Source organism: Trichomycterus rosablanca, chromosome 1 (assembly GCF_030014385.1).
Source record: "Trichomycterus rosablanca isolate fTriRos1 chromosome 1, fTriRos1.hap1, whole genome shotgun sequence".
Taxonomy (NCBI): Eukaryota; Metazoa; Chordata; class Actinopteri; order Siluriformes; family Trichomycteridae; genus Trichomycterus; species Trichomycterus rosablanca.
The window spans coordinates 49242162-49314250 of record NC_085988.1 but is presented as its reverse complement, the minus strand read 5'-3'; the positions used below and the strand labels follow the sequence as shown (position 1 = coordinate 49314250).

Sequence of the window (72089 nt, the reverse complement as noted above, 5' to 3'; positions counted from 1 at the left end):
GCTGCTGGCAGTGACTCAAATGATGTTCCAGCTTCCACAAGCAAGCAGAGATTGACTGGCAAAAGAAAACCTACCGCCAAGAGGAAAGGAAGAACAAAAAAGACAGCTGCCCAACAGTCAGTAGTTGAAAGTCAGGAGGAAGACGATAAGGAAGAGCAAGAAAATGGGCAGAATAGTCCGGAGGAACCTGACGCTGATGGGAAAAAGCAGGAAGATGAGCAGATATGTCAGGAGGAATCAGATGCCAGTGATAATGAACAAGATGGGCCAAAGAGTCAGGAGGAGTCAGATGCTGATGGTAATGAGCAAGATGGGCCAAAGAGTCAGGAGGAATCAGATGCTGAGTTTGAGCTGCAGGAGGACTGTGAGAAGAGTCCGTTGGAATTGGATGCTGATGTAAATGAAGATCAGAAAAAGAGTCAGGAGGAATCAGATGTTGATGTAAATGAACAAGATGATCAGAAAAGTCAGGAGGAATCAGATGTTGATGACAATGAACAAGATGATCTAAAGATTCAAGAGGAATCAGATATTGATGTAAAAGACGGAGATTCACAGGAGAGTGATGAGCCATCAGATGCTGATTTAAATGAACAAAGCAGGCAGAGTTGTGCAGACGAATCAGATGATAATGAAAACGAACTAGATAGACAGAAGAGCCAAAGGGAAGCAGATGCAGATATGGAAGATGTGCAGAAGCAACAAGAGCGACCAAATTCAGATGTGGAAGAGGAGAGTGAGTCGAGTCAGGAGGAAGCAGGTGATAAGAACCAGGAAGATAGTCTAGAGGAGTCCGATACAAATATGGAGGAATTGGGAACGGACGAGGAGCAACAAGCAAACCAGTCACCATATCAGAGGGATGCAGGTGTAAATGATTCTGTTGATCATGATATAGAGGATGAGAAAATGCATGATGAAGATCTTCAAGTTGAAGATACAGAGAATGCAGACAAGCAAAAAGACAATCAGATGTTACCAGTAGATGATTCTAATGAGGAGAAAGAACCATTAGTTGCTCTTGACAAGAAAAGTCAGCTTTCTAGTCCCTCTGCTGTGATGTCAATGGCAGAGGAATCTAGCAATTCCTCTAGCAGCGTGACTGGCAAACCTCAGGATAGTTTACTTACCGCAATGGAGGGCTCTTCACAGGATGCTACAGATCCTAAACCAGAGGTTGAGACTGTATGTAAAAATGAAACAGATGGGGTTCATACACATACTGTTTTTGGTAGCCCCTCAGCCAAGTGTACTGCTGAGGACCGTTCACAAATAGAACAAGACCCCTTAGCAACTTCAGAGGCAAAGCAAGAGGAATCTCAGGATAACACTGAATCAATACCTATGGATTGCGACTCCCCTGAACCAGAAAACACATCACCTGCAGGAGACATTGCCATTCCTGCACCCCAGACGCTTCCTGTTGACCAAACACCTAGCAAGGGTGAAGAGGAAAAGAACGAGGTGCAGGAGCACAAATCTGAGACCAAGTCTGAGGACCAAAAGGGTTCAGAAAAGACCGATAAGCGCCCACGCAAGTCTCGTTTCCACTCGCCCACAACCACTTGGTCCCCTAAGAGTGAGTCCAGACGAGAAGGATCAAGAAGGTCCCGGTCCAGGGATCGAAGTCGCAACACCAGTTCACCACACAGAAGTCGAGGCCGCGAACACGAAGACGACAGAGGCAGTTCCAGACGCAATCGCAGTAGAGAGAGGTATAGCAGGAGGCGCTCTCGGAGTCGGTCTAGGAATCGCTCCAGATCGCGATCGAGATCCAGAAACAGAACGAATCATAGAGGCTCATCTTCGGAACGCAGCGATTCAAGGGCCCACTCACCAAGAAAAAGAGACTCTTGGGGAGGTGATAATTGGAGAGGCAGCTCCCGCAACTCCAACTGGAGGAGCAATTCGGATCGACCAAGTCAGTTTTCAGGTAGAGAGTCTAATTCTTCCAGTAATGGCAGCCACCAGCCTTCTGAGAAATCGCCAGATAGAAGCCAGTCAGAAAATGCACACTATGGGAAGGACAGGTCATGGCTGAACAATGATAGTAGAGACCGAGAAAAGCACCAGGAAACATTTGATTCTCCTTCAGACTCCTGGCATCGAGGAGGCAGGGGCAGGGGGTTTGACCAAGGACATGCCTCTGGGCATGGTCGGGGTGGTCAGAGATTCTCTGGCCAGTATGGAGAGTCGGCCGACAACTGGCGGCAGCAGCGTAATTCTTTCTCAGGGATGGCAAATAACACTGGGGGTGACTCGTACAGTAATTTTAATGAAAACAGGCCTGGAGGAAAGAGAAAAGAGCTCGAGAGCTCTGAGCCACCACTGGACCGGTCAGGATGGTCTGCTGCTTCTAGCTGGGCAGTGCGCCGAACCCTTCCTGCTGATGTACAAAACTACTACTCGAGAAGAGGTAGAGGACCTGGGCCAGGTGGCAGCATCTGGAACAAACAAGATGAGGAACAACCTGCAGCTGGGGTCTCCAAACAAGCAGGTATGTTCTGAACATAAAATTCTGATTCACTATCATAAGTTTACCTGCTAATGCTTTAACAAGTTTGTGTGTGTGTGTGTGTGTGTGTGTGTGTGTGTGTGTGTGTGTGTGTGTGTGTGTGTGTGTGTTTGGGCACTGGAATTTGTTGGTGGGCATCCAAAGCACTAGAATTTTGGAAGTTCAAGTGCACTTAAGCTGAACCTGCCATGGTTCTTAATTCTGAAATAAATTGAACAAGTTGCATGGAATGGTCATAGATAACACCGATTATGCATAACATTATGACCACTTTTCTAATATTGTGTTGGTCCCCCTTTTGCTGCCAAAACAGCTTTGCAACTGTGATGCACTGTGTATTCTGACACCTTTCTATCAGAACCAGCATCAACTTCTTCAGCAATTTGAGCTACAGTAGCTCGTCTGTTGGATTGTCATGGTTAAGTCAGTCAGTCAGTCAACTTTGAGGATAAAATGTTCACTTGCTGCCTAATATATTCCACCCACTAACAGGTGCCATGATGACTAGATAATCAGTGTTATTCACTTTACCTGTCAGTGGTCATAATGTTATGCCTGGTCGGTGTATGTTTGTCATTTGTGGGGTTTAAATAATACAAATCCATAATTTTTTCTGGGTTAGAAGTGCAGAACTCTCTCTACAGCTGTAAGCAGAACTGGAACATGCTTAATGTAGGTGGATAAATTAAAAATCAGCACAATCTATCTGTAACTCCATCCTCAATTCAAATCAAGAGGCAGCTGTTGAAAATGAATTTAAATAACCCTTGTAACCAACCGTACTAAGCAAGCAATGGTTATTCTGTCTAATTATGCTTTGTCGATGAACTTTGTGATCTGTTTAAATTATTGATGGGACGCAGTTAACTGCCAGCTAAAGATGATGCATTATGTCTGAAATTGGTGAAATTAGCATTCCTAATCATTACTCATTCTTTGTAAATGTACTTATCTTGATTTTCTGCAGTAGTACTGTTTTATGTTGATGTTTATATGTGTATATTAATTACCCACATCTGTCCCACCCAGCTGTACTTATGAAATTCAATTGTACTAAGTCATGTCGTTTATTTCGATTTCAGATCCTCCACAAAGCGAGCCAAACACTCATATACCTAATGAAGCAGTGCCAGCCCCTCCCACTGTACTGCCCCACCAGCTCAACATGATCGGAGTCCTACGCTATCCACTGGGACCTGTTGGACCTCAAGGCCCTCCTCTGGCTATCCACCCCCCACCATTTACTATGTCCACACAGATACCTATCCACTTGCCTCATGCTGGTCCTCCTCCGATGCCCCCCATGACCATGCAGGGGCTGCCCCCACCCCCTCCACCCCCTCCTCCTATACAACAGGGCAGCTTCACTCTACTGCCCCCTGAAACAGTTCCTCAGGTAAGACACCAAAGCCAGTTTTCTGTATTCAGATGTTAATTTAAAGGCATCATATAATATTGTTAACCACACCATATTTCTTTAATCAGGTGGTTACAAGCGTCTCTGTGCCGGGAAAAGGTCTGGTGAAAGCATCACCAAACAAGACTGCACCACTACAGGCTCCTTCTTCTTTCAACACAGCCAGCATAGCTCAGCCGTCTTCTACCACGCAGCCCAACTCTCACAGCAAAGCCCATGCAGACAGCTCCAAGAAGGAAAAGGTAAGTTCAGCTCCTTAATCTGTGCTGTTCAGTGCTGCTTTATGAATTGACTTGGTTTTTCATTACAGAAGCTACAGATTCAGGAAAAAGCCGTTGCTGAAGTGAAAGCAGCCATCAAGCCATATTACCAAAATAAAGACATCACCAAGGATGAGTACAAGGAGATTGTACGCAAAGCTGTAGAAAAAGTAAGATGTTCTTCTCTCTGTATTAAATTTAAATCAGTGGTTTCTGATATGAGTGCATTACGAAAGTATCATATTTCTAAGTTATTTTTATTATTATCTTTACTATAGGCATGTAGGTATCACAGCAGGCTATTATGCTAGCTCGCTGCTGAGATACAGGTTTGAATATCAGAGGTGCCTTCAGCCAACTTGGCAGCTACACAAACATGTAAAGTTATCTGTACAGGTAAAAGTGTGGTCAAAGCCCCGCAGTGGATTGGTGCTTTGTCCATGTCCAGGGTATTTCTAATTTGTGGTTGGATGTCGTTTTTATTTCAGCGATTCTGCTTATCGATTCCTGTTCTTATTGATTACCTGGATTAAATTCAATAATGTTTGCATTAGGTCAAAAAACTATAATACATATCAAACTGTGACATATATCATTCAAGTAATCTCTAAGAAAACTAAGTCAGTCCAAGCAGCAACAGGCAAAAATGCTAGAACTGAAGTATATTCAGTGCACAAAACATTGCTGCCTGCAACCAAATAGACCAAATAAAAAAAGTCAATACATAAAACAGAGTGTGTTAAAGATGTTTGCAACTCAAGAGTTTTTTTTTTACCTTGCCTACCTAAATGACAGAGATTTGACAACTGAGAAGGGTTGTAGCTCATTCACAGCAAATGCTCTTACCGCTCTGTCACACTCACACAGCTAGTTGTCCCTGGCTTTACTAGAGATGCAATTTTTCAACTGGTGTCCCACAAGGCTCTGTACTTGGTCCTCTCTTGTTTACACCCACTCTTGGTAAGATCACATCCTCTCATGACTTTCTTACCACTCCTATGCAAATGATAATCAGCTCATTCTTTCATTCAGACCCACGTCTGGCAAATATCTCATCACGGATGTCAACTTGCTTAAAAATGTAATGGGTTGCCGCTCAGGTGGCGCAGCGGTAAAAACACACGCTGAACCTTAAACCTTTCACCCACAATTAAGTAAACTAAACATGCAGTTTCTTGCTTTTCCCAAACACTGGTTGTTCTAAGATGTGATTTTCACACTTTGCTTTTTCAGGTCTGCCACAGCAAGAGCGGAGAGGTTAATGCCAGTAAAGTGGCCAACCTTGTCAAAGCATACGTTGACAAATACAAGCACGCTCGCAAGAACAAAACGGACAAGAAATAAGGGCGACCGCTGCGGCGTCCGCACAAGTGCAATTTCTCCAAAAGGGCCTGCGTTATACAGGCTGGAATGACTGGAGCTTCTTTTCCTATTTGCAGACAGTACTGAAGATTTTTCTATAGATGGCATATTTTGTTGAATTTGAATTTCATAGAGTGCAAATGCCCTTTAATTGCTTTATCTGTTGATTTTTGGGGGGAGGGGAGGGAACGGGGCCGTTGTAAACATAAGCAGCTGTTTGTAGTCGACGGGTAGGGGTCAATTGTAAGAAGTGTTTGATCTGGTTGCTGACTTTTATTTTCAACCTGTGAGGTAAATGTAATTGATGAATGGAATGGACAGAGCGGTACTTCTGGATTTTAATCTTGCTGCCACATGGACCTTAATGAAGAAACCACGTTCTAGATCGTCTGTTTTTGTTTTGTTTTTAATTTACACATTGTAATAATCTTACCAGACGTGCACTGACTGTTATTGGCGTCAGTGTGGCTGGATGGACGTGTGTGTGGATCATGAACATTAAGGCCAGAGGCTGTACACGGCTTTTCAATGAAAAATATGACTGGAGCTGTTGTGGATGCAAGGTTTTTTTTCCTCCATACTGCTGTCTGTGCTGCACATCAAATGTATTTATTTCCCTTCCAGAACAATGAAATAAACTCTGTTCTCCTTTGTACTTTTACCAGATTTACCGGCTGGTTTGAAATTTTAAACCATTATTATCATGTTAAATCTAAATTCTGTGCAGGTTAGCAAATGTTAGCACTCAATAAAGAATACATTGAATTAACTCGAGATCATTTTCTCATAGTGCATGCTCTTACAGCTATCTGTTTTAGAAGCATATTCCATTGGATTGTAGAACAGACTTTCATTCATTCAGCAGAGATTAAGTGAAGTGCTATGCTGGTGGAGCTAAGTTGCCAAAATATACACTGATCAGCCATAACATTAAAACCACCTTCTTGTTTCTACACTCACTGTTAGCCACCTTTCATGCTGTTCTTCAATGGTCAGGACTCTCCCAGGACCACTACAGCAGAGGTATTATTTAGGTGGTGGATCATTCTTAGCACTGCAGTGACACTGACATGGTGGTGGTGTGTTAGTGTGTGTTGTGCTGGTATAAGTGGATCAGACACAGCAATGCTGCTGCTGTTTTTAAACACCTCACTGTCACTGCTAGACTGAGAATAGTCCACCAACCAAAAATATCCAGCCAACAGCACCCCGTGGGCAGCGTCCTGTGACCATTGAAGGTCTAGAAGATGACCAACTCAAACAGCAGCAGTAGATGAGCGATCGTCTCTGACTTTACATCTACAAGGTGGAACAACTAGGTAGGAGTGTCTAACAGAGTGGACAGTGAGTGGACATGGTATTTAAAAACCCAAACAGCACTGCTGTGTCTGATCCACTTATACCAGCACAACACACACTAACACACCACCACCATGTCATTGTCACTGCAGTGCTGATCCACCACCTAAATAATACCTACTCTGTGGTGGTCCTGACCATTGAAGAACAGCATGAAAAGGTGCTAACAAAGCAGGCAGAGAAACAGATGGACTACAGTCAGTAATTGTAGAACTACAAAGTGCTTCTATATGGTAAGTGGAGCTTATTTTTACAAAGTATGTGGACGTCCCTTCTAATTATTGAGATCAGGTGTTTGTCACATCCACTGCTAATAGGTATATACAGTAAATTATATGATTAAAACTTTGTGTCAATAGTTTATGATCAGGGCTTAGAACACATCACTGGAGCTGCTCCACACAAAAGACGTCAGATCATGTCGTTATGGACCTTGCTTTGTGCCCAGGGGTGCATGCTGGACCAGTACCTTTCTCAATCATGTTGAAAATCTTTTAGGATGAAGTGAAACTCTTATTGTCTTACATCTCTACCTGTCTTTACAAATGCTCGTTTGACTGTATGTGCACAAATCCCCACAGTCTACAAAATCTTGAGGTTAAAGTCGAAGTTAAAGGTGCACCCCTATTGATGCCGATGCCAATGCCAATTAACAAATGGAGGGGCCATCAGATGCTGCCATGGTTTAAATTAAAATTAGCCAAAGCTTAAAGTGTAATGGTGCTACATTCAAACCAATAATAAGCAATGTGCAACTGTTTACATTTTTAGGTGTGGTGGGTGGTGCTGGAATTGGTTGTTTGTTTTAGTATGGTGGCATGGCTCTGTAATGTGTACCACACACGGAACTGTCTTATGGTTAAACATTAAATACTGTCCTTCACTATACCTGAGGTTATTTATTTAACAAGAAATACACTGTATTTGCCAAAAGTCTGCCCTCACACGCATATGAACTTGAGTGATGTCCCATTCTTAATCCATAGGGTTTAATATGATGTTGGCCCACCCTCTGCAGCTATAACAGCTTCAACTCTTTTGGGAAGGCTTTTCACAAGGTTTAGGAGTGTGTTTATGGGAATTTTTGACCATTCTTCCAGAAGCGCATTTGTGAGGTCAGACCGCAGTCTCCGCTCTAATTCATCCCAAAGGTGTTCTATCGGGTTGAGGTCAGGATTCTGTGCAGGCCAGTCAAGTTCTTCCACACCAAACTCGCTCATCCATGTCTTTATGGACCTTGCTTTGTGCACTGGTGCGCAGTCATGTTAGAACAGGAAGGGGCCATCCCCAAACTGTTCCCACAAAGTTGGAAGCATAAAATTGTCCAAAATCTCTTGGTATGCGGAAGCATTAAGAGTTCCTTTCACTGGAACTAAGGGGCCGAGCCCAACTCCTGAAAAACTACCCCACACCATAATCCCCCCTCCACCAAACTTTACACTTGGTACAATGCAGTCAGACAAGTACCGTTCTCCTGGCGACCGCCAAACCCAGACTCCATCAGATTGCCAAATGGAGAAGCGTGATTCATCACTCCAGAGAACACGTCTCCACTGCTCTAGAGTCCAGTGGCGGCGTGCTTTACACCACTGCATCTGACGCTTTGCATTGCGCTTGGTGATGTAAGGCTTGGATATAGCTGCTTGGCCATGGAAACCCATTCCATGAAGCTCATTGCACACTGTTATTGAGCTAATCTGAAGGACACATGAAGTTTGGAGGTCTGTAGCGATTGACACTGCAGAAAGTTGGCGACCTCTGCGCACTATGACCCCGCTCTGTCATTTTACGTGGCTAACACTTCGTGGCTGAGTTGCTGTCATTCCCAATCACTTCCACTTTGTTATAATACCACTGACAGTAAACTGTGGAATATTTAGTAGTGAGGACATTTCACGACTGGACTTGTTGCACAGGTGGCATCCTATCACAATACCACACTGGAATTCACTGAGCTCCTGAGAGCGACCCATTCTTTCACTAATGTTTGTAGAAGCAGTCTGCATGCCTAGGTGCTTGGTTTTATTCACCTGAACACCTGAATTCAATGATTTGGATGGGTGAGTGAATACTTTTGGCAATATAGTGTATGTCCAACAATCCTAATTCAAATTCTGCACCTAATCTACTTCACTAGTTTACCTTTTGTGCCTCAACTGTATACAAAAGAATCTGTTATTATTACTAATCATTTCTGTATGTTACTGGAATAGGTAAAGGAGCTGCTGATTGACTAGATTAACAATTGTTGGCGCTTGGAGTACCACTTCTGAACTCACCCAGCTGCCCTCTCTGCAAACACACTTTCACAATGTTGTTCCAGCACTACATTTGTCATTTTAAGTGTTGTAGATATAAAAGTGTGCCTTATATGGTACCTTCAGACAACTGTTGTGCAACTGTTCTACGGTCAAGCAAGGTTAAAGTACTGTACATTACAAAATTACTTGAGTAAAAATGTACATAATACTTAAAACTTTCTTCACAAGTAAAATGAATGCAATGAATGCAGATATACAGACACAATATTTTCAATAAGTACCCACTCAATAAATAAACAGTCTGTGGTACAAATACTGCACTGTATTATACCAGGTGTTACTATTTTTTACTGACTACATTTCCTAAACTCACTTGTGCTGCTTTGCTCATTCTCATAAATGCTACAGTAGAATTTGCAGTATACTTTTAGTCACACAGTGACATCTGCTGCACAATTCTTCTACATGCAAGCCTTGTTCTGACACAGTCAAGAAATATGCCACATATGCCACTCTCTTCACCCATCTTCACCAAATACATCAAGAACTGTGACTACATACTACCCTCATGTAAAACGTGTTAGAAAGCTAACCTGCCTGCACTACACAGTGCAGTCACACGACACTGTTACCATAACCAAGCTGAATACAGAAGCACACGTGAATACAATAGACAACCACTGCATTGTCACTCTTACTTCCCTGCAGTCTGAACTGTGTTTACTATACTCACTGTCCATTTAATCAGCTCCACTTACCATATAGAAGCACTTTGTAGTTCTACAATTACTGACTGTAATCCATCTGTTTCTCTGCAAACTTTTTAGCCTGCTTTCAACCTGTTCATCAGGACCCCCACAGAGCAGGTATTATTTAGGTGGTGGATGATTCTCAGCACTGCAGTGACACTAACATGGTGGTGGTGTGTTAGTGTGTGTTGTATTAGTATGAGTGGATCAGACACAGCAGCGCTGCTGGAGTTTTTAAATACCGTGTCCACTCACTGTCCACTCTGTTAGACACTCCTACCTAGTTGGTTCACCTTGTAGATGTAAAGTCAGAGATGATCGCTCATCTATTGCTGCTGTTTGAGTTGGTCATCTTCTAGACCTTCATCTGTGGTCACAGGACGCTGCCCACGGGACGCTGTTGGCTGGATATATTTTTGGTTGGTGGACTATTCTCAGTCCAGCAGTGACAGTGAGGTGTTTAAAAACTCCATCAGCACTGCTGTGTCTGATCCATTCATACCAGCACAACACACACTAACACACCACCACCATGTCAGTGTCACTGCAGTGCTGAGAATGATCCACCACCTAATACCTAAAAAATAATACCTGCTCTGTGGTGGTCCTGACCTTTGAAGAACAGCATGAAAGGGGGCTAAAAAGGTATGTCGAGAAACAGATGGACTACAGTCAGTAATTGTAGAACTACAAAGTGCTTCTATATGGTAAGTGGAGCTGATAAAATAGACAGTAAGTGTAGAAACAAGGAGGTGATTTTAATGTTATGGCTGATCAGTGTATATAAAACTATACACTATATGGCTAAAAGTAAGTGGACACGCCTGTTAATTATTAAGTGACGAGGTCATACTTTCGGTTTGTGACATGCCTTCTGACCATGTCAACTGTAGGTGCTCTTACTGTGAAATAAAAACATCTAAATGCAACAGTGGCTCAGCCACGAAAGGACACGCAAACCGACAGCTAAAGCACATGGTGCATAAAAATGGCCTATTCTCAGTTGTATTACTCGCTAGAGTATCAAACATCCTCTGAAGCCATCAGGAGCACAAGAAACATGCATTAGGAGCATCATCTGAAAACCTCTGGAGCGATGAGTCACTATCCAGATGAATTTTAGTTGGCAGATGCAAAAAAAGTATACATAAAAAAGCAGTACATATCACAATACACAGTGCAGTTTGGTGAAGAAGGAATAAAGGTGTGCGGCTGTTATTTCGAGCCACTGGGCTAGGCCCGACGGTGTGTGCCTGACGGCATGATGGCTGACAAACAAAAAAAACACATTCCCACACAAACACTTTAAAAGTGGAAAGCTTTCCCATAACAGTGACAGTCTACATTGATAGTGAATTGTAGATATTGCTCATGGTTTTGGAAATGAGTTGTCCAGCGAGCTCATATAGGTGTAATATTCAGGTGTCCACCTACATTATGACCACTTTGGCACCCTGACTGGTCTGTGGTTATGCAGCCCCATACCAAACAAACTGTGATGCACTGTGTATTCTGACACCTTTCTATCAGAACCAGCATTAATGTCTTCAGCAATTTGAGCTACAGTAGCTCGTCTGTTGGATCGGACCAGACGGGCCAGCCTTCGCTCCATACGTGCATCAATAAGCCTTGGCCGCCATGACCCTGTCGTCGGTTTACCACTGTTCCTTCCTTGGACCACTTTTGATAGATACTGACCACTGCAGACCAGGAACACCCCACAAGAGCTGCAGTTTTGGAGATGCTCTGACCCAGTGGTCTAGCCATCAAATTCTTATGCTTGCCCATTTTTCCTGCTTCTAAGCTTCTTGCTGCCTTATATATCCCACCCACTAACAGGTGCCATGATGAAGAGATAATCAGTGTTATTCACTTCACCTGTCAGTGGTCATAATGTTATGCCTGGTCGGTGTATTCTACACTACTAGCACAACTGCTGCTACATTTCCCACATTAATTAACTAATAACTATATAATTCACATCACCAATCCAATATTTGCTAATGTTTAATAGTAACATATAGACAGAGGTAACTCATTTGATAAAGCAGCCAATCCGAATACTGTATTTAAAGTTTTACAAATTCTGTTTTTGTAATTGAAATATGTGTTCATTACTGCTCAACCTTGGCAGAAGTAAACTACTTGGATAATGTGATATTGTATATAGATTTTATGCACATATGCCTATAGTTCATCTTAAGTAGTTTTTATTATGTTTTAACATTAACAGAAGTAGTGACAAACTTATAATAATACAAAAAAAGTTGAGCATGAGGAAATCCACCTTTCGCCTTCGGCTACGAATGGCACACACAAATGCAACAGGGGATAATGTATATAAAAAAATTTACAAAATGAAACCCTCGTCTCAAACAATGGCAAAAATGTTCAGTCTTTTATTTAAAAACTATAAACAGTCACCCAAGTAAATGAAAGCAACCTAGAACAGACTGTTAGGTATATGTATATATAATCACACACCCTACTGACACCGCAGAAAAGGTGAAGGGGAGACGCCCCGCTTGGATGCTAACACAACAGGCAGTTATAAATGTTACACAACACACTTAAGGGAGGACAGCCTGGGTAGCGGGAGCCGGAATGTGGCATGGTATTAAGAATGAAAAAAAAAAATTTGTACAATAAAATTCCACACTATATTAAGATAGAAAAAAAGAGAGGGAGAAAAAGATCGTATGCACAGAAAGCAAATAACACAGGAGAAAACCTGTATAAAACAGCATGTATTTAAACCAATTTACAAATACAAAAAGGAGTCAGTACAAGCTGAAAGCCTGTACAGTGATGCCTATAGTGGATACACGTGAGAGAGGGGTTACCTTCAATATTTATGGGGTTTTTTTGGAAGGGGAGGAGGGTGTTGGGGTGTTTTCTACAAAATAACATGAGATATATTATTCCATACTCTTTCAGCCAGCAAAATGAGTTCTACAAGTTATAATAGTACAAAAATGGGGGAAAATAAATCACAGTTCCACAAAAAAAAACCTGCCCCCCTTCCTAAACTTTACAGCATCAGTACCTTTGTAGAATATTTACAAGTTCTGAAGTACATTCATCCACTGCTTAGTATAGAATCACGTCTCATACAAGTAACCAGGGTTGAGGGGGGAAGGGAGGGAAACTTTAGAACCTATCAAAGTAATGCTTCTGTTCGGACACTCCACAGTGAGCTCTCCAGTGGCTGCAGCGGCATGAACAACGAGCTTCTTCTTAACTTTATATTTATTCACAAATATTTACAAGATTTTTTTTTTCTTATTTAATATTGGTATTTCTTTTAATAATAAATAAGTGAAAATATAATCGGCTCAAGTAAGAAAACCAAAGCTATCAAGTTCTAAAGAACAAAAAACAAGAGAAAATAACAAAAAAGTCTTGCCACACCTCTGCTCCTCTTCCTCCACCCCTGCGGCCACTGCCCCCACGCACCTCCTCCCATCCAGTCCCAAAGGCCTGTCCCTTACCATCTGTGAAATCGTGTTCAGGGTCGAGAAAATGTGCTCGTTTTGTTGAAAGTGGCGAGGCGACTTCCTTGGGGCTATAAGACGATGAGGAGGAAGAGGAGGAGGTGCCTCTGTAGGAAAGTGGTGAGTGTGCGCTGGTTTCTGTGTGGCTGGTGGAAGACCCGTGGCAGTTTATTAGTAAGTGATGATGCACAAATACCAACGCACGGAGAATGGAATGGAGGGAGAAAGGACAAGAGGGAGGCGAGGGACATCGCCAACACCGGCACCTTAGGTACCAGCCCAGGATGAAAGTCACTTTTGCTGTTCAAAATGTTTTTTGGGGTTCAGCCGGGCTCATGCCTGCAGAGAGTGCGTGAGTTCATAAAGGCATTTTGCAAGTGTGGTAGAGACCTCCATACTGCTAAGCGCCAGCACCGACAGGTGACCCTCATGTCGCATCACCAACCTGCGCACACACACAGAGCCATAAGGCATGTTGATTTAGTTATGTAAACAAGTACATTCATTTTGATGTTCTTATTCTATTTTAATTCATCTGCATAAATACCAAGACTCAGTTATCAGATTTTTTTATAAATAATTTAAGAACAATTTATGGGTGGAGTCATAATACAATTCAGTAATGTACCATGTGATTTAGGACACCTGTTTAAAAAAAAATGTACACACATGATGGATTTACAAGTTACACACTACTATACAGATGAACGTGGAGGGTATACAATTACTGACTGTAATTGCCACACCCCCTATACCTCATACAATCATTTAAAAGGAACCCCATTTAAGATTCTCACTGATCACATGCTATTTGCAGGGCTGAGCTTGGTCTGCCACACAATATCATGGTAGTGTGTGTTCTTGTTTGAGCATGCTACAGTGTTATTGGGATTTTTAAATACTGTTTGATCTTAATGACCTCTTTACAGCACACCAGTTTTGTTGCTGTGTAAATTTGTATCATTGCAGCATGATATTGTAAAGCTTACCTGCACTAAATCATTATGGGCCCCACAGACTATGCCTTAGTCAAGCAACTTAAAGCAGGACGGCATTGGGCTATTTACGGGCAGCGGTAGCTCAGTGGTTAAGGAACTGGTCTAGCATTTGGAAGATCCCTGATTCAAGCCCCACCAGTGCCAGGTTGCCACTGTTGGGCTCCTGAGCAAGGTCCTTAACCCTTAAACGCTTACACTTTATAAAAAAGTCACTTTGAATAAAAAGCATCTAAAATGTACTTGGCAGGTTTCATATGGCCCTAAAAAGACATTAATAAAATACATAAAGGGTGTGTGAAAACCCAGGGAGCTCTCTACATAGACAGCATTTTACGCCATCCTACGCGCACTCCCAAGAAGTAGGCTGTTCGAAATCCTAGATGCCTTAATACCCTCACTAGTAAGGTATCTTTCAACGCTATTTTGACTCAAGAACAAGTGAGCATCCGATGCTGCCTTAGCGGTGGAGGCAATCCCAGCATTCAGTGCGGCACGAGTCTAAGGTCTAAGCAGCGCGGTCGAATAACCTGACTTATAAGTCGATGACTTATTAGAATCCTCTCTACTTAGGCAGCTGCCTATGTAGGCAGTAAGACAGCAAGGCAGCTCACTAGGTTTTCGAACACACCCAAAATGTGATTTGCAAGGTGTAATGTTGGTGTGTTGTGTCACTTACTTTCGTCCACAGTCTGAATACTTGGCGATGTTCTTTAACGTTAAGGCAGCAGTTAGTCTTATGTGTTTGGTCAATGGTCCCTCTTTATCATCCTGAGCACAGAAAAAAAGAAAAAAGTCAGAATTACTCAAATATGCACATGGTTCCTACACATTTACCAATATTTTTCATGACCTTTCAATGCCCCTGAGACCACACAATCTCTAAAATTGACAGCACTCGAAATGGCTCGTTTGATGGTGGATGAGAAGGAAGCACTGCAGGTGCCAGAGGTGGTCACTGAGGTGAAAAGGCGGTGATGGGATTTAAGAGTTAAGTCACGCATGCAGTAGCGCTGCCTCTCTTATTTTACAAATGCTAATGGTTTTACTACATAGCACATATTTTGCACTCTCTCTCCCAAGTCATGACTTATATATTTGTCCAAATCAAGCCAGACATTATGAAATTAGCATTTTCCAGACATTGTGCAAATTTACATCTGCAGCTCAGTCCAGAACTTATTCTTCAACAAATACATACGTTTAGTTTAAGTTCAGTGTTTGAATAAATATTCTTATTTATTTGCAGGTATCTGCAAAGCAAATTGTCTTGACTTTCCCAAAAAAATTTCCTGAACTGGATAAAAAAAAAAAAAAAAAAGCTATTTCCATTACAGTTCTGTAGGTACCAGATGCTGCTGTTAAGTTGCTTTGAGACAATGTCTATTGTAAAAAGTGCTACACAAATAAATTTGACTTGATGTGACGTTTCAGGGTTTTTCATGACCAAACTAACCTTTGATTAATTCTTCATGATGCAGCATTTCAGTGTCAGCCACTTCAAAGTAACTCTGTACATGACTTTCAGATTTGGCTCAGAACCCATGAATAAATGTTACACCACCCCTTACTTGTCTAAAGCACTGGGTATAGTCATTTTTACAGAATAGGCATTTGACCCAAAAACCCATGATACAATAAAAAAAAAAAATCGAGGTATTAATGATGTCGGAACTTTTGCTTTGTGGTGAGATACTCACTGTGAAGTCCCTAAACACCAGGTTACGGGAGCCACGGCGCAGGGCCATGAGAGCTGCACTCGGGTGATTTACTATAGCTTTTTGCGGTCTGGGAGGAGCCGGACTGCTGCTTGCCGGTGGGGGAGATCTAAACACAGTTACACAAACACTAGTCATTAACACATGCACATATCAATGAACCAAAGTACAGCCTTGAAGAAAACAAGCCCGATGTCTTGCTGACTACCAGGGAGATGCTATTAGTATAAATTATTATTATTTTTACATACTTCTTTTTATTCCCAGCTACTTCTGTCTACAAAAAATATATACCTGAGCTTTTACATGAGGTCACCTTAGGAAACATTGGTTCCACTTATACAACTTCTGCATTATTCATGATGACAGGAAACAAAGTGCCACTCACTTAGATGTGTTGGAATTGCTGCCTTGCGTTTGTTCTTCCAGCTTGAGTCCAGCCAGAAGAGCATCTTTTGAGCAGTGCTTGTCCTGCACAAACAAACAAAGCCACTTACCACAGAGCTACAAACTGAGCTAAAATTTTAGCACATATCAAGAGTTTATAGTTAGTTATACTGTGAATAATGCTCATCCATAGTCGCACAGCGGTGTTTAGTGCATTTCTAAAAGTCTAACCTGTAGATGTGTGATGAAGGACAATCTTTGCCGTGGAAAGGGTTCACAGCCCTCCCAAAGGCATTGGCCGGGGTAAACCTCTTTGCTGCCGTGCTGTGTAGCTGCATGGTAAAACACCTGTGAAGGTGTCTCAAACCACCTAAAACATAATAATAATTTTAAATAAATGTAAGATTAGCAACATGGACAGAATTACATCTGTATATTACTTACTACTTTAGACCAACCTCCTTATTGATCTTTGCTAGATGATATTGAAAGCCAAGAAGCACCAATAAATATTGTGTAGCTCATGGTATTAACCAAATATCCTGTTACCCATTACTGTAAGCTTTTCTAGAGAGCTAGATGTTGCTTTAAACAAATGTATCAGTTAATGATACAGCAAATTACAAAAAAAATATTTATTTTTAGGGTGTTGAATATTTATCCCAACTGATACTAACAGTTCTGTGCATTTTAGATGCCATTCTGATCAAAGTCAGACTAACTTTGGTACACATTTACAGCTAGTTACATATAAATCAGGCTTATTGGTGCAAGAACAAATCTTGTGTGTGTTTGACTTTGAACAAAAGCAAAATATCTGGTGCAATTTAAAGGTACATCGAGGTAGAATTTTGGCATAGTACTGAGATTTCCTTACCGTTTACAGGCTTGCCAAAGACATTTGAAGTTCTGTCCAGGTTGGCGAGTCTGTTCCGGAAGGGGAGCTGTGGCTTGTGTCGTCTCGGCTGGAGGAACTGAATTTTGATCGACTGTTGGTGTGGACTGAGCCACTGGTGGTGGGGACTGTGTTGAAACAGGTTGCTAGAGAGAAAGAAATACATTTACGTGTTTAAGTGCTATTTAATTTTTATATCGCCCAAACATTAAGGCTGCATATACCGGCCTCATAAAAAGCTGTCAGGGGAAAAAAATTCAACAGTTGCTATGTTTTTTTTGCTGGTTAAGTAAATTAGAATAAAGAGGTTAATTAAGCCAGGGGTTTTCAACCTTTTTGGACATGCGCCCCCCCTTCGTGTGCCAACCGTGAACTTGCGCCCCCCCCCCCCCCTAACTTGCGCCAACCACCGCACAGAATTCATTGAGAAAGCTTCTGACAAGCTAAAAGAACATAATTAATGTTGTGCACATTATATAATTTTGCTGATTGAAAATATTACTTTAAAAAGATAATACAGGCCGCTCAGGTGGCGCAGCGGTAAAAGACACGCGCTGCAGCGTCGTTTCGAATCCAGCTCTGCCTTCACGGTCGAGGCTGGGCGGCTATGGACAACGATTGGCCTGTTGTCCGGGTGGGGGGCGGGACTTGAGACCGTAGGGGATGCTCTCTCAGGAACGGGGCGGTTGCGCCCTCTGCTGGCTGGTTGGTGGCGCCTGTATGGAGACGGGAGGGGGTGTGGCGGAGTGTGTGATCCTCCGTGCACAGTACTCTGCCACGCTACACTCGTCAAGTGTGGGTGATAAGACGGTCGATTGGCTGTGCACGTTTCGGAGGAGGCGTGGAACGGCCTCGTCAGCCCCAATCAGGAGCAGGAATCCGCACTAATGAGAGGATGATAGATGGGACAAAAATTGGACGTGCTAAATTTATAAAAAAAAAGAAAAAAAAGAAAAAAATAGAAAAAAAAAGATAATACAGTCCGACCCCATCTGAGCCGATTCTATCAGCACATTATATAAATTCGTGGTTCACTTTGGTAAATCATAAGCGGTTCTTGCTTTTTTATGTAGATGAGAGCAGAAAACGTTACTTCACAGAGCATAGACAAAAGTTCATCAATTACTAAGTTGGTTAGTTCGGGATCATCTGCTCTGACTGAAAACGTTTAGCTCCACAGGCAGAACGACTCTGACTCTGTGGTAATACTCAGTATAATTAAGCCTGAGCTTTTTAAGGTAAGCGAGTCACACAAAATGTTCTGTAGTAGTTGGTGTTTATTTACAACCGCAGCATTCATTATAACAGTAAACACGGAGAGATGACTGAGAAAAGAAACTTACGCTGCGCTTAAAATGAATTGACTCCTGAGTCACTTATAATCGATACTGTGAACAGAGCGTCTCTCTTAAAGACACAAACACGTGCTATAACACCGGTCGCTGCTTTTGTCACCGGTTATCTTCGCTGATAGCTCTATTTTGAAGGTTTTTTTCAGATGGAACTGAATAACATTAAATGTGCGTGTGAGCGTGGTCAGTTAGAGTAATGAAATCTGTCTCCCGTGGGTGAAAAATGAATTGCTTTAGTTTTAGAAGTAAAAAAATCTCGTAATGCCACGCCCCCCCCGGTCAGGCACTCGCCCCACAGGTTGAAAACCCCTGAATTAAGCTATGGGTGACTAATCAATATAAAATGACATTGGGCTGCACCTTATTTTTGAACTAGCACAATCCATTTCAGAAAGTGGGAATCTACTTTAGTACGACTAAATTTAAACCCAACTGACTTGCTTCAGGCTTTGAAAGTACTCCATCTATAAGTATGATTTCTCTCTGATAAGGGGGGAGTCCACACATGATAAAACAGTGTACAGCTTTTGCAAACTTTGTACTGGTTTACAACTGTGGGACTTCAGGCCTTTTAGGTCTAATGCTTTGTTTGATGCTGATTGATGCCCAGGCCATAATGGATCAATATGAAGTCTAAAATCGATGTGGACAATATTCAATTAATTAATTCATCTTTTAGAGTAAGCTCAGCTGCAAGCTTAGATGCAATATTCAATTGAATCATGTATCTAATGTTCTTTAAAATCATATCAAGATGATGTTCTTTTATGATTGTTGGGCTGCCTAAACATTACACAGCATAACAGTTTTCCTAGTCATTGTATTATCATTTCATAATACTAGCCAGTTATTAATTTAGTGGGTTTTTACCAATTTATTTATTAGGATTTTAACATGTTTTACACACTTTCGTTACAATTTTGTATCTCCAATTCACCTCACTTGCATGTCTTTGCATGGGTTTCCTCCCACAATCCAGACATGGGGAGAACATGCAAACTGCACACAGAATGGACCCGGACCACCCCACCTGGGGATCAAACCCAGGACCTTCTTGCTGTGAGGCAACAGTGCTACCCACTGAGCCACCATGCCGTACAAAAGAGATTAGGGCATTAGAGTTGAGTTGGCAGTGTAAAAGTAAACAGTGAATTTAACTTGTTAGTGGCAATGTATAAAGCCCCTCCAATTGTGCAATTATTTGAGTACATACAAGTAGGTATAGCATAAAATACCACTTTACTCTAGGGTACTTCAATCACTCACTGCTTTCTCCTTCCAAATAGACTTCATACTTTTCTAACTATTACGCAAAAAATTAATCATGTCCAAAATATGCTGTTGTTGCTTTGGGTGAAGATAGGCTATGTAAGTAAATATCTTAGATTTCTTTAGAAAAAAGTAGCCACATAAAACACATGACAAAGTAAAAATCTTACCTCAGTGGTAGATTCAGGAAGCGTGGCAGGCACACTGGGTTTCTGCTGCGCTACATTTTCTATTGCTACTTTTGCTACTGTGCTTGGGTCAACGCCTGCCGGAACTGCCACCATTGTGGAAATGTTGCCGGAGTTGTTGGGATCGCTGATGGTGACTATCCGGATGCCCACTTTGTTTGGAATTCCTGAAGCAGACGCACCCCGCTCGCAGTCTTCAGCAGGCCTCTTAAGGGTTCTGCTCTCAGACACGCCATTGGTAGGCAGCTCTGCACCAGAGGGGTCTTGTGTGTTTGGTGTGGCTGCAGGTGGTGGGGAGGAGTGGTTGTGGGGCGGGTGCTGCTGCCTTAACTCCGCGTTCAGGGCTGAGGGGCCATTGGAAATCTCAGCACTGTGACTGGAACTTTTTGGCCCGTTGGCCACACGTTCCAGCTGCTCTGCTTTGGCAGTGCCCTGCTGGGGTTGGAGGGAGTCAGTAAGTGACACAGCCCCAGGTATCTTCTGATGGAGCAGCACCTCGCCATTGCCCATATGTTTGGAAGCTTTATGATTTGGAATGTTTTTGTTTAGATGGGCACCAGTTGTGGCATCCCCTCGATCAAAGTCACAGACACCATTTACAAGGGGCTTTTTGGATTCAGCAGGTGGGCCTCCAGACACCTGTTTTGCCATGCAATCACTGTCCTGTGCAGAGGGGCCATTGAGCGTCTGGATGCCCTGTAGAGCTTCGGGCTGGCAGTTCCCTGAGTGGTTTGGAGGTAGACTCGAATCAAACTTCCTCCCATTGAGCAACTTGGCCCCAGGCCCATCAACCTCCATGGGCTGCCCATTGCTGGCTTTGGCAGAGACTTCAGTAGCCAAGGAGTTCTCCATCACCTCAATCTTTTTCTCATGGATGTGGAGCCCTGTAGCATCCTTAGCCTCCTCTTCCTTTTGGCAGATAATTTTGTCACCTCTGAAAGGTGGCACAGGTGTTGTGCAGGTAAGTGCTGGAGGTTGCAAAGGTTGGGTAAGCTGGAAACCAAGCGGTGATGTGTTGATGGTCAGATTAGTCTGAGAAACCAGTGAAGATGGAGCCCCTGGGCTGCTGGTAGAGTTTGGCACTACCGTAAAAGTGACCTGGTTACTGGGTGCGGCCTGCAAGATGGCAGCAGGGCTGGAGGTCGAGAGGATCTGCCCGGGTAAAATAGAGATGGGCACAGTCTGTACAGCACCTGCACCTGGCAGGGAGCTTTGCACCAGCTGCACGTTAAGCTGTGGTGCCGATGCAACCCCCTGACTACTGTTGGTAACCTGATAAACTACCTGTGGGCTAGGTGCCCTAGTGCTAGCAGGTGGAGGGACCTGGGGGGCTGGGAGGATAAGCTTTCCTCCAGGCGTGGTAGGACCACGCTTTGGAAGCAGTAACTGTTTGATCAGGCTAGATTCCGTGGAGGTAGTCTGGGTGGGGGACATAGGAGTGGGCGGTAGAGGGGGTGCTGGAGGTGGCGAGGCAGTTTGGATTTGAAACTGCTGCTGTTGTCGTTTGACAGATAACATCTGGCCGACAGTGGGTGGCGGTCCCGGGCTTTGGGTTGTATTTGAGGGTGGGGTCGGCATCTGTGGACTGGAACAAGATGGAAGCTGGCCGGGTGACAGGGCTGGTTGTGGAGAGATGGCAGGCTGTCCTAAAGGCTGGATGGTCTGGGCGTTTTGCATGGTTGAGGTGTTAGCTAAGACGATATGATGGATAGCTGGGGTAAAGGCAGGGTTGGGCTGTGGGTTAGAGCTGACAATGACCAAGCTCTGCTGCTGCTGGACCGGATGCTGCAAAGGTGCTTGTGCCTGCGGGGCGGGTTTTGGTGCAATGTTCTGGAACGCCACTCGTGGCCCTTGGGTATTTTGTGCACCTGCTACAGCTAACGCCTGCCCTCCTCCCACCAGTGTTGAACAAGGAGTGCTTGAAATTTGAGAAAAGCTAGTCAAAACTACACCCTCTTGAGGAGACACGGTTTGCTGGCCCTGTGGTGACATTAGCCGCTGCTGTTCTAAGGAAGGGCACGCTGCCTGTACTCTCCCGGTCAATACATGTCCATGTGGCACCCCCTGCTGGATGAGTGTGACTGGAGCATGGTGAAGAACAGTCTGAGGGGCTGAAGAGACACCGTTCAGGTTGGAGGCAGGAATAGCATTAGAAGCAGTGGTTAATGTGGGTATGGAGCTCTGCATCATAGCCGTTTTCAAGATGTCACCGGGACGTGAGAGCATTGTCTGAGCTGCCGGGGATGGAGGTGGTAAAAGCGGATTCGCTGGAAGCCGTGGACCGGCATGGACTGGCGCAGCAGGGTTGGGAACAAGAGGATGAGGATGCGATGCTCCCTGCATGCTGAAGGCAACCGGTGGTGCTGCCTGGCTGGCAGTAAGGCTTGATGCTGGTACCCGGACAAGCTGCCCACCCACAACAGGTGGCAAAGCTGAAAAAAAGCAACAAAAAAAGCAGTGGAAATGAAAGTCAGTCAATTCATTTATACATATTTATTTATTAGGATTTTAACGCCATGTTTTTCACACTTTGGCTACATTCATGACAGGACAGGTAATTTACTCATTGCACAAGGTTCATCAGTTCAAATTCTATGTCAATCACAGTCACGGACAATTTTGTATCTCCATTTCACCTCAGCTGCATGTCTTTGGACTGCGGGAGGAGCTGGAGCTCCTGGAGAAAACCCACACAGACAAAGGGAGAACATGCAAACTCCACACAGAAAGCACCTGGACCGCTCCATCTAGGAATCAAAGCCAGGCCCTTCTTGCTGTTAGGCGACAGTGATACCCATTGGGCCACTGTTCTTTCATTTAGAATAGAATGCTATATATATATAAATATACACACACACACACACACACTGGTGCTGGTCATAAAATTAGAATATCATGAAAAAGTTGATTTATTTCAGTAATTCCATTCAAAAAGTGAAACTTATATTATACTCATTCATTACACACAGACTGATATATTTCAAATGTTTATTTTTTTTAATGTTGATGATAACTGACAACTAATGAAAACCCCAAATTCAATATCTCAGAAAATTAGAATATTACTTAAGATCAATACAAAAAAAGGATTTTTAGAAATGTTGGCCAACTGAAAAGTATGAACATGAAAAGTATGAGCATGTACAGCACTCAATACTTAGTTGGGGCTCCTTTTGCCTGGATTACTGCAGCAATGCGGCGTGGCATGGAGTCCATCAGTCTGTGGCACTGCTCAGGTGTTATGAGAGCCCAGGTTGCTCTGATAGTGGCCTTCAGCTCTTCTGAATTGTTGGCTCTGGCGTATCGCATCTTCCTCTTCACAATACCCCATAGATTTTCTATGGGGTTAAGGTCATGCGAGTTTGCTGGCCAATTAAGAACAGGGATACCATGGTCCTTAAACCAGGTACTGGTAGCTTTGGCACTGTGTGCAGGTGCCAAGTCCTGTTGGAAAATGAAATCGGCATCTCCATAAAGCTGGTCAGCAGCAGGAAGCATGAAGTGCTCTAAAACTTCCTGGTATACGGCTGCATTGACCTTGGACCTCAGAAAACACAGTGGACCAACACCAGCAGATGACATGGCACTCCAAACTATCACTGACTGTGGAAACTTTACACTGGACCTCAAGCAACATGGATTCTGTGCCTCTCCTCTCTTCCTCCAGACTCTGGGACCTTGATTTCCAAAGGTAATGCAAAATTTACTTTCATCAGAGAAAATAACTTTGGACCACTCAGCAGACCTTTTTGTCTTTAGCCCAGGCGAGACGCTTCTGACGCTGTCTCTTGTTCAAGAGTGGCTTGACACAAGGAATGCGACAGCTGAAACCCATGTCTTGTATACGTCTGTGCGTGGTGGTTCTTGAAGCACTGACTCCAGCTGCAGTTCACTCTTTGTGAATCTCCCCCACATTTTTGAATGGGTTTTGTTTCACAATCCTCTCCAGGGTGCGGTTATCCCTATTGCTTGTACACTTTTTTCTACCACATCTTTTCCTTCCCTTCGCCTCTCTATTAATGTGCTTGGACACAGAGCTCTGTGAACAGCCAGCCTCTTTAGCAATGATCTTTTGTGTCTTGCCCTCCTTGTGCAAGGTGTCAATGGTCGTCTTTTGGACAACTGTCAAGTCAGCAGTCTTCCCCATGATTGTGTAGCCTACAGAACTAGACTGAGAGACCATTTAAAGGCCTTTGCAGGTGTTTTGAGTTAATTAGCTGATTAGAGTGTGGCACCAGGTGAATATTGTACCTTGTCACAATATTCTAATTTTCTGAGATACTGAATTTGGGGTTAATTAGTTGTCAGTTATAATCATCAACATTAAAAGAAATAAACATTTGAAATATATCAGTCTGTGTGTAATGAATGAATATAATATACAAGTTTAACTTTTTGAATGGAATTACTGAAATAAATCAACTTTTTCATGATATTCTAATTTTATGACTTTCAAACAATCTGGGATATGCGAAGAAAGAATTTTGTTGTACTGTACACCTGTGTGTATTTATATATATATATATAGATTGTTTGAAAGCTGGGGTCAGAGCACAGGGTCAGCCAGTGTACATGCCTCTGGAGCAGAGACAGTTAAGGGCCTTGCTGTGACTATGGCAAAGCTGCACTGTAACACATTTCTGTAGTTTTTACAGTATTACTACTGTAGAATGTTAAAATTCTTACTGTAGAACCTGTACACAGCATTTTACTGTAGATCTGCAAAGGATCATGGTCAAGATTCAGTGGTGGGCGAATTCTACAGTAAGCATATTTCTGCTGTGAATCACAATACGGTAAGTTTAAGCGGGATTTTTCTTTTTCTGTCAGTTTCAACAATAATCCGTCTTTGATAATAGTACAGTTTGCATTATATCTAACACAAATACTAGTTTTTTTTCATCACTCAGACAGAAAGACTTTATATCATCAGTAACAGGTACAGAAATTAGAATTACTTGATAATAGTCACCTACTCTTTTAAAACGCTATCAAGACAGAAAGCAAGCTAGCTCGCTAAACATAGAACTAATCGGCCAGTTGATAAACAACTAGCTAATGGTCTAGCCCAGTGGTTCTCAAACTTTTTAGACCAAGTACCATCCATTATCAAACCAAAAGTTCCAAGTACCACCTATGTTTCTCATCACAGAACCACATATGGCACACATTAATTAGATGTGTGTGTGTGTGTGTGTGTGTGTGTGTATGAGTATGCATGCGTGCGAGTGTGTGTTTATGTGTGTGGTGTTAGTGTATGTGAGTGTGTGTGTGTGTCTCGCTCGCTCTCCGTGATACTGAAAGTGCAGCTCTTATTACGAGTTATGATTAATTCCCTCTACTGATGGAAGCTGAATGGGTGGATTACAGTCGATAAGAACTGTGCAGAAATAAAAGACTCGGTTCCTTTCGTTCATTTCAAAGATCCGTTCAATAGAATCAGATCGTTCACAAACGACTCATCACTAGTATATCTGCAGTTACCACTGACCATTTCAGTGAGTGCGCGTGTTTAGCGGCGCAGCCTTGTGATGTCAGGAACGAGATCAGTGAGATTCAAACACAGATCTGCTCTGACAAATGCGTTTCGGAAATTTCGAGATGGAAACCGCGAACTTGAAGTATAGACGTACGGTGTCTGCGTAGCCCCGAATATTTTTAAAAACACATTCGTTTTAATTAAACTGATTTTAATAAAACAGAATTATAAGAACTTTGAAACAGATTTTATTAGTAATTTACACATTTTGTTTCATATTTTTTTAATTTATAATTATTAAATTATTAATTTTTTCAGTGCATGTAATTACTTTTCCAAGATTATCTGGCGTACCACCTCGTGCTGCTTCACGTACCACAGTTTGAGAATCACTGGTCTAGCCAAAAGTAATACACTAGAGCCAGCATTCATAACATTACCAAAATAAGCTATTTGTACATGATATTTTGTTATCTGGTGATATTTAGTTGATAACGGCATCAGTTGAATGTACGTAGGAGTAACAACACTGTTCGTAACGTTCGTGTGTATATGTGGCTGTGCTGTAGCTCCATGTTTTATGTGGTGAAACTCCTCACTCGTTTTTTTCTAGTTACCGTGAGGCATGTCTAAGTAGCCTACTGAAGTGGACTAAAGCAAAACAGAGCCCCAAAACAGGTAAGAATTTTAAACAGCACATTTTTAATAGTAGAATGTGTTTATTAATGTGATATCTTTAATGGGAGGTTAGGAATTAACTAAATTGTCATAGTCTCCAGTCTTGTATATACATTTCTACAGCAGTAACAGTAATTCCTTGTTTTATCTTTACAGTCCAGGGAAGAAAACTTCAGCCCAAGATGTGGATTCCAGCAAATGTAAAACAAAGCACTTGCACATTTTTGTTTTTGTTCAGAACAGCTGTGTTTATAAAAATATGAATTTATTTATTTAGTTATCTATGTATTTTTAAAATGTTGAAATTCAATAAATTATTTTTTGTTACAAATGCAGTGTCTTAATTTTTACAATGTATAGTTATTTTTCGAATATTATTTTAGTGTTAAATGCTGTAATGCCTTTAAAGTAGTCTGATATTTGCTGTAATTAAAAGACTGTGATAACAATTACAGTAAAGTGATTACTGCTGTAATAGGTTACAGTAATGTGAAATTACTGTAAAAAGAGCTACAGTGTACTGTGATTATTACTGTAATAAATATTACAGTATTTTATAGTTACTGTAATTAAATTTGCAGTATGCGTACTGTAAAATTTATTACAGCAACTTACCGGCTAATTGCTGCCAGCAAGTTACTGTACATTTCACAGTCTACTTTTTACAGTGTGGGATTCAAACTCTAAACCTTTCGATTGATAGCCCAAAGCTTTACCCACTAAGCTACCACCCTCCCATGGAAAGTTAACTTTTACTTTGGAAAGCTACTCAAGCACCAAAGCTACTCTTTAACTGTTTGCAATCAAATATTATTTTTATGGCCGAATCATGACACGTTAGCTTGAAAAGGTTGATGTCAGGTCCAACTTTGATTGAATCAAATTTTATTAAGTTTAGAATGAGCAGGTATATAAAACAAATCAAGTGTAAATATGTTGCACATCAGCGGCTTACCTGAGTGGGAGTGTTGTGGAGTCTCTAAGGAGGCTTCGGGTTTGGGCCCTGGAACAGGGGAGGGTTGCTGCTGCTGGTAATACAGTTGAATAGGAAGAGGAATTGCTCTCTTCCGCAAACCAACTACATGGACTGGAACTTGTGGGTTCGCTTTAGAGTCCTCCACACGCTTTAATGTATGGTTAGGAAACACAGTCCTGATAAACAAAGGGGGGAGAAAATCTTTTAACCATTTAAACAGATTTACATAACCACTCAAGTTAAGGACACCTTAATGAATAGCACCAATGCAGTAATATGATAAGCATAGAAAGAGGCGCATGTGCACAAACCTTAGGCTTTTGTTAAACCCGTTGGAGTTGAGAATACCACCCCGTGACATTTTGTTGCAGGTGGTCAGGTATTCAGCGTAGATATCAGAGCGAGAAACCGAGCCTTCTGTGTGCACCTCATAATGGGCACTCAACCTAAAAAAAAATATATAATAATAATCATAAAACATGAACACACTAAATGAACTGACAAAAAACTATATCCTGGTATTGTTAAATTGGATAAACACATTTGTATTCCTTTTAAAAATAATAGCAAATATAGCATAGCAAATATGCTTAGCTCGTAAGAACCTGTGTTAATTTGTACACATTGTTTTATTTAATAAAAACTAAACTAAATACAGTTTAACTTTGCGTCACATAAGTGCATTTGAAACTGGTGCAAAAATAAATAAATAAATAAATAAATAAATAGTGAAAGCTATAATTCATTATTAGGCTTTAATAAGCAGTATTGTCATCCTCTGCTTAAGTGTACTGTGTAGCTCTCCAAATCATGACTGAAATGAATGCAGTCAAACAAGCACTTTTTAACAATGGTATGGGAATAACGCAGTGGTTCTTTTGCCAAGGTTAGGGAAAACACATCCCCTGACTGCTGTCAGGCAAAATAATAGTGAAGAGTTAAGGTTATTGGGTTTTGAAACATTTACCAATAGGTGAATTGGTAACAGGTGAGGGAATCATGATTGGGTATAAAAGGAGGATCCACCAAAGCCTTTATAAGCAATGATGTATCTTGGCTCACCAACTTGTACAAAACATGATGAGAGAATCCATCAGTAAAAAAAAAAAAAAAAAACTTCAGGTTCTCCATGCAAAAGATGAAAATGACCATACAGACTGCTATCAGTGCTGCCTCTGTCTTAACTTTGTGTGCAGCAGGAATCAAATTCTAAATGTGTTTATATTTACAAAATACAATTAAGTTAATATGTAAAAACACTGGAAATATGACCCAATAAAACGGTGCTTGTACAAAAGCATGGCTGTGTAATCAGAGTGCTACTTGGTGCTAGACTGGCCTGACTGCAGGATAAAGCACAAAATACAGCAATGTCTTATTCAGATACAGAGCCTAGACTTGTAAGAATGTGACATGCCGCTTTTAGAACTGGATCAGTTGGTGTCTTCAGTTCCCAAATAATTAAGTGTTAACGGTAAGATGATCTAGTGGCAAACATGCAAATTTGGAATATACACCAGGCATAACATTATGACCACCTCCTTGCTTCTACACTGTCCATTTTATCAGCTCCACTTACCATATAGAAGCCCTTTGTAGTTCTACAATTACTGACTGTAGTCCATCTGTTTCTCTACATACTCTTTTAGCCTGCTTTCACCCTGTTCTTCAATGGTCAGGACCCCCACAGTACCACCACAGAGCAGGTATTATTTAGGTGGTGGATCATTCTCAGCATTGCAGTGACACTGACATGGTGGTGGTGTGTTAGTGTATGTTGTGCTGGTATGAGTGGATAAGACACAGCAATGATGATGGAGTTTTTAAACACCTCACTATCACTGCTGGACTGAGAATAGTCCACCAACCAAAAATATCCAGCCAACAGCACCCGGTGGGCAGCGTCCTGTGACCACTGATGGTCTAGAAGATGACCAACTCAAACAGCAGCAATAGATGAGCGATCGTCTCTGACTTTACATCTACAAGGTGGACCAACTAGATAGGTGTGTCTATTAGAGTGGACAGTAAGTGGACATGATATTTAAAAACTCCAGCAGCGCTGCTGTGTCTGATCCACTCATACCAGCACAACACACACTAACACACCACCACCATGTCAGTGTCACTGCAGTGCTGAGAATGATCCACCACCTAAATAATACCTGCTGTGTGGTGGTGCTGTGGGGGTCCTGACCATTGAAGAACAGGGTGAAAGCAGGCTAAAAAAGTATGTAGAGAAACAGATGGACTACAGTCAGTAATTGTAGAACTACAAAGTGCTTCTATATGGTAAGTGGAGCTGCTAAAATAGACAGTGAGAGTTGAAACAAGGAGGTGGTCATAATGTTATGCCTAATCGGTGTATGTTCACTGTCTAAAAACAAAAATGTTTATATTTATTTATTTATTAGGATTTTAACATCATGTTTACACACTTTGGTTACATTCATGACAGGACAGATAGTTACTGGTTACACAGGATTCATCAGTTCACAAGTCAAACACAGACATGGACAATTTAGTATCTCCAATTCACCTCACTTGCATGTCTTTGGACTGTGGGAGGAAACCAGAGCTCCCAGAGGAAACCCATGCAGACATGGGAACATGCAAAAATGTTTATAAGGTAAAGCATTAAACACTCATTTCTACTGTAATGAACAGAATAAAAGTGAACGAGAAATGACAAATCACTGCTGTCTGTGCTTATGACTATTATTTCCCCATATTGTCCAAAATTTCCTGAAATTTGGCAACGAAAGCATGTTTCATTAGCAATGGCAAAGTAGTTTAGCCAGTCTAGCAACAGCTAGATAAATAATTTAAAATTTGCCAAGACATACAAATGAAAAATAAAAGGCTAAAGAATAAAGCTGAAGTCAAAAGTTCTCTGAGTCTGAGTGTTCTGCAAATATTTCCTTTTAACTTGGACTTTATGACCACTTGATGCCACTGTAAAGCTTAAAAAGATTAACTTGTTCCCCATAAATTGTTCATCACTGGAACATGTAGCACTGGGCTTCCAAACACATCGGTTGACCCCCTCCTTATTTTAAAATACACCACATGTTCCTAAAGTCAAAAGTATACACATTGTAGAGTCTAGTTTTCATTTAACAAACTGTTTGGAGGAACACCAAGTCTCAACATATTCATATTAACACAACTGTCACAAACCAGTTGGTGAAAAGAAAAGGCTGTTCGAATACCTAAAGTAATGCTAAGACACTTCTGATGAAATAGTAAGTGTGGCTTACCACTGAGTTGCAAACTTCTCTCCATCGAGCTCCACAATGCCGGGAGGCGGATTAGACTGAGGACCTCTCGTCACTAAAAACCGAATGCAGACAGACAAATTGACATAAGAACTATGAAGCCTTTTTTTTCAGGGTAAACGCTTTAGGTTAGGAAACTCCATTGTCTTTTCTTAATGAAATGATGTCTTGGTGTAGTTCTTTTATCTGAGCATTAGAGGGCAATGCTGAGCCCCTACATGTAATCACAACCCACTAATGGGTGCTCGATATTTTCTGTCCGAGGACAGGAGTAAGACAGACGTGCTCTGAAATACTGAGCAGATAGTGCATTAACTGCATAGACAGACTGATGCTCTGCAAGAAGGAGATAACATGCTCAAAGCCAGGTTCAGAAAACTAGCTCCTTTAAGTTTCTGCGCCACTGACAAAACAGACAAACGTGTACAGTATACAGATCCAGTAGCTCTTACCTGACCCAGGTGTGCCCTGCACGGGAGGGGGTACATTCTCCACCAGTTGTGGCCGCACCTCAGCCGCCTGGCTGCTTGCGCTTTGATGCTCGATCAGTTTAATGACCATCAAAGCTTCAGGTCCAAAAGTGTGCAAGTCCACACACACTAGCCGCACCAGCAGATCTGCACACACACACACACACACACAAAGCAATGATTTTAAAGCAATAAATAATGTGCATACACCCAAAGTAGTTTCATAATACCAATTTAATCTAATGCACGTAGTATTTCTGTACTACACACACTGGTGCCACTTATTTACATAAACTGATCAAAGGCATGTTTGCTGTTGGCTGTCGCTTAAGGCTGCTTTCACATCAATGGCAAACAGCTTTTGCACTGGCAGTGCCTTTGTTTTCTAGGGGATGAGATGGTGTGGCTTTATCTTGAGCACCATGCACAATTTGCTGCTGGGATGCTCGCTTTTTACCACCTGTCACTGCACTCAAAGTTTAACATGACTGAACTTTGACCCAGTTTGGTGCTGACCTTTTCAAAGTGCCACCAGAAAATTATGAAGTACAACTTTTAGATTAGTCTTGAACATGGCTAGCAAGAGAAATGTAAACAAGCTAGCCTGGCTCTTTTTCCACTCATCACTCATTCATCTACTCCTATATTAGAGGTCGCCACAGCAAATCATTCTGACCTGCATACCTAATATGGCACTGTTTACACACATGCCCAAACTCTCTTAATTTTTATCTGGGATTGGAACCAGCACTAAGAGGGAACTGATTTGTGCAACACCCAATGGCTGGGCTGTGCGTGTCTGTCTATATGCCTGACTGATCAATAGCACAGCGAGATGAAGAGCCCGGTGGTGGACCTATTTTATCACTGCACCCCCACTTCCCCAGCGCCCAGAATAATTTACCTTTTCAATAAATACAATAATTGAGATTTAGCTTTTATGCTACCAAAGGGATGCAAGCCAAAATCTGCATATAATGAACAATGACAGTGTGATGATTGTAGATAGGGAAGAGAAGCATGTACAAATACGCTGGTGAAAGTGCCATAGCACTCAATTTAAACTCTGCACTAGACATCATGTAAGTTGACAACTAGGCACAAAAGAGGACAGAATTGTCACAGTGGGGGTGGGAAAAACACCAAATTTGCCAACATTTTAAAAAGTAGGTCATTCAAAAGGTTTGTAAGGACTTGAAGAAACCTGGTTTCTGGGTAGAACAGATAAAGGTACAATAAATCTGTATTACTTCAATATTTATGTTTTGTTTCAAAAGATAATCATCTTTTACCCAAGCAATACTGTGTGTACCTATTTAATAGCAGACACTTGGACTAAATTAGCTATAAAACAATCACGACCTAAAAAAGTACATCATGCATTAATGCTCCTGTACAAAATATAGGATTGTTGAAAAAAATACCTATGCTCCTGTCCACAGAGGCGATTTTGGAGCAAGTGATCTCGCCGAGTTCAGTGAGCTGGTAAAGCACCTCTAGGGAAGAGATAACAAGCATGACGTCTGGCAGGGTGAGCAGGGTGATCACCTCTCGATACGACTCCTGGTCCACGTACTCGCAGATCAGAACTCCGTTGTCCTCTGCCTTGCTCAGGTTGCCCATGATCTCCATGGCTACGAAAAAGAGATTAAATGAACATGGGAGGTTTTAAGATATAAAATCATTCAAGACTTCACTGTCTTTTAGGAAGAGAGGGGTCTATTTTTACCCTGTCTGTACAGGCATGGTATCACAGAAGTCGTATGCTTTTGAAACTATAAAACTTGATAATGTTTATATTTGCATATGTAAATTGATTTGGCTTTGCTTTACCTGAGAAACCCTGCATTTAGAACCTGGAGCTTTATTTACTTTTTGACATTTAGCAGACGCGTTTATTCAAAGCGACTTACAGTTACTCAATACAACTGAATTGATGAAAATTTAACCAGAAACCTTCTGATTACTACTAGTCCAGTACCTTCACCACTGACTTCATTAGTGTTTGAGTCAGAGGATACTGGGATGGACTTTTGGATCATTGCCATGTAAAAGATCCAAACATGCCCATGCTGTAACATCTCAGCAGAGGCAGCTAGAACATTCAGGCTTTGTTCAGGTTTATTTAAATGTCCTAATTTTTTCGCCAACATTACATATGAGGATTTTCAAGCTTGGAGCATTTTAATAGTCATTACACAACACAAAAACCCTTGTACTTTATTATATCAGTGTATTTTTAAATCCTTATGAAATAGAATTAAGGGAATTTGGCCTCTGGGCCAGTTCATTTCTGAAACAGCAAAATTTAGAATTCCAAAACTTCTGTTTAACTAATTATATTGTAAGTTAGTAAAGTTGCTCTGATGTGCAGTAAGCACAGAAAGTGAAACCCATATCTTTGGTTTGTAGATACATGCCACCACTTATTGGCTGACAGCACCATGTGATTCAAATGATATACTATTATGCTTTAGGTGCCCTCCTAAAAACAAATGACCACTGGAATAAGAATTATTACAGCAAGTCTATGGGGATGCAAGCCAAGGTTAGCTGGGTACACCCAACAAGAAAAAGTATGCCTTGCTGTGAAGAAAAACCATCAGGTAACCTCCGGCATCCCCATGCATTCTGCTATTTAATAAAGTTTATCATTAGTTTAAGTTTCCATTCAATTAAAATGCGAGATTTATTTTATTGGGGTTTTAATGTCATGTTTTACACACTTTGGTTACATTCATGACAGGAACGGTAGTTACTAATTACAAGATTTATCAGTTTAAGTTTTTAATGTCTAACACAGTCATGGACAATTTTTTATCTCCAGTTCAACTCACTTGCATGTCTTTGGACTGTGGGAGGAAACTGGAGCTCCCAGAGGAAACCCACGCAGACACGGGGAGAACATGCAAACCCCACACAGAAAGGACAGGGACCACCCCAGGACCCAGGACCTTCTTGCTGTGAGGCGACAGTGCTACCCACCGAGCCACCGTGTCATAATATTTTTTTCTTTTAGAAACCTTAATTATCAAACACATACCTGTTGGACCGGTAAAAAGCATTATGACTGAGCTTTACGATTAAACTTAGACAGACACTTATGCCCATTAACAGAACCTCAAAGAGTGGTAGGAGTCTAACCACCTCTGTGAAACAGTAGTTGTGGTGTACTGACTTTGTCGCTTTAGACTTACCTCTCATTTTGAGAAAACGATCCCTTGACATCAGACACTTGGTAATCGTGTGAAACATCAGGTGAGTTGTTCGAAAATCAACCGGATCCAACTGAAGCTAGATGAAACAGACAGAGTAGAAAGTCTTCAGGTAGAAAATCGATACAAACATATTACCAATGCTTCTAACATCACATCTAATCAGCTAATTTAAACCACACTTTCAAAACTCAAATATAAACAAATACAGCAAAACACAACATGATAGAAATATCTAAGTGCAGTTGATGAAAAAAAGGCTTGTGCGTTTAGCTGTCACCTCTCCTGCTACGTTGGACAGCGTGTCGAGGCCCAGCTGCCGCAGCGAGATGAAAGAACAGTGTGCGCAGAGGAGGAGGAATCGCAGGCATGTGCGGTTCACTGCCAGCTGTTTGACGTTGGCCTCCTCGAAAGACAGATTCCTCAGAACGATGGCCACTTGTAGCACACGCTGGCCCTCCAAGTCGCCAATGCCCATGTTGCGCTGCGGATGAAACAGTGTGGATCGCATGGCGCGCTGCTCTAAACCATCTGGAGGGGAAGAGATCCGAAAAGCATGTTAAGTCCAGGTCTATCTCTCTATCTGTACAAATTGTAAGTGAAGAACATTAAGCTTACAAATCATACCGAGTAACTCAGTGCACGCAATTAAACCTATTTCCGCCACTTCTAGTTCTGTCAATTTAGTTCATCGTGATTAGTGCCATTACTTGTTGCCTTTCGCAATCAGCAAACCTTTTTACCCTCAAGGCCGTTATAATATTTTTTATTTAACAGGTTCTCTGTGGGCTCCTGGGTGATGAAGCAGTAAATTACACAATTACACTAACATGCAATCGCTGGGAATAAGGGATTAAAACCTCAACTGTGCTATCGGCAGGTCAGGCGTCTACATTCAGACATGATCAGCTATGTTGTCTGTTGGGGTTGAGGGTATGGCCAAGGCCCTGCAATAAATTGTTGACCTTTCCCAGTGATTCCAGAGAAGCCAGACCTACCCCTACCCTGACCAAGATAAAGTGGTGGTAAATATAAATATTAAAGGATGTGATAAACAGGATACGCTGCATGACTGTAAGGTGCTAATAAGCAGACCATCTTGTTATTCTAGGATTATGTCTGTGCAGATAACTAGGGTAGTTGTAGCCTAGTGGTTAAAGTACTGGACTAGTAATCGAAAGGTCACTGGTTCAAGTCCGACCACTGCCAGGTTACCACTGTTAGGCCCTTGAGCGAGGCCCATAACCCTCAATTGCTTATGCCAAGTTCACACTACACGACTTTCTGATTTGCCGGGTCGCTGTACAGTTCACACTACACGACTGAATCTTTTGCACTCGGGAGCCTTATCAGTCGGTGTGTATTTCACACTACATGACTGATCAGCGGTAGGGGGTTTCACACTACACAATGTATCACCAACTGGAATCGCAGGCGAGCTTCTCCGGTCTCCCAAATATCGTTCTGTCGCGAAAACAAACGCGAGAAGTGACGAGGGGTTTAACGATACCACGTCCAAACATGCACGTCAACAAGTAGCGAGCGATCAAAGTTTGTGCACGTAAAAACAAAGAGAAAAAACAAATGAATCTTAGTGGATTTTGCTTGGATTGTTCTATAGTGAGTTGGAGGTTAATACATATTTTTTGCAACGCAGCGTGGGTGTTTTGTAGAGAATGATCAGGTCAGTAATAATGAATAAAACTTGTGTGTGCCGGTTGTATTATGATATAAACTGTATTAAGCCCTGGTACAGTCAGCCACACTCCTCCCCTGCGTTTCTCCTCACGCTGTATCTTGCGTTCTCATTGGCTGTTCCAACATAGCACTCATTGCCAGTCGGGAAACACCTATCCAGATATCTGACATGCTAGAAATCTCGATCCGGTCGCCGAGCACTCGACGAGCCGGTCGGATCGAGTTGTTGGGTAGCTCACACTTAGCGATTGAGAGCAGAGTTGCTCCCGAGCCGGCAAATCTAGCGCCGACCAGTCGCCGAGCGAAAATCAGGGCAAAAGTTGTGTAGTGTGAACTAGGCATTAGACAATATACTGTCACAGTACTGTAAGTCGCTTTGGACAAAAGCGTCTGCTAAGTGCCGAAAATGTAAATGTGTGCATCTAGTAGTGGTGTAAGCTGGACAAAAATTCACCAAGCATCTGAGCAGCTTTATCAGCCTAGACACTACATGTTTTATACTGACACAAATGTCTGAGAGCCATCAGATGACATCTTTTAAACCCTGGCCATTATTCAGTGGAATTTTAGTACGCTTTAAATGATCTGAAAGGGCGAGTTAAACTATACACACAATCCCACTATCACCACAACAAAGCAACCGAAAGTGTAATGAATGGGCGAGCGTGTGTCCACCCACCTTGTGGTGTGCAGCTCTTGTCTGAGATGAGATCTTTTACTTCATTGTCTTCCACAACGTCTCTCCAAAACTATGAGTAACAACACAAAGGCAGTTTATTTGGACGGTTTCAATAAACAAAGATTGTTATGTAAGGGTTATTTTATCTCCTCCATTCTTTCTTACCTTTGCAAAGTCTCTGGACGTTTTCTCTCTCCAGTCCATACCGAATAAGGCTGAAAAGCTACCTAACGCTAAAACACATCAACAAAGGCCTGTCATTAACAACACTTAAGCTGACAAATCATTGGCATATCAGTAATTCTTATCCTCTTTATCAGGATGGCTAAGACTTTAGGGGATTTTTTTTAATGTAATTTAAAACCTGCAGCAGGAAAAGACAGTGCAACCTTCAATAGTCATACAACTCAAGTGTGTTCTGGGAGAAAACAAAGAAGAAAAGCTTTCTTCAGCCATCTCAGCTTTTCTTCAACATTAGTCTCAGGTAAACACATTCCTACTTTACACTGGTTTATCAAATGTTTGCAAAATCGTCTCAAAAGCACAAGAAACAAAATCTGAGGTATCAAAGCCATTAGCATGACACTGCATTTGAAACATTTTGGTTAATGCCTGGAGTATGTAATCTTAGATGAATTACAACTTTACAGACCCGAAGCCAATGCATGTACTAAATCTAATAAAAGAGCAAGTTCTGTCTGCCTTCCAGTGTGTTAAATATTACAAAAATATGTCCCATAAAATAACATGAAAAACTGTATGAACCATGCTTTTTGTGCTAATAAACTGTACTGACTAGAATAGACTTACAAAGGGAAGTTTGTTGGGAAACTGCAAAATTTAGCAAAAAATAAGTAATTAATAAACTACCACATTGAATAGACAATATTTACTTAATTTCTGCTTTTCACATATTTGAGGAAAAACAGTATTAGATCAGCAAAACCATTACAAGACAAACCCAAACTTAGTAAAGACATAATGCAAATTTAACTGATCAGGGCAAATAATGTATCCATCACCATCTTGCCCTGTGTGTGTGTAAAGGGGGGAGAAATCCCCACTAAGTCACTTAATAAACCAATTAATCAGATTCCATAAATAATTGGGTTCTATTAGACTAGATACACCCAGACCTGATTATTGCAGCCATGTAAATCTAATCTTTTAAATTAAAAGATGTACAAAAAAATTATAGAATATTAGTATGGAAATAGTTACAATTGTCATTGCCAAGGCTCTGGGACTACAGCAAATCAGTGAGTTATAAGGGTGAGCTGTACACAGGAAAAAAAATTAACATGTACATGTAAAGAACTGAAGGTCTTGGTCACCTCAGATTAGGTCAACATTCATGTATCCACCAATGAAAAATACTGGGGGCAAAATATTATGCATAAAGGGCATAAAAAAAAACAAAAATAAAAAAAAAACACTGGTAACCAATAGCAACAAAGCCTTGGTGTAAATTTGCACCTGCTACCTTTTTAAGCCCACTGAGAGGAAAAAGGAAAAAAAAAAAGGTTGTTCAAAGAAATTTAACTCATTACATGGCAAAGCTAAATGGTGGTGGTTAAGTGGTAAAACTGTTCATGAGTGATATAGGTGTTACATAAGCTTTTGCTCTTTACAAATAAAACTCTTGTGCTGAATGTCTTATGTTACAAAAAAAAACTTCAGGACACTGAAAATACATAATTACAAATCTAAACTAAATGTATTAAATCCCTGTAATTTTAACTAACCTTTATTTTCCTACATTTTGATTAAGTGTGACCGACAAAGCATATTCTTGTTATATTTAGAATGAAGGACGTAGTAATTTAAAGTAACCTTACAGTCATCAAAAACTCCGGCATGCGCCAGCAGCAGCGTGATGAGTTTGGGCTCCTTGTCCAGCTGCATGGTGTGCTTGCTCTCATTGGACATCAGCGTACACACGTTGATGGCGAAGTCCACCTCATTAGGAAGCCCCGACAGCAGGGACAGCACCAATTTATTGTAGTCGCACGGAGGGACGAATTCCGTCGACAGCCCGTAGCTTTGCCGGAGATAGTCTGTCAATCAAAGTCAATAAAACAAGTTTGGTAAATGACCACCGCATGATTTTTTTTTACAGTAACCATATATAAGAAACCAAGCCATGAAGTACAAGTAGCTGTCCGTGGATCTTTAAAATCAAATTGTGGCAAGGCAAAGATCAGGGAAAGGATATGAAATAATATCTAAGACTTTCAGTCTTCCCAGGACCACAGTGGCCTTAATGATTTTGAAATGATAGAAGTCTGGCACAACCATGAACCGTCTTTAATTTGGCAGTTTGTCCAAATTAGGCATCTGTGCAATAAGCACACCATGGCCAGGGAGGACAGCAACAACCCCATGGACCCCCCCTAACAGCTTTAAAAGTTCTGTGCAGAGATGGCCAAATCTGTTGGATAGACATTCATCTCTTAAGCACTCCATAAACCAGGCCTTTATGGTGGAGTGGTGGATTTAATTTATTTTAATCAATTTACAACTGTTCTTTGCAAAGACGTAAGGGTGGATTAAAAAAAGACTTCTAAAACTCAGCAATGCTACCAACCCGGCCTGACTCTTAGGTGAAAGTGTTTCCGACGAGTTTTGCCCAAGTGCTGCAATAGCTATACAGCTCTCTGTGAGAATCCACCACTGCTGCCTGGTGTAAAGAAGCGGTGACTTCACACGCAAAGGGGGCGTTACTCTGCATGATGATGCAAGCAGCAAAAAAACTGACCAGAATTATTGATATGACAACTAAATTTAACTCATTGATTTGCATATTGAATAAAAAGTCAAAGAATCAGTCTTTGACCCAACAAGTGTTGGGGTCACAAAAAGGGCTAAGCCTTTAAAGGAAAGGTGTTTGGCCAAAAAGGCTAAGCACTGCATGCACTTCAGAATTAAGCAATGCATATTTTGCTTTCATATCCAGCAGATATTAGTCTGATATATTGTGAACCTGTTTTTATAATGAATAGGGGTCTGCCAAATTTTTGAAAGCAATAGATGGACTACAGCCACTAATCACATACATACCTACAAGCCTTTAGTATTAACTAATAACTGAATCTCAGTCCTGATCTAAAGGCCTGTTGTATGCTAACCCTTAAAATGATGAAGCTCAGTCACTTTAGTCTTTACTATGACTGATAAAGCAAATGTGTGTGTATATAGGAGCAAGTGTCATAACTAGTTTCTACTATCAATAAAATGCTCTTTTTTGCCGGCTGATTAGAGGCGCCTGCACAAGAGTTTAGGAAGAGTGCCCTAAGGGTGTGTCGCTCCGCATGCAACGCTAGGTGGCACCAAACTCATCAATGTGTGGGTGGCAAAAATGCATCCGGCTGCTGCTTATGTTTTGGAGGGGATATGGGTTAGCTTCGATCTCCTCGGTCAGGGCAGGGTTCAGCATAGACAGAGAGGAAGCACGATGCAAATTGAACAATTGGATACGCTAAAGGGGGAGAAAAAAGGGGGAAAATTTATAAAAAAATAAAAAATAAAGATTAACAAGTGATCAGCAACAAACCAAGTGCTTTTAGATTTTGCAGGTGCCTAACATGACATCTTTGAAACCTTTGGATGACAAGAAAAGCATTTTCGAATTTCCTGGTATTAAAGTTCTGTTACCATCCACTGTGCAAGAGGCCCCGAGTGAATGAGAAACTTGAGCCAGACATATTCACTAAAGCACACAAACACTGACCTCACAGAGAGAATAGGCATTTCTTCTGAAACTGTACTGAGTAGAACATGCTATTGGTTGGTTTCTTAGGATAACAGGTCTGGTTTTCACTAAGTGAATTTTGATGTAAAAGGCGAGTACCATATGTGAATCTGATCCATTTTGGAGGTTGGGCACAAGGTAGCTTGATTTGGACAATGTGTGACATTACATTGGGCTTTTGGTTTTAAATAAGTGTGAAAGAAATGCAACAAAGAGTAATTAAATGAAAAGGGGGTTAGATGCAAATAAATATCTACAGTGTATCACAAAAGTGAGTACACCCCTCACATTTCTGCAAATATTTCATTATATCTTTTCATGGGACAACACTATAGACATGAAACTTGGATATAACTTAGAGTAGTCAGTGTACAGCTTGTATAGCAGTGTAGATTTACTGTCTTCTGAAAATAACTCAACACACAGCCATTAATGTCTAAATAGCTGGCAACATAAGTGAGTACACCCCACAGTGAACATGTCCAAATTGTCCCCAAATGTGTCGTTGTCCCTCCCTGGTGTCATGTGTCAAGGTCCCAGGTGTAAATGGGGAGCAGAACTGTTAAATTTTGTTTTTTTGGGTACAATTCTCTCATACTGGCCACTGGATATTCAACATGGCACCTCATGGCAAAGAACTCTCTGAGGATGTGAGAAATAGAATTGTTGCTCTCCACAAAGATGGCCTGGGCTATAAGAAGATTGCTAACACCCTGAAACTGAGCTACAGCATGGTGGCCAAGGTCATACAGCGGTTTTCCAGGACAGGTTCCACTCGGAACAGGCTTCGCCAGGGTCGACCAAAGAAGTTGAGTCCACGTGTTCGGCGTCATATCCAGAGGTTGGCTTTAAAAAATAGACACATGAGTGCTGCCAGCATTGCTGCAGAGGTTGAAGACGTGGGAGGTCAGCCTGTCAGTGCTCAGACCATACACCGCACACTGCATCAACTCGGTCTGCATGGTCGTCATCCCAGCAGGAAGCTGACGCACAAGAAAGCCCGCAAACAGTTTGCTGAAAACAAGCAGTCCAAGAACATGGATTACTGGAATGCCCTGTGGTCTGACAAAGACCAAGATAAACTTGTTTGGCTCAGATGGTGTCCAGCATGTGTGGCGGCGCCCTGGTGAGAAGTACCAAGACAACTGTATCTTGCCTACAGTCAAGCATGGTGGTGGTAGCATCATGGTCTTGGGCTGCATGAGTGTTGCTGGCACTGGGGAGCTGCGGTTCATTGAGGGAAACATGAATTCCAACATGTACTGTGACATTCTGAAACAGAGCATGATCCCCTCCCTTCGAAAACTGGGCCTCATGGCAGTTTTCCAACAGGATAACGACCCCAAACACAACCTCCAAGATGACAACTGCCTTGCTGAGGAAGCTGAAGGTAAAGGTGATGGACTAAACCCAATTGAGCACCTGTGGCGCATCCTCAAGTGGAAAGTGGAGGAGTTCAAGGTGTCTAACATCCACCAGCTCCGTGATGTCATCATGGAGGAGTGGAAGAGGATTCCAGTAGCAACCTGTGCAGCTCTGGTGAATTCCATGCCCAGGAGGGTTAAGGCAGTGCTGGATAATAATGGTGGTCACACAAAATATTGACACTTTGGGCACAATTTGGACATGTTCACTGTGGGGTGTACTCACTTATGTTGCCAGCCATTTAGACATTAATGGCTGTGTGTTGAGTTATTTTCAGAAGACAGTAAATCTACACTGCTATACAAGTTGTACACTGACTACTCTAAGTTATATCCAAGTTTCATGTCTATAGTGTTGTCCCATGAAAAGATATAATAAAATATTTGCAGAAATGTGAGTGGTGTACTCACTTTTGTGATACACTGTACATCTAAAATGAATTACTCTTGTATTTAAGCAAATATCTTTGACCAAAATGTTTTACCCAAATGACTGATCAGTGGCAAGCGAAAGTAAAGAGGCATCAAATGAATATCAGTAAATAAATTAGCAATAATATTTAAAAATCCTATTTTTAGAGAAGGTTAAAGATTTTGTAAAATGCAATAACAGTGATTTATTAATTCTCTTGAATCTTTATTTAATTGCAAAAAATACAAATAAAGGATTTCCAATGTTTTCACTGATTAACTTCACTGTATTTTATAAACACATTTAGAATCTCATGCCTGCAACACATTAAGGTTGGAACAGAGCCATGCTTTACATCACCTTTTCTACTAATGAGACTTAAATGATTTGGGAACTGAGAACACAAATGACTGATGCTTTGCACTTGAAATCTTAGTCCATTCTTGCCTAATACAAGGCTGTAACAGTCTGCGTCTATGAAACCATGATGTAGAACATGCAGAATATTGGGTTGCTGTACTAACCATGGACTTGTTGGGGGGGGGGGGGGGGGGGGCATCACCATGATATCAGCATATCCGTCAGTGGTACCTTTACACACACGCAAGTCGCCCATGCTATGAGCACTGATGTACCCCCATACCATGACAGATGTTAACCTTTGCACCTTCCACTGATAGTCTTGGATGGCCCTTTTTGGCAAGAAAACAAGCTGAACCAGTGTGGACTGACCACAGGAAACATTTCTACTGTCTTTAAGCTCAGGGCCAGATAACTTGGCAGAGTTTCAGCATAAAATCAGAGTATAGCTTTCTCTTTGTGAAACAAAGTTTCAGGTTGAATATCCAGATGCAGGGGCAAGCAGACTGTACTAAGTGTGTTTTTTCCCCAAGCCTATGTGACTATCCCAGTGACATGATGGTTTCTCACGGAATGCCATCTGGTTGGCTTAAAGAACATGAAGACTGATTTCTAGCCTTGCTCTACACAGACTGAGTTTTACCCTGATTTTCTGCATCTTTTTCCTTGATATTATGTATGGTAACTAACAATTCTTACAAAGTTTAGCTTCAAGACTGGGTATAAAAGGTAAGGATATCATGATTGAGCCTTTGGTAAATTGTCCTGTTATCAATTTACCTGCTAATTGTGAAATGTTTCAAAACAGTGTAACATTCCACTGTTTTTTTTTTTTTTTTACCCCATCCAAACTTGCAGGCACGAAATTAAAAAATACAATTAAGCTGGTCATTGAAAACATTAAATATCATTTTCTTGAACTTTTATTTAACTGAAAAAATACCAAAAAGAATTCACAGGTTCTGTCCCCCCTACATAGCATATTTAACACTTAACACTAATAGTCTGTGTGAAAAAGCAAAAAAAAAAAATTATTCCTCCTTTAAGTAGTGTACCAAATTACCACCAGGTATGAAATAAAAGAATCAGATAAAGTGCAAAATCAAATCCTTGCTTCAAAAGGAAGCAAAACAGTAGGTACCTGATACAGTGTGTTGCTGGTAGTTGTAGGAGCAGGGTATTGCACCAATTGGAAGCAATGGTTTCGGGTTCCCAGGCTGCACCTCCTCATCATCTTCTCCAAAGTGATGGACCTTCTCATACTTCTCTAAATAGCTAAGAGAAGAACATGGAAAAACATCATAAATATTTTTTTGCTGGAAAAATGATTTTTCAAGTTACAAAAGGTCTGTGTTTAATATTGTTTACACTGGGGTATAAGAAAAAACATAATTCAGTGATGATTCTCATGCATCAAGTGAGCTGACCCTGACTTTTAGCATTATTTCTATTTCTGCCATCAAATGCACAACTGTAGCAAGAAAAAAAATGCAAATAGAGCATTGCTTCCAGCCAGTCATTTGTACGGGCCCTAGGCTAAACATTCACAATGCTGTAATGCCCCTGAGGCAGACTTAGAAACTGTAAGCTTTATGTTTAAAAATGTAGCTCTGTGTGAATGGAAGAGGTGCTGAATAGGGGGCAATGCGTTAGTATCCAGCACTTTCACATGATCAGCAGATGGTGTAAACGTGTGGTTAATTTGGAGTGCTCTTCTCAGCAGCACCTGGCAGCGCTGCTAGATTGTTTCGTGAATATTTCTTTCCTTCAACTCTTATCACAAACAGTACCTCCCACATGTGTCATATTTCATTTGCAAGCATTATTCTCTCTATAGCACTGGATATAATTTCAGCATCTCATCAAGTAGTCGAAATTATACAAAAATGTGTGTTAGCTGGAGATTTGCTTTCTTTTATGGTAAAACCCATTACATGAGAGTTATCCTTCACCTGATTCAAGTTCTTGCTGTTTGACTTTAGTGCAGTGTTTAGCGTTCCAGCCAGCACAGAGCTGAAGGAATGCCTGAGGAGCAACTGTGAGACAAGCGGCGATTACATCAGACAAGTTCAACTTCAGGTCACATGATGCAGACAATAAAACATTCTAAGAACTACAAATCGCAAGCCTGGCGTTAGTAACGCAATTACAATACAAACTACTTCAGGTCAAAAGGCATGAACAATACAGCCTGTGGCTACATAGAAAACGTTAAAAATAAACATTGCTTTCGAACAGTGTGACCAAGAAAGGTTTTTTAATAACTTCTCAAATTGCCAGTATTATTTTTATGGACACAAACATATTGGGAGAACTAATTCATGTAGACACCCAAAGTACTGTTTTAAAAAAGTAGTTCTCAATCTTCATATTTGCAAAAATCTCCTGGGCTACACATGGATCTATGTACAGAAACAGGTCGCGAATATTAAAGGGCTGTAAGTTAAAAACCACTGTACACATTATATAGATCCTGATACATCTTACAAAAAATACTTGGACCCGTTATTCAGTATTGTGGAAGCCCCTCTGGCAGCATGTACACTTGGATACGTCTCTACAAGCTTTGTACATCTGGGTTTTAGCAATTTACCCCAATCTTTATTGCAGATCTTAAGCTCACAAGTGATTGTCAACTACCTTATTTAGATCTTTCAACAAATGTTCAACAAGGTTTATGTCCAGACTTTTGCTGGTCTACTTATGGACCTTCAGAGACTGCTCCAAGGCCACCAGTGCTGTTTTGGCTGTGTGCTTTGAATCATGGTCCTGTTGAAAGGTAAACGGTCGTCCCAATCTGTGCCTGCACTACTTCAAGGATGCTGTTATATTAGACAGCATTCATCCATCCCTTATTTCTTACTAGTCCTCCTATTCCTGCCACTAAGAAGCACCCCTATAGCATAACTCTGCCACCACCATGTTTCACTGTACGGAATGGTATTTCCACATCCCATACAATTTAGCCAACCCCACATTTAACAGCGAGTTTAGTATTGCTACATGACTTTCCAAGTCGTCAGATCGCTGTACAGTTCACACTACACAACTGGATCTCTTGTAATCGGGAGTCTTTCAAGTTGGTGTGTATTTCACACTACACGACTGATCAGCGATAGGGGGTTTCACACTCCACCATCTATCACCAACTGGAATAGCAGACAAGCTTCTCTGGTCTTCCAAACTACATTTTGTCACGAAAACAAACACGAGAAGTGAAGGAGTTTAATGATACCACGTCCAAAAATGCACGTCAACAAGTAGTGAGCGATCAAAGTTGTTTGTGTGCTGATGTGCAGCATAAAATCAAAGAGAAAAATAAATGAATCCGAGTGGATTTGGACACTCATTGCCAGTCGCAACCGACTGATCCAGATATTCAACATGCTAGATATCTCTCCTCGGATCGAGTTGTTGAGTAGTTTACACATAGCGATTGAGAGCAGAGTTTAGATCGCCGAGCGAACGCCGAGTTGCTCCCGAGCCGGCACATCTAGCGGGGACCAGTCAGGGAGTGAAAATCAGGGCAAAAATCGTGTAGTGTGAACTAGGCAAAACTTTTGAAGAAGCGTGGCACATACTTGTACATACTGTACACGGCGATGCACTGTAAATGCAAAGGCGTTGTACAGACCTAGGTGTTTGCCTTTTAAATCAGGTCCAATTCATTTAAACTGCAACAGGTGGACACCAGCAGAGTTCTAATTAAAGCAAACAGGAAGCAGTTGACTACAATTTGTTTCACAGCAATGAGTCTGAATACTTTTGTGAAAGATTTCAGCTTTGGATTTTTAATTAGTTTTTGAAAAACTTTATTACACTTAAATTAAGCTTAGATTGGTGTGTAAAAATGGCAATTTTATCCTTTTAAAATCAAATCCACGCAAAAAGTCAAGATGTCGATACATTCTAAATCCTCTGTACACCTTGCGTTATGTGGAATTTGATATTGTAAGTGCTCAGCAGTGTTTCCGAGCTGATCTTGTAGACCAGTTAATGCTTAAACTGAATTTAAAACAGTGCCCAGTGAAATGGATTTGTTATGGGTATGTTCTGTGAAAAGTTATGTGATTTCATAATGTAATTTTACTTCAATTTGCAGTTTGGTTATTAAAAATGAGTTAACACAAAGAATGAGATTTTTAAACCTTTTACCAAATCTAATGCCTCTGACAAACCATTTTTAAATGTTTCACATTACAAGATATTTATGGGTGTGTGATTGAAGAGCCAAAAGCTAAAACTATGTAAAGTTTATGCAAGTCTTAATGGAGATTTCTGAAACCATGTCAGACCAGCCCTGTATCAAAAGGGAAACAAATCATTACTAATTGTTTTGCTGTAGTGTTTTGAATGAAAGCCAAGACTGTATCTAGGTGTGTATTAAATCAGCCCTACCACATACGGTAAATTACGGTGGCCGAGAAGTGCAAAACAAATTTACATTTCAGAAAACAAAATTACAAAAAAACAAATTTACAACGAAAGCAAAACAAAGTGCTTGGGTACCCAGTGTTTGTAAATATGTTTTGGCATATGTAAAAGTGTTTCAGCACTTGTAAATTTGTTTTCGGCATATGTAATTTTGTTTTCTAAAATGTAAATTTGTTTTGCACTTCTCGGCCGCACATTTCTGACGGAAAGGGTAGGTACAATAACACCGAAGTGCGTGTTGCTTACCTGCTGTCAATCAAACTGTTTCTCAGCGGTAAAGTGAACGGAGTTTGTGATGGTGACGATAAACAAGGTTTTGTGTAATACACCGCTGTATGAGCAGCGCAGTGGGCAGAGTGCAGATGAAGCCTCATTTAAGCTTTTGAAGCTTTTTTCCTGATTGTGCTGAAAATACCTGAAAAGCACCTTACACAGTCACGAGAACAAAGGTTTTATTTATGGTGTTTAACATTTAATATTTTCATTCTTTATAATAATAAGTCAAAACCATATTTTAGGCAAAACAACGCACTCTGCCCACTGCGCTGCTCATACAACGGTGTATTAAACAGGTTATATTGCGCACACACCGCGTTACTAAGAATAAAAGTGAACACTACTTAATATAATTGATTAAACAGCAGTTTCCTTCTGTTTTATACACATCACTGAACGCGGCATTTAGTTTCCAAATAAAGAAGGATTCTGTATTTTACAGGACGGTTGGTAACCCTGGTTTGATTGTCTCTTATATAGTGAGTGAGATAAAACACAGCACCAAAGCTTCATCAGTCCCGCACATTCCTGCTGCTTTAATATAAGCTCCGATACACTGAGTCCAGTGTTACAAAAGTGAAACAAGCTTCAACAAGCCTCTGTATCAAATGTTCCTTCCCTAATAAACAATGTTTTGTCCATTTTGTGTTAATTATTTTCATTATTTCGCTTTTGTTTTTCTTGTGGGAATTCCTTAGATGTTTAGAAGAGCGGACAGTAGATAGAGATGCACACGCCTCGTCTAACCGTCTGCACAAACAATCTAATAACTTTCCACAAGAAAAACAATAGCGGGTCAACTGGATAAAATGATTTCCACAAACTAGACAAAACCTTGTTTATCGTCACCATCACAAACTCCATTCACTTTACCGCTGAGAAACAGTTTGATTGACAGCAGGTAAGCAACACGCACTTCCGGTGTTATTGTACCTACCCTTTCCGTCAGAAATGTGCGGCCGAGAAGTGCAAAACAAATTTACATTTTAGAAAACAAAATTACATATGCCGAAAACAAATTTACAAGTGCTGAAACACTTTTACATATGCCAAAACAAATTTACAAACACTGGGTACCCGAGCACTTGTAAATTTGTTTTGCTTTCGTTGTAAATTTGTTTTTGTTTTTTTTGTAATTTTGTTTTCTGAAATGTAAATTTGTTTTGCACTTCTCGGCCACCGTAGCAAATACTACTACTACTACAGTAAATGACTCACCAAGTCCTTCGACTGAATAAGGTTTCCCTAAATTGCAGTGAGCTAATTCTGCATGTGTACTGACTACAACAAGCTATACAAGCTCTCAGGTTTGAAGTTCACCAACCTGCAAGTCAGGAACTAGACAGATGTAATGGTGAATATTACAAATGACTGATCTCTCTCTCTCTCACACACACACACACACACACAAGGTCAGCACACAATCACCTCTGCCCTAGACTATCTCACCATCCAATCTGTTATCAATTTCACTCTGCTTTCACAGGCAGCTGAATCCAGACAAACAGGACCATCACTCCCCAAAACAGCTTTTAGATTTGAAATCGGACATCTGCCCGAGCAAATAAAACACTGCCTCATTTAAGGAAGCTAATGTGTGAACGAGTCCTGCACCCGTGACAACCCAGTGAAAACAGTGTATGCAAATCATAATTCCTGAAACATGCCGTTTGTTTAGTTGAGCAACAGACTAGAGAGAAAGCTCTGATAAAAAGCACAGCCCAAAAAAAGTCGAATCAAGTCAAGCTGTTAGATTTAGTACCAGGGGTTTTTCACCCATCAAAGCCGGAACAACAAAGGGCTGAAATGAGGGACGGGGATTTACTGTTGCTGCAAACAGCAATTCTTGAAGAAGAGCACAGATTCCGTTAGCAGAAATGTTCCCTTTTTCAATTACCACTGAAAGTGAGCACAGATATGAGCACACATACTACCCCCTACTGGAGTGTGAGTGTGGACACAGCCTGGGTTTGTTACTGCTGAGGACTGAAAAAGATTCAATTTCATCTCCACTGCACTGGACGTCATTTTCCTTTCCCTTTTTAATACTTTGTGTGCATGCACTTTTACCACATACACTGTCTTTTATGGAACAGTAAGAGTAAACAAACATCAAAATCTTCCACAAAAAAGTGTAAACAGAATTAAGCCACCATAATAGTCTTTTTAATTTGTTCCATGTGTTCCATCAGGTTTTCAACAAAGCAGTTTCTTATTAAATATGTATTAACAAAGGAAGCACTAAGTGAGACAACCACATCAAAATTTGCAATTTTCTAATAATTTTATTTTATTAGGATTTTAACAGCATGTTTTACACACTTTGGTTGCATTCATGACAGGACAGGTAGTTATTGGTTACACAAGAACAGTCATGGACAATTTTGTATCTCTAATTCATCTCACTTGCATGTTTTGGACTCCTGGAGGAAACCCACACATACACAGGGAGAACATACAAACTCCACAAGAAAGGACCCAGACCGTTCCACCTAAGAATCAAACCCAAGACCTTTTTGCTGTGAGGCGACAGTGCTACCCACTGAGCCACCGTGCCACCCGCATTCTTTAATAAAGATCATTAAGTAGGACATAAGTTGTATGACGGCTGAAAGGTTATACAACAATTACAGCATGCTGTATGAACAACATGCTTTCATTTAAAAAAGTCCAGTCATTCAACAAACATCGACTGTGGAATCCATTTTCACTCCATCTACCCACATGCACAAAATCTTCTATGCAATGGTAAATCAAAAAAGCACTTTTCAACCATCGAAACTTTAAGACATACACAACATAGCCAAAAGCATTTGAATGCCAATAGCTAGCAGGTGCATACATTTATATAAACTGCTTTCAGAAGGCACCTAGGTGGTGTAGCAATCTATAACACCAGTCTAACACTACACAGGCGGGGGATCCACATTGACATGACTGGCCATGTCTGAAGGAAGGCTGCCCAAAAAAGGCCGTGACAGACAAGCACCCTGTCCAGCTAATTCCTGTGTTTCACTGTAAAACAGAGCCAGTCACAGCCCTGACCAAGATAAAACATACATGCTTCCATCTTTGTGGCAACAGTTTGAAGAAAGCCCTTTCCTGTTCCAGCCTGCCTCTGCCTCCTGAGCAAAAAAGTAGTCCATAAAGACATGCTTAGACCAGTTTGGTGTGGAGCAACTCCAGTGAGCCCTGACCTCATCCCCACTGATCACCTTTAAAATGGGCAGGTGTGAAGCATAGTCAGAAGGTAGTGTGTTGCACAGCACCAAGGTCCTAAAATCTGGGTTCTGACCTTACCTACAGTGGGGTCAAAAAGTATTTAGTCAGCCACTGATTGTGCAGGTTCTCCTACTTAGAAAGATGAGAGAGGTCTGTAATTTTCATCATAGGTACACTTCAACTATGAGAGACAAAATGAGAAAAAAAAATTGAGGAAATCACATTGTAGGATTTTTTAAGAATTTATTTGTAAATTATGGTGGAAAATAAGTATTTGGTCAATAACAAAAGTTTAACTCAATACTTTGTCATTGCCAACAAAGGTTATGTTACAGAGGTCAAACGTTTCCTGTAAGTCTTCACCAGGTTTGCACACACTGTAGCTGGTATTTTGGCCCATTCCTGCATGCAGATCTCCTCTAGAGCAGTGATGTTTTGGGGCTGTTGCTGGGCAACACGGACTTGGCCACTCCAGGACCTTGAAATGCTTTTTACGGAGACACTCCTTCGTTGCCCGAGCGGTGAGTTTGGGATCATTGTCATGCTGGAAGACCCAGCCACGTTCCATCTTCAATGCTCTCACTGATGGAAGGAGGTTTTGGCTTAAAATCTCACGCTACATGGCCCCGTTCATTCTTCCCTTAACCCGGATCAGTCGTCCTGTCCACTTTGCAGAAAAACAGCCCCAAAGCATGATGTTTCCACCCCCATGCTTCACAGTAGGTATGGTGTTCTTGGGTTCTTCTTCTTCCTCCAAACACGACAAGTTGAGTTTTTACCAAAAAGTTCCATTTTGGTTTCATCTGACCACATGATATTCTCCCAATCCTCTTCTGGATCATCCATATGCTCTCTGGCAAACTTCAGACGGGCCTGGACATGTACTGGCTTAAGCAGGGGGACACGCCTGGCACTGCAGGATTCGAGTCCCTCTCGGCGTAGTGTGTATACTGATGGTAGCCTTTGTTACTTTGGTCCCAGCTCTCTGCAGGTCATTCATCAGGTCCCTCCGTGTAGTTCTGGGATTTTTGCTCACCGTTCTCATGATAATTTTGACCCCACGGGATGAGATCTTGACCCCAAGGGAGATTATCAATGGTCTTGTATGTCTTCCATTTTCTTACAATTGTTCCCACAGTTGATTTATTCACACCAACCTGCTTGCCTATTGTAGATTCACTCTTCCCAGCCTGGTGCAGTTCTACAATTTTCTTCCTGGTGTCCTTCGACAGCTCTTTGGTCTTGGCCATGGTTGAGTTTGGAGTCTGACTGTTTGAGGCTGTGGACAGGTGTCTTTTATACAGATAACGAGGTCAAACAGGTGCCATTAATACAGGTAACGAGTGGAGGACAGAAGAGCTTCTTAAAGAAGAAGTTACAGGTCTGTGAGAGCCAGAAATCTTGCTTGTTAGTTATTGACCAAATACTTATTTTCCACCATAATTTACAAATAAATTCTTTTAAAATCCTACAATGTGATTTCCTGGATTTTTTTTTTGTCATTTTGTCTCTCATAGTTGAAGTGTACCTATGATGAAAATTACAGACCTCTCTCATCTTTCTAAGGAGGAGAACCTGCACAATTAGTGGCTGACTAAATACTTTTTGACCCCACTGTAAATGCCAACAGGACTCGAGTATGTTCTTTTTTTCACCTCTTGAAAATATGGTCAAGGTGGACAGGCTACTTAAGGTGCAAGTGAGTCAATAAGCGAGTGTGTGGTGCTCTGTGAGAAGCTGGCACCCTGTTCAGTGGGTAATTTCACCTTTGTGCATTTTCAGGTTGTGCCAGATCCAGCGCAAATATGAACAGGATAAAGCTGTTGCTGACGATGAATGACCAACTGATGATTTTCACTAAATATTTCATCATGCTCAGGGTCATAGCAGGTCAGGCACTACCCAAAAACACTGAGTGCAAGGTAAGATACACCCTCTACAATCAGCCTGAAGGCCTCCCACACACATTTACTTACTTGCACCAAGGCAATTTAGAGCAGACAATCCACCTTCTGCATGTTTATGAGATGGAAGTGGTTTTGTACCTTTTTTCCCCCTATTTATAGTAGTAAAATGCCTGTAAATATCTCAATTTAGTTACTACCAAAATCAGTGTGCACTGCAAAGTAAAATACCATGACAGATTCCCCTTAAAAAAGACTACAAGGAACACAAAAGAAGGAGCCAAATGGAACTAGGTTCAATCACTCAGAACTGGACTGTGACGATTATAAGAGAACCAAGTATATAATCAGGGATATAAAACGAATAAGGGCTGCACAGGTCAGAGTTCAGTTTGCAATAAGTGTATAAGACATTATAAAACATCAGAATGTAATAACAGCAACACAGGTATCCAGGCACACAGTGATTTCAGAAACCCCCTTCAATTTTTGCTCACTGTGTTACAGATCTCAAGCTCAATCATCCCAAGCTTAATCAGAATCCATCTGGGATGTGTAAACTGCCGTCTCCCACGTTTTCTTCAAATACGTTCTTGTATTTGGCTGCATCCATGCGACCGTCAATTCCTAACAATCTCCCTGTCCAAGCTGCTAAGAAGCATCCCATAACACGATGCTGGCACAACTTTGTTTCACCATACAAATGTTTTTCATGCATTAGACCAGAGAATCTTAGACTTCTGTCCTAACGTGAGAAGAAGTGTTGAGTCAGAGGCATTGTGTCTTGCACTAAATGGCATGAAAAGGACCATCACTCTGCCATAAAGACCAGATTTATGGAGTGCTGAAGAGATAGATGTTCATCCAACAGGTTCTTCCATCTCTGCACAGAACTTTTGGAGCTCTGGTGAGAACATTAAGTATAGATTGATAGGTAAAAACTGGTGTCATATCCATTTAAAATCAAATCCATAACACAAAGTGCACAAAAAAGCCAAGGGGGCTGAATTCTGAATCTACTGTACATAGCTATTGGTTAGATTAATACTGACACCATGAGTAGAAAAAGAGCACTCTAAGTAAGAGATCTGCTACCTAGCAAGGATTAATCAGTGAGTCAAAGGAAACAATTTCATGTAGATTACACATCCAAAAGAGGAACAAAAAAAACCTTACAAGTCTGAAAATAAAGATGCTGCGTAATTCAGGCTGCTACTTTATCCTGAATTTAGAATATTGCAAGATTTTTTTTTTTTTTTTTTACATAGGCAGCATTAGATCTGATGAATTACATTTACACACGGCTTATAGGTTTGTTTATCTGTCAAGTGATGTGCTGGAAAAACACTATCCATATGTTTGCCAAAAGTGGGTGCTGACTTGGCGGCACTTAATAATAATAACGTTTCAGCAGCTGCATTTCTGCAGTGCATTACTACCTTACTCCTCATTTTGTTGTAATACCTCACCTAGACCATCATGGGTGCGCTTCTTGCAATGATCGTGTTTTGCTTCTTGCTAAAAGCTTTATACTAGTTGTTCTCAACTTTTTGTGAGATGGACCACAGCTGTAGACTGCACATACACAACAATGTATAGTAACAATGGGTCTTAAGAGAAGCAGTGCTTCATACTAACCCTTATTATTGCTGCTTTTATAATACTCTTTGATAACTCTTTGATACTCTTTTTTTTTGCCCAATTTTCCTCCCAATCTAGTCGTTCCTTTGTTTATTAGGATTTAAACGTCATGTTTTACACTTTTGGTTACATTCATGACAGGAACTGTAGTTACTCATTACACACAAGGTTCATTAGTTCACACGGTTATATGAAACGCAGTCATGACCAATTTTGTATCTCCAATTCACCTCACTTGCATGTCTGTGGACTGTGGGAGGAAACCGGAGCTCCCGGAGTAAACACACACAGACACGGGGAGAACATGCACACTCCATAAAGAAAGGCCCCGGACCGCCTCACCTGGGGATCGAACCCAGGACCTTCTTGCTGTGAGGTGACAGTGCCCAATCTAGTCACATCCAATTACCAGACTGCATTACGCTTCCTCTCTACTGATCACTGCTGATTGAGGAAAGCGAGAATGGCACACGCCCCCTCCGACACGTGTGCAGTAGCCAACTGCATCTTTTCACCTGCACAAGGCGAGTACATATGCGGATCAGCTTTGTGTACGGAGAGCCAGAGGAGCTGCCCAGCCCAGCTGGATGGCAGAGCTGAGTTTTGAACCGACAACTTGTTGAAATGTCAGCTCTGGTCTGCTAGCGTGTTTTACTGCTGTGACACCGGAGCGCCCCTTTTTATTTTTTAAGTGTCTCCTTTGTAGACTGAGTAGCACAAAATAAAAAAGGCAACAATTTATCTAGCAACCATTTAAAATCACACACATACGGACTGCTTTGTCATCAAGGCTTTTATATAAAAATGTAAAAAGAAAAAAAAAGTTTATCCAAGCAAATATGATCATAAGGTAGAACAGCAAGAGAAAAAAATACAATGACCAGAGCTAATTAGGCGTTCAGGATGCATGTTTTAATTAGGGTTGGCAGCTGCTATCTATATTGGTCTTTTTTTCTGAAAACTTGATGTGCTTTAAAGCTGCATAGCCATAGCAAAAAACCTTAAACATTCCTGACAGTACAACTTGGTTCTATGAGTGGCAAGTAAACATTAATAAAAGTACAAAAATCAACAAAACAACGTTGTAGTCATCTAATACATGTGCACTAGTATATGGTATATTAGCAGTTAAAAATAATTCACATGACGTTTTTTATCCAACAATGTTGACCTACATTGTTAGTTGGTGATCATGTTCATTTCTAAGAAATGCTTCATGACCAGGACAATAGCATCAGGGTTATCCCATGTAGGCCAATTAAAGACAAATTATAAAAATGAGTAGGTTTTTACACAACGACTTAAACTGCTTATTATTTTGAGGTCTCAAATCTCTAACGGCCAACAATGCTTGAATTTTATTTTTGTACATACATTTGTTTATCCTTATACCAACTGTAGCAAAGCATTATGTGAGTAAATTAAAGTCAATATATAAACTAGAAATACACGTAACTGTAGAAGTACAGAGTGCTTCTATATGGTAAGTGGAGCTGATAAAATGGACAGTGAGTGTAGAAACGAGGAGGTGGTTTTAATGTTATGGCTGATCGGTGTATATTATCCATAAAACTTGAAGCTTGTAAAACCTGCTATCTGAAGCAAATGAAGAAGCAGCAACTCTGTGACATTACAGAGAGTTTGAACAAGTTGCATGAATAATCCTGATATCTCAAAGATAATCTACAATGTTTGAAATATAATTAAAAATCTAGGAGATCAGTGCATGAGCTCCCTCACCTTTTCTATAAACGTGTGCAACCAATGGAACAATTTTAACCTGCTGAAATTCCTTATATCCATCTTAAATAATCCAAAATTACTTTGCATCTCACACCCTTACTGGGAAAAAATCAATTTAACAAAATCACCCAAAACATACAGTGTATAACAAAAGTGAGTACACCCCTCACATTTCTGCAAATATTTCATTATATCTTTTCATGGGACAACACTATAGACATGAAACTTGGATATAACTTAGAGTAGTCAGTGTACAGCTTGTATAGCAGTGTAGATTTACTGTCTTCTGAAAATAACTCAACACACAGCCATTAATGTCTAAATAGCTGGCAACATAAGTGAGTACACCCCACAGTGAACATGTCCAAATTGTGCCCAAATGTGTCGTTGTCCCTCCCTGGTGTCATGTGTCAAGGTCCCAGGTGTAAATGGGGAGCAGGGCTGTTAAATTTGGTGTTTTGGGTACAATTCTCTCATACTGGCCACTGGATATTCAACATGGCACCTCATGGCAAAGAACTCTCTGAGGATGTGAGAAATAGAATTGTTGCTCTCCACAAAGATGGCCTGGGCTATAAGAAGATTGCTAACACCCTGAAACTGAGCTACAGCATGGTGGCCAAGGTCATACAGCGGTTTTCCAGGACAGGTTCCACTCGGAACAGGCTTCGCCAGGGTCGACCAAAGAAGTTGAGTCCACGTGTTCGGCGTCATATCCAGAGGTTGGCTTTAAAAAATAGACACATGAGTGCTGCCAGCATTGCTGCAGAGGTTGAAGACGTGGGAGGTCAGCCTGTCAGTGCTCAGACCATACACCGCACACTGCATCAACTCTATCTGCATGGTCGTCATCCCAGCAGGAAGCTGACGCACAAGAAAGCCAGCAAACAGTTTGCTGAAGACAAGCAGTCCAAGAACATGGATTACTGGAATGCCCTATGGTCTGACGAGACCAAGATAAACTTGTTTGGCTCAGATGGTGTCCAGCATGTGTGGCGGCGCCCTGGTGAGAAGTACCAAGACAACTGTATCTTGCCTACAGTCAAGCATGGTGGTGGTAGCATCATGGTCTTGGGCTGCATGAGTGTTGCTGGCACTGGGGAGCTGCAGTTCATTGAGGGAAACATGAATTCCAACATGTACTGTGACATTCTGAAACAGAGCATGATCCCCTCCCTTTGAAAACTGGGCCTCATGGCAGTTTTCCAACAGGATAACGACCCCAAACACAACCTCCAAGATGACAACTGCCTTGCTGAGGAAGCTGAAGGTAAAGGTGATGGACTAAACCCAATTGAGCACCTGTGGCGCATCCTCAAGTGGAAAGTGGAGGAGTTCAAGGTGTCTAACATCCACCAGCTCCGTGATGTCATCATGGAGGAGTGGAAGAGGATTCCAGTAGCAACCTGTGCAGCTCTGGTGAATTCCATGCCCAGGAGGGTTAAGGCAGTGCTGGATAATAATGGTGGTCACACAAAATATTGACACTTTGGGCACAATTTGGACATGTTCACTGTGGGGTGTACTCACTTATGTTGCCAGCCATTTAGACATTAATGGCTGTGTGTTGAGTTATTTTCAGAAGACAGTAAATCTACACTGCTATACAAGCTGTACACTGACTACTCTAAGTTATATCCAAGTTACATTTCTATAGTGTTGTCCCATGAAAAGATATAATGAAATATTTGCAGAAATGTGAGGGGTGTACTCACTTTTGTGATACACTGTATTTGTATGATCCACACTATTCAATAGTAGCATATAATCAACATGCTCTTCAAATGTCTTAATCTTACCCAAAAGCTTCACTGTCAGTTAGAAATGCATTTAATCAACCCGGTGACCTAAACATCTCGTTTCCCTCCAAAAATTTTAATGTCTCCACATCTGATTGGTGTAGAAACTTGGCTGTTGAAAAGGTAGAATAATCAGCTCAACAGTTATTTTGTTTACTTATTCTTATGTCATGTCTATGTTTAGTCAACCTTTAAGTGACCCTATCACCTCAGACAAAACTAGGAATTAATAAATGCAAAAACAAATTCAAATGCGGTTGGCTTAAAGGGAGCACTCTACAGTAAGCAGAGATAAAGATTAAACAAATGATTTTAATTAGGGATGGACTTCCCTCTGTTTTGGCAAGCAGTGTTCACTAATAAACCAAACTCAAATGCACTTCAAATACTCTGCAATACACATACAGAAATGCTAAAAGTTCAGTACTACTCTTAAAATCTTTAAATAGTCAGCAGTAATGTCATGGCTATCCACACTCCTGCTGCTTTAATCTCATACAAGCCCTAGAGTAAAATTATGTCAGAAAGATAGAAGGGATGTGGCATTTCACACACTCCCCAGCCTAGTCAATGCCTTTTACACAGCAGAGGGCATGTATTAAGTTTGTGGCAATGTCGCATGATTCCACTTTATACACCAAGTACATACACTTGCTTCTAACAGGCTTAGTTTTGTCCACAAGTCTCCTTCTATTTATCGTTTGAAAAAGACCTGTGGACAGACAGTGATGTTTGACTTCCTTTCTTAGTAGTAGAACATTACAACTAAATACAAACCAAGTACTTCAATCCAGAAAAAGGCACGTGTTATAGTGTAAGCTTTTTTTGTTTGTTTGTTTTCTAGTACATCCATTAAAAGAAGATCTTGATATGACAGGACTAACTTTTCTTCCCTCACCTCCCTAACGATTCACTGCCCCTCTCCCGTCTTTCACAGCGCGTTTTAAAATCCCTTGGAACAGAAGTGCAGGCAGAGAAACAGCGAGCATTGTGTGCAGAAGGGTAATTATACTGTAACCCACCACATGGCAGGTGCAGCCAGACTTCTGCACCACCGGCACACTTTCAGCTCTCCAAGTCTGGTCTTGCTGCTAACGTGCTTAACTGAAGTGCGTTGTATGGCAAAAACAACCACAAGCATGACAATGGCAAACATTCGGGCAGATGTCAACCCAGGGGCCTGCTGGGATTTTCATTACAATATGACTGAATATGCAAAATGAAATATGACTTGCCGTCAACAGGTGAGGCTCACTGTATATTTTCTTTATGTTTGTCAATGCATTTAGCCAGGCACCCTCACATAAAATTCAGGCTGTCAAAACCCCAAACATTTGTTTTTGCATGCAGGTATTTAAGCTGCAATATAATTCCCAACCAGGCAATGTTTAATGGTGCTTGCAGTAAAAACCACCATGTTTAACTGACCCTAATGCTATTTGACCAGAATATTAAGTGTTCTAGAATATTGTTTTTCACACAGGTGTAATCACACAGAATAAAAAGCATATCACTGGCTAAAGTAAGCTGTATTTGGACTCAGAGAAAAATTCTAAACAGCACATCAGAAACATTACCAATGCACAAAGGTAGTAATTGTGTTCATGTGGACAATCAGCGGTGTGGTGTTTCCAACACATGCTCACAAATCTGGCTCAGTGTTTTATTAGCCATGGTGCAAATACCTAGCATGGAATTGGTGCATTTCTTGTGAATAAAAGACAATGCAGTCACATTTAAGTCAAAACCTCCACACTCTGTTCACATGATCACTTCACCAAAACAACATCAATAATGAACAGCTGATTACTTCTAACCAAAATAATGTAATGTCGAGAGAAACCCACAATCTGATTGTAATTGATGGGAGCCTAACAAAACTAAAGAAATCTATGCCTGGAAGTTCTGAACTATGGAACTAAAACCTAATTAACAAAGCACCAAGGGACTAAATACTTCTGCGCATAAAGACAAGATACACTGTGACACTTCACATTTGTTCCCTGCTTAAGAAGCATTCGTGGAAAATGTTTCAAACAAACATCTGTTCCAGTATCTGTTCAAATTCCTACCATTAGTAACTGTAGTTTAGCTGAAATGTTCAAATGGTTCAAATGATGGGAAGAGGGAAAAAAGCCACCCAAATGTTTAAGACAGCCTTAGGCATCATGCACGTTTACAGTTTAAACAATGGTGAAGAAAATTACAAACACAGTGTGATACAGTGTTGAGACAGTATGTCAAATACAGATGCTTGCTATGAGATCCGTCAAGGTGCATTTTTGTCATCAATAAAAGCCTACAGAATGGACAGTCTACACTTTCAGGTGTACAAAGAGTAGTAATCCTGCATGCTGACATGACCATGTGTGTTAGTAAAACAAGTCAAACTTCTTTTACTATACTGATACTAAATCATAGTGCAAGAAGCACCAGAAGCCAAAGATAAACACTAATAAAGTCTGACAAGAATTGATTTGCATGCTGTACACTGAAGAAAGGCTTATAGAAAAATAGCTGAACGTGTTAAGTCATTGTTTAAAAATTTTTACACATGAAAATACAGCAACCAGTACCTGAACCAGGAAGATAGATGAGCTTGGAAGAGATATCCTGATATCCTTAATAAGTGAAAACAATACGACTGACAACTTCTGTGCATGTGTATTATTTGTGCTGTGTCAGTTATTCCACTGGTGGAAGATTATTCAGATCAGAACTGGTCTATTGTTTCAGGCCAATGTCAGCTACAATAGTGACATTCTGTATGGGACTGGGGCATCCCTTGGGAAAGCTACCATCAGGCTCTGTCTACACATCATTAAAGCTAAGCTTAATACTTTGACATCCAAGAAGATGCCCCTTAACTTAATTAAGCTTGGAAAAACACAACCTCTATGATTGTCTGTCGTTTGTCCAACAAATAGGCCAACGTTAAACTGGTAATCATACAGCTAATAGTACCAGATACCACAACAAGCCCTTTTCCACTGAACTGTACCCTTTGGTACGTTACGTCACAATATGTTCCCACAGTGACGTGTACTGTACCTAGGTACCTGTGCAAAATTTGGTCACCTTTCTTGATCAAAAACCAAGCAAAGCAAACAGACAGATGGAGTAAGAAACAAAGCAGACTGTTCATACTACCTGCATATTATAAACTCAACAACAACTGATTTTATGACATCAGTGTCGTGAACTTAAAAAAAAAAAAAAAAAAAAAAAGCTTAACTTGTTGGGCTACTGGTATTGTTTAAAGTCACCGTGGAGCATTTGCTCTCAGCATCTGGTAGACTGTGTCGTTGACCTTCAGCAAACTCCTTATTTTAAGTGGTACACTTTTGCACTTCAGGTCCAGTACACACAGTTCTGGATTTGAATGTGTACCATAACGTACTGTAGGGTACCGTGCAATGGAAAAGGGGCAAAAGACAAACACTGATGCATCAGTGATGTACACTGTAGTGACAAATCCTTAAACAATCCTTAAAGCTGAAGAAGAGTCACGTCAATCTAATGCAAGAAAACATTACAACCTATCCACAGGCATTTAAGCTGTACCTCACAACTTAAAGGTCACAACTTAATCGAGCTTACAGCCAATCCCTTTATGTATCAAAGTTAGCCATTAACCATCCAACACCAGGCTTAGGAGTTAATTCTGTTTAATCTAGTTTAGTAATGCAAAAGATATGCATGATTGTCTTGTGTTTATATAGTTTACAACATATTGTGTTAAGTTCACGGGAGAGTTAATATCATATGTTCAGCTGACATCACACACGTGCTTACTAAAGTGCAATTGAATGACAATCCAGCATTTTAGGCAGGTATCGGCTTCATACTGTAACAATTACTGTACATAGTGCTAAAAATACTAGGTCTCAACAAACACTAACCACAAACTGACTTCAACTTAGCTGAGAACTGTAGTGACAAGTACTTGAACTAACAGAACCCATAGAAACACTAAACTGGTATAACAGCCAGTATCTCTCTTTAAAAGGATAAATACAAAGTGTGAACAAACTGGTCGATGAGACTGAGAAAGCAGATGCGCTACACGAAAAGAAAACCTTATTGCTGCTGCTTTGGACAGTTCCTCTGTGCCAACTCTGCTGCATTCCATATGTTCCTTCAAGTTGTTTTGCTGTCTAAACAAACTAAAATTGAGTTTTCAATGCATGGTATTCATTTCCTCTGTATTAGAAGAGTGATAGTAACATTTAAACACAAGTCTATTATCAGTGTTTTGTCTAATATCAGTGTTATAAATGTTACAATTACCCTACCTCATCATGTTTGCTCAGGCACATGATTAAGAAATGAGATAAAACTTTTGGCCAGTCCTAGTGCTTTCCTTTTACATACAGAATTAAAATCACATTTCTTGGCCATGGTATCAGTAGTCATATCACCAAGCCCTAATCCGTTGCCTACACACAATGTGTATTAAATAGAGCTGTAAAGCCAAATACAACTTAGGAAGACATCATAGGGTCATGCTTAATCACCACGTTCGCAGCATTAATCAAATCGGTTGCAACCACTTTATTTTGAGTGAGCTAGCATGGAGATTTTAAAAGTTGTGATTGTTTTTTGGCTCAAATATAACAAGAAATGCTACCAATGAGGAAACAAACTATAGATAATGCTAAAGACCCAATTTGAACAAAATTATTTACATTTAAATGAACACTGAACACTTTGTTTTAGTGGTTTATTTGATTTATATGTTTATATGTTGGTGCGTATGTATATTATTTTGTATGTATGTTAATGATTTGTTAAATGTTGCATAGTTGAGTGGTATTTATACCTGATTTTAATGTACAGCACTTTGGTTGACACACGTTGTCTTTTAAATGTGCTATAGAAATAAAGGTGACTCGACTTGACTAACTCTCCCATCTTGTGCGTGTGTGTGTGTGTGTGTGTGTTTTAAGACTTGTGGCATTGCCACAAACATTTTTCGCCATATTTAATTATTAAGGATCATGTACAACTTACAAATAGAAGTGTGCTGTATTTACATATTGGTAACCCAGTCTGCTGTGATACAATGTTCAAATTGAAGATCTTAATATTAGTACCATTAGATAAAACTTATTTAAATTAAGTTTATACTGGTCACATGAGGTTGTTATAACTATGCTTACATTACTTATGTGTGTGTGTATATATAGATAGATGGATATTTTACCTTGAAGAATAAACTAATACCCATTCTACTAATTTAGATAATACTGCAACCAGCCTAAAACATTTTTAAGTTCTAATTGAGAGAAGCAGATCTGTTTTTGTGACAGATTACAACACAGCCTTAGTGCTCTGGTTAGATTATGGTGTAAAAAAAAAAGCAAAAACTAAAACAGCAAACAAAAATGTATACCACCACATAAGATGTATATACACGCCACATCAAATCATTAAGCTCTATGTTTAGCACACAGACAAACACTAATAGCAAAAGTCCGATTTGAATCGATGAGAGCTTTGTACAGATGAATAACAAGAAGGCTGAAAAAGCTCAAGTAAACCATGGTGAATGTATGCTTTTAAAAGGCTGAATGTAAAGTGTGAACAGGCTGAGCTGTGGTGGAGAGCGCAGATGAGCTATTAGAGAAGGTGCACATGTAAACAGAAACCGCGTGTGTGCTGAATGAGAGGCGAACTTACCGCAGGTAGTACTGCTTTAAAACAAAAGCAGCGTTCGAGCAACTCCTGGGAAAATTAAACTCCTCAACAAGTTGCGACCATTGGTTTCTGTCCGACACCTGCGAACCAAACAATAAAGAAACATTAATCTAGGGAAGTTAGAAATGAGTATTGTGTGTGTTTATTAATAAAGAGCGACTTTGTCGCTCGATGCCCGGTCAAGTTTGAATAAGGTAGCTTGCTAACTCCAGTTAGCACTCCGGCTAACACTACTTTGTTTTTAGCTAATAAAAAAGCCTCTCCTGCTAGGACGATAATGAAATCTCTGAGGTAGAAAATAGCCACCGGGACGCGGTCCATATCCATATACGCGACGTCGACTGGAATATTTGGAGGCTCGACTGATAGTTATTTACAGTATTGAATAAACAGGCCTGTGTGAGGCCTACATTCAGGTCTTAGCCACGAAGCCAGGCTTGGCTATAGCCAATTTGACCAACTTTCCCTGAAAAGCGAGTGTTAGAAATGCTCTCCGGAGCCGGCGGTTCGGTAAAAGAAGGTAAAAACGTGCTGCTGGTTTGAGCCGCTCTTCAAACTGCACTCACTCACACACTCCGCTAACGTCCGGACTCTCGATTCAGCGGCGCTCAAACACAAGCACAACTAGCACATTGCACTGAGGCTTGTTCGAGGCCATGATCGCCGTACATAAATAAAAGTGCACACATTTCCAGCCCGAACGCACAGATTCGACCCAGCATGCCTATGATAGAGGCAGCGATGGAAGACCGATCGCTACTTTTCGATTTGGAGGAGTACTCACCTTAGCGAAGCCGCCTAATGAGACGACTCTGACATAGAGAGCGCTCAGGTCCAGCTCCTTTCCCCCCACCACTGGGATCTTTTTAAACGGCGATCTGAAAAGCAAAAGAGTTCGGTAAGCACCGGGAAGCCTCGACGAGCCTTAAAAACATTCCCTCGCGAGTAGGAGCGCGGTTTAAAGTTGCATTTCTGAAAAGGATAACTCGCATCTCACCCTCTGCTTTGGTGAAATTGCCGCAGCTCGTCCAGAAAAGCTAGTCCTTTCCTTCGCTGCTCGGGCACATTTTTCCCCGTCGAATTTGCCATCCTTACGATCCGCGAAATCGGTCCAAACCGCACTCAGTCGCTTCTTAAGACACCGGGGAGCCCATACTCCAGCAGCGCTCGGTCACTCGCCACGCTGAGTGGTTTAAAAAAGTTAAAGAAATGGCTGATGGAGAGAAGAGCGCCAGCTCGCTAATAAGCACTGGTACACACACACACATGCATACACACAAACACAGAAAGCCGAGCCTGATCACCACAGATAATCAGAAATATAGCTTACATCTAGCGGCCAACTAACATCGGCATGGTCCGAAATAGTAAATTGTGGTTTTGGAGCGGCTCTGACAGTGTGTGTGTGCTACAGACGCGGCTCTCTCTCACACACACACTCACACACTCGGTGTGTGAAGCGGCAGCGGCTCTCAGACAAAAAGAGGCGAGAGGCCGCGGGTAGTGTGTGCTTTGCTGCAGCGCCCCCTGTCCACAATCCGCGCTACTGCAGCAGCCCTTACTATTCAACCGCGCTTTACAGGAACAATAGAGAGAGAGATGGAGAGAGAGAGAGAGAGAGAGAGAGAGAGAGAGAGAGAGAGAGAGAGAGAGAGAGAGAGAGAGAGAGTGTGTGTGTGTGAGAGTGAGAGAGTGTGTGTGAGAGAGAGAGAGAGAGAGAGAGAGGCTGTTTTCAAGGGCTCGTCTTTAAACTGCCGAGATCCGTTTAAACAGAACAGCCTGATAACTGCCATGGGGGAGGGGGGGTACAACGCTTCATTCACATGAAGCATAATCTGAATAGGAAGGGTACAGTGGTGTAAAGGGTCACTGTTTAATTGATAAACAAATAAATACATAGAATAAATAAACACATAAGAACATTATGTAAATAAACAAATCAACCCCAAACTAACAAATACTAGTAATACCGAGATATAGGATACACAGTAAAAAGTTATTAAAAGTAAATGCTTTAACACTGAAGTAGTGATGTATTAAGAATACATTTATATTTTTAGTTTTATTTAGTTTTAGTTTTATTCCCCAAAAAACTATTTCTTCCATTATGAAAATTCTAATACTAATATATTGTGGGTAAAGTCATATTTTCCGAGGGAAACAAAAGCCTGTAAGTTTTGATATGAGAATTAGGTGGTACTATATTGTGAGAAAAGTTATAAATCTTGATGAGAGAAAAGTTGCGAGGTCTAATATGTAGTGTACAGAGAATTAAGTAACAAAAAGTTATCAAAAATCAATATAACAAGAATGAAGAAGTCATGTGTTTTGTTATTGGTAGAATCAGGTCATACTTATTTAACAATAAAGTGTTAACATATTAATATTTTTACATGTATGGTACATTTACATTTATAACTGTCATGTATCATATAATACATGATACATTTATAACTTCTTATTATGACTATTTGTGGATAAATTGTGACTGTGCACATAACTCTAGGCCATTTGTGTGTTTTCAGTGGGTAATGATAAACAAATAAACTATGAGTTGTGTGTGGACAGGTTGTGATTCTCTGAAGTTAGTATTGTAAAATAGGCTGTTCCATGAACAAATTAAAATATATAAAGTCGCATTTTATACTGTATTATGAAATAGTACATTTGTACATTTATAATAAAATCATTTTAACTCCAAATATTTGGTCATTAGTGTTACAGAAAAGTAACACCATTTGTTTTAACTAGGGCATGTTCAATGATCAAAAGTAAGTGGGTAGCACTGTTGCCTCACAGCAAGAAGGTCCTGGGTTCGATCCCCAGGTGGGGTGGTCTGGGTCCTTTCTGTGTGGAGTTTGCATGTTCTCCCCATGTCTGCATGGGTTTACTCCGGGTGCTCCGGTTACCTCCCACAGTCCAAAGACATGCAAGTGAGGTGAACTGGAGATACTAAATTGTCCATGACTGTGTTTGATATAACCTTGAGAACTGATGAATCTTGTGTAATGAGTAACTATGAATGAGTAACATGAATGTAACCAAAGTGTAAAACATGACGTTAAAATCCTAATGAACAGACAAACAAAAGTATTTTCTGTGTTTTAAAAAGCTTTTTTTTATTATTACAAACCCTATTTTGAGAAATATTGGGACATCTGGAATGTAGTAAAAACAAGTCTAATATTTGTAAATTCTTTTGAACCTTCATGTAACTAACAAATGTAGAAAGAAATAATTTTTAGTGCTTTGGCTTACTAACCTGGCTGTATTTCATACATTTGAAGTTTAAGTTGATGCCTGCAGTACATCTAAAAAAGTTGGGACAGTGCAAAATAAGAGTAAAAAGTTTATCAAGTAAAATAAAAGTTTTATCTTGACACATTTCACAATAAGTATGTGAATTGGGAACAGGTAAAATTATCATCATTGTGCATAAAATGAAAATTCACAAAGGCTCAGTCTTGAGTCACATGACTCACCACTTTGTGCCAGACTTTATGAGAGAATTGTCAGTCAGCCACAACGCTAGATTTAAATAACTTTGGTCATTCTACCTTGCATAATATTGTGAGATTCAGAAAAATCTAAAGAAATCTTAGTCTTTGTAGGGCAAGGCCAGAAATCACTGTTGAATGTGCATGATTTTCAAGTCCTTAGATTAAATTGCATGAGAAACCATCATGCTGCCACGATAAATATAGACACATGGGCTTGGCAGTACTTCAGAAAACCATTGTGCCCTAACACAGTCTACTGTTGCACCAAGTAATGCAACCTAAACTCTGTTATGCAAAGAGAAAGCCATACATCAACTATATGCAAAAAGAATCCACTTTTAAAATAGCAAGTTAGTATTGTCAGTTCCCAAATGTAAAAAAAAAAGTGCTAAACATGCATCTGTTCATAATTTTGTGTCTGTTGCAAGCATCAAATTCTGCATGTGTTTATATTTGCAAAATACAATTAGGTTGGTGAGTGAAAACATGGTAAATCTTTACTTTGTTCTTTTGTCAGGTAAATAAAGGTTCAAGATCATTTACAAATCACAGTTCTTGTTCCTTCATTTTTTAAGAAGAAGTTTGAAAATAAGTGTTATTTTATTCGTGTCAAAAACTTCAATAAAATGCTACTGGTGATAGTAAGCAGTGATAAAGCTACACATTGTGTTTTAAAGATGTGTTTAGATTATAATGATGAACAATATGTTAGATTTTATGAATGTATTCATTTTTGGTTGTATTAATTCATTTAGTTTTCGGCTTTATCTTCAGAATGTCAAAATAATGACCAAGATACTCACTCACTACGAGTTCAAACTGTAGGCTGTATTTAGCTTGTATGTTTTCCCTGTATTCATTAAATTAGCTTGTTAAATTGTAATAAATTATTTGGTACAAGCGTTATACCTCGGACTTCACATGCTCTTCCTTTTCATTTTAAGAATTCTAGACTTTAGCTTTCTACAATGTTAAGAAGTAAACTGTGTTAGTTGGAATGAATGGAAATTGCTGCTGCTCCCTGTCTGTGTCAGTGGCAGTTATCTCTCCACTAGCCGGGTTGCTACTGGTTCAACCATTACATGCTGTACCCCTCTCATTGCTATCACAAAATGGCGGTGCTCGACACGAAAGACCCCATTTTGTCACTTTCACACAGCGGAGTATTCACACAGCGGAGTATTCACACAGAACTTCTTTCTTTGTTTGGAGTTAATACGAGGAAATATGTGTAAAATCTGGACTACGTGACATCGATGAATATTTCTCTGGTCGTCGTCACATATTGAACCGTAGCAGCAGCGGTGGCAGCGTTGCTCACCGGTCACAGCCTAAACCGCACACTTGCTTATCAGTAGTGCGATTTAACACACTGTTTTACTTTATCATAGTTAGTAATATGAAGGTAGCATTGAAGGGAGGAAATTTGATTTGGGATGTGAACAAGTTCATTCGTTTGGGTTTAATTTAGCCCCACGAACTAGTTAGCTAGCCAGGCTAACCGGTTAGCTTCAGATACCAAATGTATTCTTTAACAGGCGCTATTGTTTTTGTTGGTGTTATTATTAAATGTTACATTAAAACTGTACGTTTAACAGAAATTAAAATGTGTGCGTTTGTTTTGTGCAAAAGTAGTGTTGAACAGTTGAATTCTTGAACAGTGTTTTGAACATTATTACACGGGCAGAACAGAAAAGTCCATCTTCTATTTATTTTCAATTTATTTTAAGAGAAATAGGGTAATGTTCATTTTCAGGACATTTTGTTACTAACAGTTTAATGTACCCAGCTTTATTATAGTCTTAATTACCGAGAAAATGTCTTTTTTTATTTCAAACAACAAGCAATTATTCACTTTTTACCAGTAAATTTATCACAATACAATTATTGATACATCTCTGTCAGTTGATATGAAGACTCTCAACTGGTTTAGTTTCTTAGCTTACTATCTTAAAAGTATATCAATATTTTTGGCCTTGAAACACCCCCCTTACTTATTGATTTAAGGTGTTTAAGCCACCTCGCTGCTAACAGGTTTAAAAATTAAATAAATGATCAGTTTTACAGTTTTGGGAAGGCCTTTTTTCCTCACATAAAGGTCCATAAAGTCATGATTTAACCATTTGGTTGTGGAGGAACTTTGATGCCCTGCACAGAGCCCTAGCCCTTACCCTGTTAAACATTGTTGATTATGAGCCAGGCCTTTTTTATCCGACAGTTCTTGATTGGGCACAAATATTTGGGTGTAGGGGAACTCTGGTGGCCTGCACAGAGCCCTGACACAACATGCAGAAGGTGGATTGGGTATTCTATACTATCCATACAAGTGGGTATGTGTTGCATTTTCATTTTCATTTTCGGCATTTAGCAGACGCTTTTTATTCAAAGTGACTTACACAGTCTAAGCAATTACGGGTTAAGGGCCTTGCTCAAGGGCCCAACAGTGCCAACCTGGCAGTGGTGGGGTTTGAACCAGCGACCTTCTGCTTACTAGTCCAGTACCTTAACCACTAGGCTACAACTGGCCTTGCCATGAGATGGATTGGCACAATGTTCAGGGTGCATTACAGCCTAATTTCACCACAACTGTAATCAGAAGAAATTAATTCATTATCATCTATTATAGATCAGCACTACTAACTACCAGCAATTTTGTATGACTGGCATGTATGTAAGCCTGCTGCATTAACAGTATTTTTTCCATGGGAAATTTTAAATAATTAGAACAGTACTAAAACAACTTGGTAATGCTTGGTTTTACTGTAAAAGCATATCAAGCTGTATTTGACTGTCAAGACAATGTATAGGGCTTCACTTTGCGTAATGCTTAGAATGTAATTGCAGTGACACACTTGAGATTGATAAAGGGATCTTGCAACTGTTGAATCCCATAATGGAATCCACTAAACTACTTGGGTAATGTGAAAAGGCTTAAAGAGGCTTCATCTGTGGTACGTGATGCCCCCTGCTGTACAAATATCACAAGGCCCTGAAACGTATGCTTGTTAATGACAAATACTGTATGTGCTCTGATTTTTCTTATAAAACTTGGTATCATATTTAATTACACTGCATAAAAAATAAGGTAAGACTTATATCACACATTGGTTCTTGAAAATGTGGTATCATATTAAACTGCATACAAAATAAGGTCATGGCTGGATTACTGACCGGGCCAGTGGGGCCAGCGCCCAGGGGCCCTTGAGGGCAGGGGGCCCCGGGGGGGCCCTGGCCCAAAACATTTTGCGATGCCTATCAACATTTATGATACAATATATTTTTATTTCCGAGGGCCCTCCATTTTAAGGATCCTCTGACTATTAGGGACTTTGACCCCAGGGCCTCTTGGGGGCCCTAGCCATGCTTTTGGGGCCCCTAGCCATGCTTTTGGGCCCTAGCCAAAATACTTCTCTGTTATAGTTGACTCCACTCCAGACCTTGCTCATGTGGACCAACTTACTTTTATTTTCAGGTTTGTTAATAATGACAGACATGTAGTTGAGCATTTTCTAGCTTTTGAGCCTATTGTTTGGCAGTTTGGCAGAGTGTGTCGTTGCTATGGTGGAGAATCTGGGCCTAGACTTATCCAACTGTAGGGGCCAGTCATATGATAATGCAAGTAACATGTCGGGAAAGTACAATGGAGTCCAAGCTCATCTTAAACAAAGAAACCCTTTGATTTGTTATGTCCCCTGTGCAGCACATTCACTGAATTTAGTTGGTGTCAATGCTGTTGACAGTAGCCCAGAAGCTGGACGTTTTTTTGACTTTGTACAGGCAATGTACACATTTTGTGCATCATCTACACACAGGTGGGGAAAGGTTTTCCGTGATACTGATATCAAACTCACACTGAAATCACTTTCAGGTACTCGATGGAGCGCACGAGCTGAGTCAACTAAGGCTCTTTGGAAATATTATGCACAACTGAGAGAGGCATTGAATGATATATCTAAAGATATGGAGGAGAAATGTGTAACTCGAAGTGAAGGCTCTGCACTCTGTGACAAATTGGACACTGATTTTAGTCAGCCACTGATTGTGCAGGTTCTCCTACTTAGAAAGGTGAGAGAGGTCTGTAATTTTCATCATAGGTACACTTCAACTATGAGAGACAAAATGAGAAAAAAAAATCCAGGAAATCACATTGTAGGATTTTTAAAGAATTTATTTGTAAATTATGGTGGAAAATAAGTATTTGGTCAATAACAAACAAGCAAGATTTCTGGCTCTCACAGACCTGTAACTTCTTTTTTGAGAAGCTCTTCTGTCCTCCACTCGTTACCTGTATTAATTGCACCTGTTTGACATCGTTATCTGTATAAAAGACACCTTTCCACAGCCTCAAACAGTCAACCATGGCCAAGACCAAAGAGCTGTCGACGGACACAAGGAAGAAAATTGTAGACCTGCACCAGGCTGGGAAGAGTGAATCTACAATAGGCAAGCAGGTTGGTGTGAATAAATCAACTGTGGGAACAATTGTATGAAAATGGAAAACATACAAGACCATTGATAATCTCCCTCAATCCCGTGGGGTCAAAATGATCATGAGAATGGTGAGCAAAAATCCCAGAACTACACGGAGGGACCTGATGAATGACCTGCAGAGAGCTGGGACCAAAGTAACAAGGCTACCATCAGTAACACACTACGCCAAGAGGGACTCAAATCCTGCAGTGCCAGGCGTGTCCCCCTGCTTAAGCCAGTACATGTCCAGGCCCGTCTGAAGTTTGCCAGAGAGCATATGGATGATCCAGAAGAGGATTGGGAGAATATCATGTGGTCAGATGACACCAAAATGGAACTTTTTGGTAAAAACTCAACTCGTCGTGTTTGGAGGAAGAAGAATGCTGAGTAAACACCATACCTACTGTGAAGCATAGGGGTGAAAACATCATGCTTTGGGGCTGTTTTTCTACAAAGGGGACAGGACGACTGATCCGTGTTAAGGGAAGAATGAACGGGGCCATGTATCGTGAGATTTTAAGCCAAAACCTCCTTCCATCAGTGAGAGCATTGAAGATGGAACGTGGCTGGGTCTTCCAGCATGACAATAATCACAAACACACCGCTCGGGCAATGAAGGAGTGGCTCCGTAAAAAGCATTTCAAGGTCCTGGAGTGGCCTAGCCAGTCTCCAGACCTCAACCCCATAGAAAATTTGTGAAGTCCGTGTTGCCCAGCAACAGCCCCAAAACATCACTGCTCTAGAGGAGATCTGCATGGA

The 72089-nt window shown here is 40.8% G+C and overlaps 2 protein-coding genes across 3 annotated transcripts in view; one reads left to right on the top strand and one right to left on the bottom strand.

Moving 5' to 3' along the window:
• scaf11 (SR-related CTD-associated factor 11) overlaps window positions 1-6215 on the top strand; it is a 17106-nt gene extending 10891 nt beyond the window's left edge. Inside the window, exons 11-15 of one of the 2 annotated variants that reach the window (XM_062993919.1) lie at window positions 1-2497; window positions 3598-3911; window positions 4001-4174; window positions 4252-4362; window positions 5426-6215. The exon at window positions 1-2497 is cut by the window's left edge and continues 203 nt beyond it. In XM_062993919.1, the coding sequence (XP_062849989.1) occupies window positions 1-2497; window positions 3598-3911; window positions 4001-4174; window positions 4252-4362; window positions 5426-5536 (3207 nt within the window). In that variant the 3' untranslated portion in view covers window positions 5537-6215. Of the gene's footprint in view, window positions 2498-3597; window positions 3912-4000; window positions 4175-4242; window positions 4363-5425 lie in introns of both variants that reach the window. The other variant, XM_062993911.1, reaches the window with a different exon arrangement.
• A 6087-nt stretch (window positions 6216-12302) lies between these two features.
• On the bottom strand, window positions 12303-67785 carry arid2 (AT-rich interactive domain 2). Its single transcript, XM_062993900.1, has 22 exons — window positions 67770-67785; window positions 64358-64609; window positions 64145-64238; window positions 63343-63440; window positions 43783-43916; window positions 38533-38751; window positions 36860-36927; window positions 36695-36764; window positions 34598-34848; window positions 34300-34396; window positions 32527-32736; window positions 31085-31249; window positions 30615-30687; window positions 27666-27800; window positions 27334-27530; window positions 20204-22653; window positions 17395-17558; window positions 16749-16887; window positions 16519-16601; window positions 16113-16239; window positions 15092-15183; window positions 12303-13862 (listed from the first exon to the last, which is right to left on the bottom strand). Exons 2-22 carry the CDS (start codon window positions 64447-64449, stop codon window positions 13751-13753), a joined length of 5070 nt encoding a protein of 1689 aa, XP_062849970.1. The 5' UTR covers window positions 64450-64609; window positions 67770-67785; the 3' UTR covers window positions 12303-13750.
• Between the last annotated feature and the right edge of the window lie 4304 nt (window positions 67786-72089).

Bases quoted from the DNA above. Each gene is read 5' to 3' on its own strand.
- arid2 (XM_062993900.1), bottom strand. From the start codon at position 64,449: ATGGCAAATTCGACGGGGAAAAATGTGCCCGAGCAGCGAAGGAAAGGA. The intron at 43,917-63,342 runs GTAAGTTCGCCT...TTCTTCTCTTAG, and splicing joins TTAAAGCAGTACTACCTGCG to CTATTTAGAGAAGTATGAGA. The intron at 22,654-27,333 runs GTAAGCCGCTGA...GCTTTTTTTCAG, and splicing joins TCCACAACACTCCCACTCAG to CTTTGCCACCTGTTGTGGGT.